Raw genomic sequence first — 72089 nt, 5'->3', positions numbered from 1 at the left:
GGTATGCACAAACATATGGCATTGATTATAAAGAAACATTCAGTCCGGTTGCAAGGATGGCAACCGTAACAGCAGTCATTGCTATGGCTGCATCAAAGGAATGGTCTTTACATCAGATGGATGTAAAAAATGCCTTCTTGCATGGTGATTTGCAAGAAGAGGTATATATGGAGCAGCCACCAGGTTATGTGCATGCTGTTCATCGTGAGTTTGTTTGCAGGTTGAAGAAATCATTGTATGGCTTGAAGCAAGCACCTAGATCATGGTCTGACAAGATAGGACAGTATCTTGTCACTATTGGCTTTCAGATTTCCAAGGCAGATTTCTCACTTTATGTGAGAAAAACAGAGAAAGGTATTATGCTACTTGTCATTTATTTTGATGATTTGATTATGACAGGTGACAATGATGAAGATATCCTTCATGTGAAAATGCTATTGAAATAGAAGTTTGAGATGAAGGATTTGGGAGACCTGCATTATTTCTTGGGCATTGAGGTGATTAGATCACCAAGTGGGATACAGCTCTTGTAGAGGCAGTATGGATTGGACATGCTGTCCAAATATGGGATGACAGGCTGTAAGCCTATTTCAGTTCCTTTGGAGCAGAATGTGAAGCTGAGCGCAGATGCAGGTGAGCTTCTGGAAGACCCTACTATGTACAGACGCATAGTAGGAAGCTTGATTTATATGACTATTACCAGGCCAGATTTGAGCTATGCTATTGGATTGGTAAGTGAGTTTATGCAGGCTCTAAGGAAACTGCATTTGGATGCGGCTAGATGCATACTCAAGTATGTGAAGTCCACATTGCAGTATGGACTATTTTATGAGACTGGGGTTCAGATACAGTTGCATGGATACACTGATGCTGATTGGGCTGGTAGCATTTCTGATAGACGATCTACCAGTGGATATGTGTTCTCTTTTGGGAGTGCTGCAGTCACTTGGAGCAGCAAGAAACAGCCTACAGTTTCCTTATCCAGCACAGAGGCTGAGTACAGGGGCGCAGCAATGGTTGCATGTGAGGTAGCTTGGTTGCATAAGCTACTTTATGATATGCATCAGCCTACAGATGGGCCAGTTGTCATTTATTGTGACAACATGAGTAGTATACACTTGGCAAATAACCCAGTCTATCATGCTAGAACAAAGCACATTGAGGTGCATTATCACTATGTGCGAGAGAGGGTTTTATTAGGTCTTATTGATCTAGTTTATGTCAGCACAGAAGATCAGGTAGCTGACATATTTACTAAAGCATTGGGCACAGAGAAGCTGCGCAAGTTCAGAGACCTGCTTGGTGTGCAGGAATTGGGATTGAGCTCGAGGGGGAGTGTTGAGATATCGAGCTCCACTCGTGATATGCCAGGGTGACCGTTGTGCATTTATGTCAGCGACGTGTCAGTTGTGCAGATGCAGTTGGTACACCGCCCATGAATAATAGCTAGATGACAGCTATCCTTATCTACTCTAGTTCATGGCTCAGTTAGTATGCCACCTTAGTTAGTTGAGTTTGGTTTGAGACCCATATATAGGGTTCTTCTATTTCTTTGTAAAAGAGTTCTTTTGGCTTACACAACTAAGAAGAGGAAAACTATTTTCAGCCTCCACCTCTGTGTGTATTCCCCCATTGTGCAAGCAAGAAAGCTTCAAGTGAGACTCCTTTCTTCTCTCCCACAATCTTGACATTCTCTTCTTCTGCACACCCCTTAATGGGCACATCATCCAAGAAAGGCATGGTAAGCTGTGGTATGTACTCATGAAGGACCTTATGCATGGCATTCATCATATGCGCAATAGAATTAGTGGCACCTTGAGGCAAGGTACACATCCTGACAAGCCCAATAGGAGTTCTCATAGTGGTTATGTCCTTGCTTTCCAAGGCTAGCTGAAACTGATCATATCCCGAATACAAGTCACCTAAAGAATAGATGGCACGTCCAACAAATGCTTCTGCAAACTCATCCACAACTCGACCTATACCAACATTCCTGATAGTAGCTGTGTTTACTGGCTGCATGTCTTGTATAAATCGGAGAGTACCATTCTTCTTTGGAACCGTAAACCACCTATTTGAGTATGGTGTAGATGACGGCTCTAGGATTCCCATCCTGATTTTCTCATTCTGTAACATTTTTGAATCTAAAACATGCATTCTTTATATGAATCTCCTCTTAGGAGGTCAAAAGGTTAGGATAATGGCAATCTTTTTAAAAATTAGTTATCCCTCTCTCCTCCAGCCGATTGTCATGCTAGAGGAGAAGGGAATAGCAATGGCCACCAAGCTCCTTGCTGGAGCTCATAAGCGGTTGGATGCCATGCAATATGGCGCGTGGAGGGAGAGAGGATCCCCTCCCCTCAGCTATATAAGCTGTTGTTGAGGAGTGGGAGAGGGGGAGATTGACATCGAGTGTGTGAGGTGAAGCCAGGGAGGTGGTCGCCGAGAAGAGAGAACCGTCAGATTTCTGAATCGTTGCCGTGAGCTGGGAGTTCGAGTCGACGCTGTCGTAGAAGAGGAGAGGGCTGTGAGAGAGGAAAAGTTGAAGGCCATGCTTGTTGCCGTCAAGGAGGGCCGTGTGATTGCTGTGAGGAGGGAGAGACCATGAGGATTCAGCATGGAAGCCGCCATTGAGAGTGGAGGGAAAAAGACGTAGACGATCTGTTGCTGCTCGCCGCCCAGCGCTGTCCACTGCTGCGGCTAGAAGTCATCGCCTTCTCTCTCGCCACGTGGAGCTCCAAGGCAAGCTCCCAGAAGCTTCAGAATCTTCTTAGGAAGCTTCTCAAGCCTCCTAAGAAGCCCCCCCTTCATGTGGCTCTTTAAGCCCCCTTTCCACCCACATAAAATTCCCTCTTTAAGGTCTTATACACCCCTTCCTTCCCCCCTTTTGCCCACCTAGTGCATCCTAAAACTAACCCCCTCGGGATCAAATAAAAAAAAAGCCTCATTCCCGTGGCTTTAATAAGCCTTACTCTCAAAAGGTTTTCCTACCCCCCCCTTCTCGGGAATTAAACCCCATTCCCGTGGGTTTTCCCCTCCCCCACGAAAATCCCTCTAGAAGGCCTTTTACGCCCTTGCCCTTCTTTTCAATCTCTCAAAAATCCATTTAGTAACCCTTTTTCCTTGGAATCCTATCCGAGTCCTTTAAAAAGGCTCATTTTTCCCTTGGATTTCCTACAATCTCCCAATTAGCACAAGTGCTAAACCCCTTCCCGTGTAGACAATTAGCACCCCGGAGCTTCTAAGAAAGGAAGGAGAAATTAATAAGTTCCATTTCTAAGGTTCGTTCTCCAAGGACGGTGGAATCACAAAGGGAGTTCGCGTTCGAAGAAGATCGGCCAACATCATAAATCTGCGTCCAAGGTGGAAAGGCCGAATTCGCGATGGCTCCTAAGAAAGCACAAGGCGCAGCCGTAGGAGGATCGTCTCCAAACATCCATGTGGACATTTCACCACAAGTCCAGGTTTTTCTTCCTAGTTTTGATTTATGACGTTATAATTCAATCGTACATGGATCATTTTTGGAGATAAGATGCATTTTCTGATTTAAATACTTTGACTAATTTAAAAGAAATAACTCACGATGGAAGAATTCGGTCATTAAGTATATTTCTCAATAAAACGAACAAAATAAAGCAAGCATAAGATTTCTATGCATTTCTAGCAAGTGGTTTTTATGCATTGCAAAGAAATGAAATTAGATTCATTAATGTCCATCTTTACAAAACATAATTATGATAGTACACTTCGATTAAGCATGGAAGGAATAAACGCATATTGCATTATTGAACATATTTTTTGAAATGATTCTTAAAGAAAATTGCTAGCAATCGTAGGAAATTGCTAGGGCTGCATGAAAAAGATTTAACTCTAGGCACGTGGCCTAAAAACCCTAATCAACGAAAGATTGTGTAAGTTCTGCATACGACAAATTAATTCGAAAATGAACGAAGAAAAAACGACTACATGTTTAAACATAAAATCCTAAAGTTTAGTAGCATGAATCTTGTTTGCATGTTATAGGATGATTAATTAGAATTATGCTATAACTTAACCTATGCTTTGACCTTAACCCAAAAAGTTAGGGTTTGTAAATCAACTTATACGTAGGTAATGAATCATGTGGTTACGGAAATGATAGCGTAATTATCTTCAAGAATAGACAAGTTAAATCGGTTTAAACCTAAACACCTAAAACCGCGAAGTACTCATTTAGGAAGGGTTAATTCAATGCAACATATCCCAAAGAGCTAACTAGGGTTAGCACGTTAAGGATATTACCTAGTTGCTCGTATTACCAAAGCTAAAACTCCTATACCCTAAAGACTTGCCCACATTCATGGAATATAGGGACATTGGAACATACCTGCAAGAAGTGATCTAGGGTTTTTCCTAAGAATCTCTCGCTAAAAAGATGAAACTCGGAACCCTAGGTCCGACAATGTCAGCCTAAAGTACTCAGGAATAGATTGTTATATCCAATCATGATTTAATGACTCCATTCGATGGGTAAATATTCCCATAGTCTGATGCGACACTTGTGCAACAAGTTGTAGAGTCGCACGATCTTGTGATTTGATCACAAGGGAATGGCCAATTCCTGGGAATGAGATTGGCATATTCTTACGTAAGTTTATCTTACAAGAGGATGAATAATTGTCCTAATATAGTACCTTTCTTGGGTAAATATAAATGCTTAAAAGCAAAATACCAATCAATAAATTGGAATAAAATATGAACTTAAGGTATTGACTAATCACGTTAATAGGGTACGACCCTAACCCAGAATATAGGGTTAACAAATAAACCCTTGGGGATCTTGCCAAGTCGAAATTGATCCCGAATCGAGTGCTTGATGCATTCGGAAAGAAGGATTCGCTCCTTAGCAGCTGGCCAAAAATAACGACCAATGGAAATGATTGTGCTTGTAACAGTTTTAAGAGCACTGTTTTGCTTTGTTTGCTCAAAGAATTAAAAGATGAAAATATATCTAATGCTTCACGTTGAAGGCCTGAAGGGAGAGGCAGCTTCAGTTACCCCCGACTGCCTACCTGACCCTAACCAAGGGGGTTGTTAACTGCGCCGGCAAGGTGAACCGAACCCGCCATGAGAGGTCTCTCCATTGAGCGCTACTTGGAGCAAGAGGATGCTTGGGTGCCAAGGGGCTCTGGTCGTAAATCCCTCGCCTTCCGGGCCCTGCACAAGAGGCCAACGTGACTCAGGATTAGATCTCGAGGCCCGCATACTAGTGTACGGGCGGAAATCTTGGATTAGTAATCCCTGTGGATTGCTGGATAGCCTTCGGGAAGATTATGGATAAGCCTACGGGCTGGACTTTATGTATTTCAAAGATAAATATGATAACCTATTGAAAAGGAACTTGTTTGACATTGTTTTTCTATGTCAAGTGCTATGATTACGTGAAGGAACGAGTGCCTAACGGGCTAATTAAGGAAGCTAATTGACACATGTCCAACTAAATGTGTTAGGTAATCAAATAACTAAACAACCTGAGGAAAGTGCAGAGGATGGGCCATGGGTCCGTCCTACGGATGGGTGGTCCCGGTTGGCCGGGAACTTTTCTCAATCAAGATGGACAGTAGGAAGATCGTTCAAAGAACACGAACAGCAAGAGCATTGACCTAGAGTCTAAGTTGTAAATGATCTCGATTTACATTGTTTTAGGGGAACGGAATGGGACTATGCCTTATGGCGGAGAGGTTGAGCTTCGCATCCCTCTTGTTTCATAGTCTCCTTGAACCAAGTGTAGCGTGAATCCACTTCGGACCTAGCGTTTCTACGTAAAGTAGTTCACTCGGGTTTGACGCTAGTTGCCGTTAGGAAATGACCAATAGGGAAAACCCTAATTCAGGTCGGTCCTAAGTGGGAACGGCGGAATACTTCCGCTACGTAGCAGACGTAGAAAGTCCTAGATCACAAACCTCGTAACATTTCATGGGAGTACCAGGCGTAGCTTTCTAGATATCCTTTCCAATGGACTGCTAAGACGATTCTAACGGAGATCTCTATCAAGGATCTGGACAAAAATTTATAGGCAAAGTATCATGAATTCTTTGTCAATAGTGGACTTGTCTACAATAGAACGAGTCTATGTGTACCGACATTGAAAGGTTGTTTATCAAGGAGATATTCAAGCTATATGGGTTACCCAGAAGAATCACTAGTGATCGTGATTCTCTCTTTACATCACACTTCTAGAGAGCTATCTTTGAAGCTATTGGGACTCAACTCTGCTTTAGCATAGCTTACCATCCCCAAACGGATGGCCAAACAAAGCGAGTCAATCAAGTCATCGAGGATATGCTTAGGGCATACTGCTGTCGTGAACCAAAAAGGTGGATTCAATACTTGCCTTTGGTTGAATTTCCCTACAATGCTTCTTACCAACAAAGCATTCAGATGACCCCTTTTCAAGCATAGTATGGTCATGACTGTCGAAGTCCCCTAAACTTCTCAAATCCAACCTTGAGGGTTGAAGCTTCAAGGCAGATGTTGGAAGAGATGGATGACCAAATAAAGTCAATAAGACTAGACATCCAAGCCACCAAGGATAGACAAAAGGCATACGTGGATTTGAAGCGTCAAGAAAGGGTCTTCGAGGAAGGAGACATGGTCTTCATTCGCGTACGGCCAAATAAAAGTTCTCTATCCTTAGGAGATTGCAAGAAGCTAAGTCCAAGGTATTGTGGACCATACAAGATCCTCAAGTGCCTAGGACCTAATGCCTATAGACTGCAACTCTCGAAGATCCTAAAAGTTCATAATGTATTCTATATCAGCCTATTGAAGAAGTATATATCTAATCCTAACCATGTACTTGATGACCAACAAGTTGTAATGCCTAGTCAAGGAGTCCTTGAACTAAGGCCTGACAGGATCTTAGATGTTAGGGAGAGACAATTGAGATCCAGAACCTTGAGAGAATGCATCATCCAGTGGAAATATTATCCCAAAGAGGATGCCACTTGGATAGATGAAAGCACTCTCAACCATCAATATCCTCAGTTTATCTCGAGATGAGGACATCTCGATTCCTCCAAGGGGGAGAGAATGTAACATTCCGGAATCTAAAACATGCATTCTTTAAATGAATCTCCTCTTAGGAGGCCAAAAGGTTGGGATAATGGTAATTTTTTAAAAAAATTAGTTATCTCTGTCTCCTCTAGCCGACTGTCGTACTGGAGGAGGAGGGAATAGCAATGGCCACTAAGCTCCTTGCTGGAGCTCACAAGTGGTTGGACGCCATGCAATATGGCGCATGGAGGGAGGGAGGATCCCATCCCCTCAACTATATAAGCTACTGTTGATTAGTGGGAGATCGAGGGGGAGATTGACGTCGAGTGTGTGAGGTGAAGTCGAGGAGGTGGTCACCGGGAAGAGAGAACCGTCAGATTTCTGAATCACTGCCATGAGCTGGGAGTCCGAGTCGATGGTGTCGTAGAAGAGGAGAGGGCTATGAGAGAGGAAACGCTCAAGGCCATGTGACTGTTGTGAGGAGGGAGAGGCCATGAGGATTCAGCACGGGAGCCACCATTGAGAGTTGAGGGAAGAAGACGTGGACGATCTGCTCCTGCTGCTAGCCGGCCAGCACTGTCCACTGCTGCCACCAGAAGTCATCGCCTTCTCTCTCGCCAAGTGGGGCTCCAAGGCAAGCTCCCAGAAGCTTCAAAATCTTCTTGGGAAGCTTCTCAAGCCTTCTAAGAAGCCCCCCTTCATGTGGCTCTTTAAGCCCCATTTCCCTCCCACATAAAATCCCCTCTTTAAGGTCTTATACACCCCTTCCTTCCCCCCTTTTTCCCCCTTTTGCCCACCTAGTGCATCCTAAAACTAACCCCCTCGGGATCAAATTAAAAAAGCCTCATTCTCGTGGCTTTAATAATCCTTACTCTTAAAAGGTTTTCCTACCCCCCCTTCCCGAGAATTAAACCCCATTCCTGTGGGTTTTCCCCCTCCCCCACGAAAATCCCTCTAGAAGGCCTTTTACACCCTTGCCCTTCTTTTTAATCTCTCAAAAATCCATTTAGTAACCCTTTTTCTGTGGAATCCTATCCAAGTCCTTTAAAAATGCTCATTTTCCCCTTGGATTTTCTACAATCTCCCAATTAGCACAAGTGCTAAACCCCTTCCCATGTAGATAATTAGCACCCCAGAGCTTCTAAGAAAGAAAGGAGAAATTAATAAGTTCCATTTCCAAGGTTCGTTCTCCAAAGACGGTGGAATCACAAAGGGAGTTCGCGTTCGAAGAAGATCGGCCAACATCATAAATCTATATCCAAGGTGGAAAGGCCGAATTCGCGATGTCTCCGAAGAAAGCACAAGGCGCAGCCGTAGGAGGATCGTCTCTGAACATCCATGTGGACATTTCACCACAAGTCCAGGTTTTTCTTCCTAGTTTTGATTTACGTCATTATAATTCAATCGTGCATGGATCATTTTTGGAGATAAGATGCATTTTCCGATTTAAATACTTTGACTAATTTAAAAGAAATAGCTCACGATGGAAGAATTCGGTCATTAAGTATATTTTTCAGTAAAACAAACAAAATAAAGCAAGCATAAGATTTCTATGCATTTCTAGCAAGTTGTTTTTATGCATTGCAAAGAAATGAATTTAGATTAATTAATGTCCATCTTTACAAAACGGAATTATGATAGTACACTTCGATTCAGCATAGAAGGAATAAACCGCATATTGCATTATTGAACATCTTTTTTGAAATGATTCTTAAAGAAAATTGCTAGCAACCGTAGGAAATTGCTAGGGCTACATGAAAAAGATTTAACACTAGGCATGTGGCCTAAAACCCCTAATCAACGAAAGATTGTGCAAGTTCTGCATACGATAAATTCATTCGAAAATAAAGAAAAGCTGCATGTTTAAACATAAAATCCTAAAGTTTAGTAGCATGAATCTTGTTTGCATGCTAGAGGATGATCAATTAGAATTATGCTATAACTTAACCTATACTTTGACCTTAACCCAAAAAGTTAGGGTTTGTAAATCAACTTATACGTAGGTAATGAATCATGTGGTTACGGAAATGATAGCGTAATTATCTTCAAGAATGGACAAGTTAAATCGGTTTAAACCTAAACACCTAAAACCGCGAAGTACTCATTTAGGAAGGGTTAATTAAATGCACCATATCCCAAAGAGCTAACTAGGGTTAGCACGTTAAGGACATTACCTAGTCGCTCGTATTACCAAAGCTAAAACTCCTATACCCTGAAGACCTGCGAGAAGTGATCTAGGGTTTTTCCTAAGAATCTCTCGCTAAAAAGATGAAACTCGGAACCCTAGGTCCGAAAATGTTGGCCTAATGCAATCATGAACGGATTGTTATATCTAATCATGATTTAATGACTCCATTCGATGGGTAAATAGTCCGATAGTCTGATGTGACACTTGTGCAACAAGTTGTAGAGTCACACGATCTTGTGATTTGATCACAAGGGAATGGCGAATTCCTTGGAATGAGATTGGCAGATTCTTACGCAAGTTTATCTTGCAAGAGGATGAATAATTGTCCTAATATAGTACCTTTCTTAGGTAAAGATAAATGCTTGGAAGCAAAAGACCAATTAATAAATTGGAATAAAATATGAACTTAAAGTATTGACTAAGTCGGATTCATAGGGTACGACCCTAACCCAGAATATAGGGTTAACAAATAAACTCTTGGGAATCTTGCCAAGTCGAAATTGATCCTGGATCGAGTGCTCGATGCATTCGGAAAGAAGGATTCGCTCCTTAGCAGTTGGCAAAAAATAACGACCAATGGAAATGATTGTGCTTGTAACAATTTTAAGAGCATTGTTTTGCTTTGTTTGCTCAAAGAATTAAAGGATGAAAAGATATCTAATTCTTCAGGTTGAAGGCATGTAGGGAGAGGCAGCTTCAGTTACCCCCGACTGCCTGCCTGACCCTAACCAAGGGGGTTGTTAACCGCATCGAGAAGGTGGACCGAACCCGCCGCGAGAGGTCTCTCCGTTGAGCGCTACTTGGAGCAGGAGGACACTTGGGTACCAGTGATGCCAGGAGGCGTGCCACGGTGGATTCCGTGAGGTTTTACGGTGGATTCCGTAAACTTAGATGACCGGGGCTCATACACAAAGAGGATTCTTGGTGCGAGAAGTTGATGGGGACGCCTGTCCTTTTTGGGCGTTTCATTAATTTAGTGTGTACGTGGGTGATTCCATAGCGGGTGATTCCGCAAAATACATGTTAAATTAATAAACGTTTATGTTTAGAGTGCGCACTCGTAATAAATTAAGGTTAGGATTTATTTCTAACCAGTTGATTTATTTATGTAGCTGAAGACTGCTAGGTATTCACTTTTGTCGGTTTAATTGTATTATTTTACTAACGATTGTGAACCATTCTTTCTAGTTGTGACCGATGCTAGCGGATCAGGAATAGGAGCCGTACTAATGCAAGACAATTATCCAATAGCATATTCTAGTTCTAAGCTGAAACCCTCTGAGCTGAAATATTCCACTTATGACAAAGAACTATTAGCAGTTGTATAAGCATTAAGACAGTGGAAACACTACTTAATGGGTTCAGAATTCATGATGAAGACCGACCAGCAAAGCATTAGACATTTACTTAGCCAACCCCAAATTTCTGACCGTCATATCAAATGGGCTTCCTTCATTCAAAGTTTTCATCCTATCATTCAATACCAACCTGGAAAAGAAAATGTAGTTGCTGATGCATTGAGTAGAAGACGTGCAATTCATAATATTTCTGTCATATCTTTTGATTCTTTGATTGCTATGAAAGATACATATCACCAGGATATTACTTTTCATTCTGATTGGCAAAAATTAGTTCAAAATAATTTCATTCCTGTTGATTCATTGTCATATAATGATGGATTTATGTTTTATGAAAAGAGACTGTGTGTTACTATTCCATTCCGATCTTTTGTTTTGAATGAAATTCATTGTCCCCCATATCAAGGTCAAAGAGGTATCATATCTACATTACGTATGTTAACTGAAGATTTTTATTGGCCGCATATGGATGCAGATGTATCTAATTTCGTTTCTGAATGTTTGATTTGTCAAAGAATAAAGAGACATCATGGTAAACAGTATGGATTACTAATGCCTTTGTCTATTCCATCTAAACCTTGGGAACATATTTCTATGGATTTCATTACTGGTTTACCAAATACTAAATCTAACCATGACATGATTTGGATAATTGTAGATAGATTTAGTAAGCAAGCATATTTCATTCCATGTAAGAAAACTTTAACAGCATCACAAGCAGCACAGTTATTTTTGAAAACTATTTTTACTAACCATGGATTGCCAAAAGTGATTATTTCAGATCGTGATTCTAGATTTTGTAACAATTTTTGGATTACATTGTTTGCAAATCTAGGCACAAAGATTGATTTCTCATCTGCATTTCATCCAGAAACAAATGGACAAACAGAAGCCACAAATAGCGCCATTTTAGATCTTTTACGTGCATATACTATCTCCAAACCTCAGACATGGGACACTCATTTACATTTATTACAGTTTGCATACAACAATACACCGCACACATCTACAAAGAAAGCACCTTTTGAAGTCATTTATGGATATAGATTATCTACACCTGTTGCATCTTTGTCTAATAGAATTTAGAGTGCTGATGATATTGCTAGTATGCATAACAATATTTTTGATGAGGTTAAGGATATGATTGCTAAAGCCCAACAATCATATACCAAACAAGCCAACAAGAAAAGACAAGCCATGAATTTCAAAGTTGATGATTATGTTTGGCTCAGAATAGAAAAACGTAGACTGCAAAGTGTAGATAGACATCCAATTGTCAAATTAGCTCCTAGATTCTATGGACCATTTAGAATCATTCATAAAATTAATGATAATGCATTCAAGTTAGAATTACCATTTCATTGGAAAATTCACAATACATTTCATATTAGTTTATTGAGACCATTTAGAGGCCAATTACCTATCCACCCTGTTTATGAAAACCCACCTTTATTAGAGGAAGAGACTGAAATACTTGAACCAAAAGCCATCATAGACACTGACTACATGACCACTAGAACTGGCCGAAGATATTCTAGATATCTAGTAAAATTTAAGAACCATCCTGTAGAGGAAGCACAATGGATGCACGCTAGAGACTTAAATGCTTTCCCCACTCTATTAGCTCCACATTGAGCTAATAGCAATTGAGGTCAATTGCTATCCCACCCCGGTGGTATGATACCAGGAGGCATATTCCACGGTGGATTCCGTGAGGTTTTACGGTGGATTCCGTAAACTTAGATGACCGGGGCTCATACACAAAGAGGATTCTTTGTGCGAGAAGTTGATGGGGACGCCTGTCCTTTTCGGGCGTTTCATTAATTTAGTGTGTACGTGGGTGATTCCATAGCGGGTGATTCCACAAAATACATGTTAAATTAATAAACGTTTATGAGTTTAGAGTACGCACTCGTAATAAATTAAGGTTAGGATTTATTTCTAACCAGTTGATTTATTTATGTAGCTGAAGACTGCTAGGTATTCACTTTTGTCAGTTTAATTGTATTATTTTACTAACGATTGTGAATGCTTCAGTTGATGTGTAGAGATAGCAGCAGTGGCGGAGGAAAGCATTGGAGTCTAGCGAGTATTCGACCTTTGGATTATATTTTGATAGGCGCCACGCTTATATTTTGTTATGTCTATTGAGGCATTGATTATTGATTATTATTTTATATGTGCCTATGCGCATGGATATGTTATTTCTATTTGGACATTGAGATTGGGTGTGCCAGACTCTATGGGCACCGTCCATTAGCTTTATTTCCTATTTTTGTAGAAAGCAAACTCAAAAGCTAAAAGCTTGTCATATTTTTGTAAATTGGGCTATTATTGAGCATGAAGATGGAAATATACATAAAATACATGCTTTGTGAAGCGCACACACAAGGCATGGGGGAGATTGAACCCAATTGGTCTCTTGCTTCTTGTCGTTCATGCTTTTACATTGTTTTTTGTGCAAAAAGGTAGAGTTCATTGTTCTTGGGGACCTTCCGGGATTCACTACGTGAGCATACTGCGACCGATCTGTGCACCAGCCAGGGGGGGCTCTGGCCGTAAATCCCTCGCCTTCCGGGCCCTGCACAAGAGGCCAATGTGACTTAGGATTGGATCTCGGGGCCCGCATACTAGTCTACAGGTGGAAATCTTGGATTAGTAATCTCTGTGGATTGCTGGATAGCCTTCGGGCGGATTATGGATAAGCCTACGGACTAGACTTTATGTATTTCAAAGATAAATATGATAACCTGTTGAAAAGGAACTTGTTTGACATTGTTTTTCTATGTCAAGTGCTACGATTATGTGAAGGAACTAGTGCCTAACGGGCTAATTAAGGAAGCTGATTGACACATGTCCAACTAAATGTGTTAGGTAATTAAATAACTAAACAACCTGAGGAAAGTGCAGAGGATGGGCCATGGGTCCGTCCTATGGATGGGTGGTCCCAGTTGGCCGAGAACCTTTCTCAATCAAGATGGACAGCAGGAAGATCGTTCAAAGAACACGAACAGCAAGAGCGTTGACCTAGAGTCTAAGTTATAAATGATCCTGATTTACTTTGTTTTAGGGGAACAGAATGGGACTATGCCTTATGGCAGAGAGGTTGAGCTTCGCATCCCTCTCGTTTCCCATTCTCCTTGAAACAAGTGCAGCGTGAATCCGCTTCGGACCTGGCATTTCTGTGTAAAGTAGTTCGCTCGGGTGTGACGCTAGTTGCCGTTAGGAAATGACCAATAGGGAAAACCCTAATTCAAGTCGGTCCTAAGTGGGAACGGCTGGAATACTTCCACTACGTGGCAGATGCGGAAAGTCCTAGATCACAAACCCTGTAACATTCAATGGGAGTACCGGGCGGAGCTTTCTAGACATCCTTTCCGATGGAATGCTAAGACGTGTTCTGAAGATAACAGGTGGACATGCTACACATTCAACAAGTCTACTAGCTTTGGCAGGTGTGCCCTAGGCACTGGAATAGGTCAGAGGTTCCATGGAATATGAGGAATAGTAAAGATCACCATAGGGGCAATAATATCCGGATTCACACATCCAATCTCATGCGAAAAGAAAGCAAACCCCCTTCCATGTCGCTCAACCATATCCTAAAAGCATTGCTTCTCTGAGGGTAGCAAGAAATCACCATTTCTAATTTTTAATTCAGCAAGAGTCTCTACTGAAAATTTATGGCCTACATGCTCTCGATTCCTCAAAATTGGCTGCTTAGCAGCCCTCTCTTTTTGCTGATCATTGTCAGGTGGAAGCGGTCTAGCTATCGACTTCACCTTCTTATCCACAGTCTTGTATTTCGTGTCAACCCTGACTTCATTATGATCCTCTGTATTACTCAAATCTTGCTGTAAATCAACAATTCTGCCCTTTGATGGGGCTGAATATCCTCAGCCCTCTGCTCTATGGACTGCATAGGAACAGCCCTAAGCTCTGGATGCTGAAATATTTTAGCAATAAACTCTGTTGGCTGAAATTTTTCAGCCCTCTGTGTCTCTATAGCCTGATCATAATCAACCGAAAACTCTGTTTGTTGAATTTCTTCAGCTCTCAACACTTTTTGCTGAGTCACCTCAGCCTTTGACTCTATCTATGATACAAAATGTGAAATTTCATGAAATATGTCCAGGGACTGCACTGATACATTACTGAGACAACTCTACATATCAGATTTCATCATATTTTTCATCTCCGTCATCTTATCTGCACAAACCATACTATCATACATCCCATCTATATCACTACAACAGAAACGAGGCATAGACACGCATGTTAGATGCGCAAAGTCGGGCGCATCTATCATCGCGTCTGTATGTGCGTGTAAAAGAGCGTGTAAATAGATGCGAATTTTACGTATATATATCCATGCAAATAGACACGTTTTCAGATCCGTCACTACAACAAGCAGCAGTTATAGATACGTGCACAGACGAGTACTAAAATTTTAAAAAAATTTGAAAAATATAGACGCAATCGCGCGTCTATATTTGCGTCTAATTTGCAGGTTAAATCGCATCTATGTGCACATGTATTTGCGCATGTATATACGCATGTATTTAACTGTGCATATATAAGCGCGTCTATAAGCAATTCGTGCTCTATATACACGGACTTATAGACGCGCACACAAACGCGCACTAAAATTTTGAAAATTTTTGAAAAATCTTGCTGGTGTGTCATTCTTTTCAAAGTAGTCCCATCTTGCGTTTCTTTTGGGTTTTTTTGACAAGCGCACGACACAAAGAGAGGACAAAGGAAGAGGCAAAGAAGAAAGGGTAAAGAGAGGAGGAAGCAAGAGGCAAAGAGAAAGGAGAGGGAGGAGAAGGAGTTTGTAGCCCTATCGGCGCCCATCACAACACCGATTCAAGGTGAGTCCTTCTTCTTGTCTCTCTCACTCACTGACTCACTCTCTCTCTCTCTCCCCCTCTCCCTCCCTCCCTCCCTCCCTCTTTCTCTCTCTATCTTTGCTTTGAGTTGTATTTTGCTACCTTCTTAGCTTTTGGTATGTTTGTTGCGACGAGGGACCTATTGAAATCATTGTATCATATCATCTACTTGGTTTTCATCAAATTAAAAATGTGTGCTTGAATCATATTTCTACATATCCAATAGATTTTGATTTTTATATTGTTTGGCAAGATCTCAAAATAATGACACCACTTTGCCTTTCAGACTTTTACCACAACCTTTTACCCTTGCATTTCGAATTTAACAGGCGTTTCACACTTGGTTTACGTTTTAGATTCTATTTCGTTTATTTTTTTACATTCCACCACATTCCACCTTCCACTACATTCCACCTTACTACCCCTTCCCCCTTTGGAAAAGAAGAATCCGACCCAGTATTGGAGGTTGCGAGGCCAAGGCTTTCATCTCTATTTGTGTAGGAGCCAAGCGCAGAAGTCACCAGAGTCGACTCTATATTCCAGTTGAGCGGCGTGGTCTAGATCAAAGGGTTGAATCCCTACATGTGTGATGTACGTGAGGACATCTGTGAGGAAGTCACCGGAGTCGACTCGACTTGCGATGTGGAGCTCTTCCTCTGTTAAGAGGCGGTCAAGATAGGGATGCCCTATGATATGCTCGTCCATGGGTCGACCCCGAAGAGTGGTTAACACTCTATACGAGGTAGGCGCGACGTAGGTGGGATCATACCTGCTATTTTGATGGCTCGGCGTTGTTCGGCATTGGTCATTATGCGACATCCGTCAACCTCCCATTTCAACCTAAGAGTGTACCACTGCCTTAAGAAGGGTGATCCAGTATCAGCAAGGTGGGATAACCTTGTGATCTCTTGGTTGGTGATAGCAGACGTTGTCCATGGGTCATATGATGTGATGAGGCGTTGCTTAATGGCTTGCTCTTTGGAGACCTCGCTAGCTAGCAACTCAGCGGTAGAGCCAGAAGCCTGTGCAAAGGCAAAAAACAGCCAAAGAGCAAGGAGATGGAGGAGAAGAAGGAGTTTGTAGTTGTGTCGCTGCCCATCACAACAAATATTCAAGGTGAGTCCTTCTCTTCTCTCTCTCTCTCTTTCCCTCTCTCTCTCTCTCTCTCTCTCTCTTTGTTTACTCTGAGTTGTATTTTGGTTCCTTCTTAGCTTTGGGTATGTTAGTTGTTGCTTGCTTTTCCTAGTTTTATTTTGTGCTTCACTGCTAATTCGCGTCTACAAGCGCGTTTGATATACAGAGTAGACGCTCTCGTAGACGCGCAAGTGTTGAAGATCCATAAAACCTGTTAGGTTTCTTTGAGTTTTGTGGAGCTGGCGCGTGTAAGAGCGCGTCTGATCCACAGAGTAGACGCGCCTGTAGACGCACTCGCATTAAACAACCACATCTCCTTTGAGATTTTTTTTCATACACTGTTTTTCGCATCTATATTTGCGTCTAATTTGCAGGTGAAATCGCATCTATGTGCGCATGTATATGCCCATGTATGTGCGCATATATATGTGCATGTATGTGCACATGTATATGTGCGTGTATATGCATGTCTATATGCGTATCTATAAGTGCGTCTATAGGAGCATCTATCTTCGGGTGTATATGCGTGTAGTTTTCACTATAAGCGTGCTTGTAGACGTGAAATTATAGACGCACTAGTAGACCCAATAATAAACGCGATCGATATTTTTTAACACAATTCAAATATTGCGTCTACAAGCACGTCTATGGAGCCTTTTTGTTGTAGTGTCTCTAAAATACCTGCATTTTTCAAATCTTTCTCCTTCTTGCATATGTACTGCCTGGCAGCTCTAGGCAACTTAGAAATCTTCTAATAGCTCATCGAGTTGTTTGCTGAAATTCCAACAAAATTGGAGGAGAAAACACTACTGCCAGGAGGCGAGAACTCTAATCTCCTCTGCTCTGTACCACCGTCATCTCGCAGAAGAGCGGTACCTAATGAAAACCCAAATCCCTCACAGTGGGCAAAGGTGCATCTCGAAGAGTATCCCTGTTTCTAGCATGGTTTACATACATAGTCATAAACTAGACTGCTCTCATACTATCTTTACTGTGAATCTGTGCATAAGCACATCCATCATCCATTACTTTTGTCTCCATGCACATCTCTGTGATGAATGGCTATCCTAGGATTATGGGGTAAGAGCATGAATCCTACACAAAGAAATGGAAATCCTCCTCTACATCTCCAATAGAAATTGGGACAGGCAGCATACAAATCATCTGCAGTGTTGTTGGCGGCTCTCATACGCCACCCATGCTCTACATCCATAGGCCATCTATTACTTTCATAGACTCCACGAACTATGAGATTAATCTCTGAACCATGATCCACCAAAGCAACATAAGGCACCTGTTTCTCTCCAATTTTTACCATTATTTCTGTAGTTTCCCTATGAATCCATGAAAAATGACTACGTAGTACCAAGATAGGCTCATCAGTTTCAGCATAATGGATAGGCTGAACTCTCTTCTCTGTCTGCGGAAAAATAGAAGCATTCTCAACCATAACCTCATCCTCATCCTCATCCAACTCCCCAATCAAAACTCCCTGTGTATCAGTAGTAGGAAATGTATGTCTTTTTCTCTTCAGGACTTCTTGGAATTGATCTTGAAACTCTCTTTTCGAGATGCCCAAAATCTCAGAAATAGTAAAAGTCACCTCACTGCCAAGTATCTTGTCATTAAAGATTTTCTTCATGTCCGTAGATGTCTCAATATCAAACATTAATCTAAATCATGGCTGCTTTCTCTGTCTAGGCTCCTACCTCTTTTCTTTCTTTTCAGCATCTTCCATTTGTCGTTCTGGCCCTGGTCTCAAAGACGGCCCTGCAGTAGGTGGAGTAACAAACTCATCCCCTCTAGTCTTTCTAGCTGCATTTGGATTCTCTTCATCTCTCTTACGCTTCTCCTCAACAAGTACATCTGCTCCCTGAGACTTAGCCAAGTAGGCATAAATAGTGTACCTGTCAACAGGCGAATCCCAACTTGTCTCAGATGTGATGCTAGAACCTGCACTAGTCAAAACAGTCTGCTGAATTTTCCCCTTGTTTGCCATCTCCATAGTTTAGGTCCATAATGCTGACTGACTCTCTGATCCTTTCTCAATCTGGACTACGTATGCAGAAGCATCTCCTCTAGCTGCCACATAAGAACTACGCGCAGCCATGTCATCTACTAATTTCTTCATTTCGCCTTTCCCAAATTTGGTAGCAAGCGGAGCTCCTATTTGAGTCAACCAGATCTTGCCATCTTGTCCCTACAATACCAAATTCTTTCTCCTTGCATCTTGAAAAGATTCACAATCCTTGCAATGCTGATGGTCCGTACTATTACACCAAATACATCTTCGATCTCTCTTAGGTGCACTAGGAGCACTAGAAGAAATAGTGGGCGTGGTCGAAGCAAACTGCCCTTTCAATTTTCCCACCAATTCTGCTTTAATTGACTCCAGTTCAAATCCATTATGCCTTTGATTATATCATTAAGAGAGAAAGGAATCAAAGGAGCGGATGATTTTTGAGTGGAAGGAGCTGGCATCGGTCTTGGAATAGGAGAAATAGGAGGATTAGAAATAGTAGGCACTAGCACTGGCCAAGTAACTGGCTGAGGAAGAGAAGAAATGACAGGGGTAGAAGTAGACATAGGAGTAGAAGACGACGTCAGTGTCATAGATCTATTCTGTAGGTGGGTCTTCCATATCCATCTCTTGGTCAAAGTTGAGACAGCATCCTGGGCATCTTGCCAATCTGTTTTAAGACCCATAGGATTTGTGCGATCCTCAAGAAGCTCTCCTAATTCTTCCTGAAGAGCAGGATCTGTAGCTTGCAAGAAAAGCTCAACTTTCTCAATATCCAATGCTCTTTGTTCAATAGCATCAAGCTGACTATACCTCTCTTCAAATTCTCATATCAATTCTGAAGCAGCTAGACCTTTGTTTGGCATGTAGATCCACTCTCGAAATGACCGCTATGTAGCCATCCCAAAGTCCTCAAGAAAATACTCCTCTTTCAAGGCCTTCTTAAAATCTTGCCAATGCAAATTTTGAAGGAAAAGATGAGTCACTTTTACCCTCAAGGCGGGTGTGACAAGGCGAAGGAAATATTTACTCATAAGTCCTGTCGGTACTCCAAAAAATCCCATCTTAATCTCATACGCCTTCAAATAAGCCGATACGTTATGGCCATCAAATAGCTTCTTTTCATTTTCAACTGCTTCAATCGCCTTAGTCGCACTGATTGCATTCTCTTGCTCCGAATATAGTTGCCTTTGTTGAGACAACTGTTGTTGATGTAACTGTTGTTGCTGCTGCATATACAATTGTGTCTGCAGATTTTGAAGCTGCATATACATAGACATATTCTGCAAAATCTGCTTTAAATCATCCGTAGAAGTACTTGAGGCAGAAGTCGATAATAAAGCTGAAGTAGAGGACAAAGCAGGAATCGTAGAAGGGGCTGACATCGATGCTGAAGTATCTCCCATCCTAAAATTTAAATGCGACGCTTTCATGTCGGGTTCACCAAAGATGTGGAAGGGTTTTTGAAATCAAAGTTGTGACCATAGAGGTTCTTGAGGAATTTCAAGATACAAGATCAATCAAGCAAGATCAGGCTATGCAGCAGTAAATTCCAAACTGTTCGTATTGAGTGCAAAGATTGTTGATTTAACATGCATCTGAGAGATTTTCCAAAAGAAGAAGACCAATTCTAGTCTGCACAGTGCAGCTTAGTCTCAATTAAAGCTTCGAACAATGAGTCCTGCTAAGAAGATGCTTAGGTGTGTCCAAAACCACGCATATACATAATGTCAAAGTGATGTAATGAACAAGAAACATAAGCCTGTTCAATAAAATTGTTCACAGTGTGAAGAGCTGTTGGATCCAAGTCTGTAGCATCACTGGTTCCAGTAAATCAAAGGCCAGTTTATGATCAACAGTTATTCGACCCTGCATGAGTATAACATACACTATGGTAATGCTTTATTGCTGGGTTCTATGACTCTGCAGAAGAATGATACCCACTCTCCAGTAACTGCTTTGCACACGTCTAAAGATAGATAGTACATTGTTTGAGACTTCAAGAACTTTCTCCTGAGCAGATGCACAACATGATCATTTCCATTGGTGAGCTTTCTGCCTCTTCTGGCTTTTCTTCTACTCCTTCTCTAGCCCGTATTTGAGCACGAAGTTCTTTCTCATTCTTAGTAGCAAGTTGTTTCTGCTATGCCAATGACATCTCGTTGCTGAAGACCAATCGGTATAGCAACCATCTGGATTGGAGATGGTTTCTTGTACCCTGCCTTGTAAACTGCTTTAAGTAGCTCTAAACTCAGGTTACCTTCTTCACAATTACTCCAGATGTAATGGCATTACCATTACTTAGATTATGTGGCACTCCATTGGACTTGAGTCCCTGATCAGAAAACCCAGATGTTGACATTGCAGATCCACCAACCCTTGCAATAATAGAGACAGCACGACCTTCTGTAGAGTATGCATGTATTTGTTCCAGCCTCTTGTAGATTTCTCCAAGCCTAGATGAGACAAAATCTTTATCACGTTCAAGTTGATCTTTCTCTACCACCCCTGGAATCCAAAGCAGGTCACAAGCCTCCCTCAGTGAGTTTGTCAATCAGTGCATGTACTCTCCCTTCAATCTCTGCTTTGTTATGAGCTAGATCAAGTATCTGCTCTGGTGTACCCTTGCTAGCTCTGAACCATTATCCCCAGCATCAATGTCTGTCTTGGAACATAGAGCATCAGAACTCTGAGTTCTTACTCGTTGACGTTCATACCTTCCCAACCTGATCTCAAGCAATGCCCATTCACTGTTTTTCTGAATAATCAATGTGAACCTACATGGATGACACTAGCATGACCAGTCAATGACTAAGACAGTCAAGAGTTTGATATAAAGCCTCTGGAAGGGGAATATCCAACCCTCTCCCAGCAGCACTGCCTATGGTATTGGCTTTAACCCTGAATTCCTCCACAAGTAACCTTTTCCCGACTTCTGATGTCATCCCATATTGGGATATTGTCTATGCAGATAAGCATTCTCATTTCATAACCACAGCCTCAACCTAGACCTATAGACATTAGCCTACTTGCAATCACTCCTTTGTTTTCGTCATCTGGTAGCTCAACATCAGCATATACATTTGACATCAAAACATATGCACCTGATTCTTTAGAATAGTTATGCGCAGCACGAGTGAATACCAGCTTCGCCAACTCCCTATTTCCATGTATACGACATGCACCTAGCAAGCACAACCAGATGGCTGGAGTAGCTTTTGCTTTTTAGTTCTCACTGCTTGCAGTCATGCTGGCGTTACTGAAAGAGGTCTTCAGTGCTATGGCTTGCTGATCACATAGCATGATGTTTGTTTTCAATTGAAGCACTTTTCTGCTTTAGTGGACCTCTTTGGTTGTTCAGGGGATTTTGACAATGCATAGAGGATCATCTTGAGATTGCCGATATTTTTCCTCCTGTTGGCATTTTTCTTTCCCCCCTCGTTGATGAAGATCTCGTGTCCTCCTAAAGACAAGATTGGCATGTCTGTATATTTTGGGAGTTCGCCAAGATTTCTTCCTAAAAAAGCTTAGGCCTATTTTTGCTATCATAATTTCAGTCGCCATCGGCTACCTAGCCTGCCATGCCTTATGTGTTGCATCAACCATCATCAAGCCTTTCAGAATACCACATCCGTCCTTCGATGCATTTTGAAATACATTGTTTATCTTTTGCAAAACCATCGTATATTGTGTTTATTGTAGAGCTTTGAAGGCCGTTGATCTCTAGGCTGCCATAACCCATATCCAATTGAAATTTATAATAGATAATAGGATGCCTCTCTTTTCATTGAACTAATATTGTCTCATTTCTGTTAATCAGCAATTGTAACTCCAGGCAATGCTTGATGATTGTCAAGGCTACAAATTTGCACTGAACATCATAATTACGGACATCTGAAGCAGAATTTCATAAACAATCACATGTGTTGAGACTTTCCCTAAGCCTCCTGGTCACCATTTGGTAGCTTTGAAAGTTGGAATGTGTATGACAAAATCATTCATTGAAGGGTTGAATGTTGTAGTAGTTTCAAACCCTTACACATTTGATCCACGCCCAAGTTATATATGTGCATAGAATCCTATAATAGATTGTCTATATGCAAGAAGCATGTAATTATTTTCTCTTCAGTAGATTGCACATAAGATGAAGCCATCTCAAAGCATGAAAGGTAGAAGTTCTCCTGTTGTCGATACCATTTGTATCTTCAGCATAAGCAAACAACTTGAAAAGCTCGGGAAAACCATACTCATTACAGATCTAGAGCCCATTCTCCTTCTAAAATCTTTGTAACAAATACTAGATTCACTCCCAAACAACACTTGTCTCTTCTGTGAAATTGAACATGAACCAACTGAAGGCAAAACGTTCAGGCAGAGCAAAGCACAACGTCTAAGTATGTACAAAGTAACAAATGTCACACACACAAACTTTTTGGTGGATTCCACACCTCGGATGCGCAACAGTATGACAACGATTACAATACCAAATAATGAGTACAAGAAAATTAAACCAAATATCAAATAAGCACAGGAAGCCATACCTTTGATTTTTTCAAGACTCTAGAGATTATTTCTCTAGTCCTTTTTCCTCTACTTCACGTATTAAAGAAGAGAAATCATAAATCATGAAATCGTAACGAATTAGCTCCAAGATAAGTAAAGAAGAGAATTATTTGAAACATTTATCAAACATAAAATCATGAATGCTAAGAAATTACATATTAGCTAAGTAAAGAAGAGAATGATTTGAAATAGCTATCAAATATAAAATCCCTACATAAAGTAGAAGGAATATAAAAAATTACAAACTAAATGCATCCATTAGGCATGTGAGATATTACATCTATGAATGCATTTAAGGTGGCACAAGAAAACCTACAAAGACTAGGCATGTTTACAGTCATAGACAAAATCATGTTTTTTGTACCCTAGCACATTTACCAACATGGACGCAATCATGTCTGATTATAATTTTTTTCATGATAAATAAACCTTTATAATTATTGACCCCTTGTAGAGTTCCATATTTGCCTCCTTCTTCAAGGCAACAACAAAAGGGTGATTGTCATTGAGAAGATAGTCTGTCATTTCATCTTTATCTAGCTCTATTGGATCCATATTTGCCTCAAGGGGATCATTCGCAGCCCTTAGTTAGATGCATTTTCTATTGGTTTTCCTCTTCAAAGATGTGGAAATGGCTCACCACCTCCACTTGTGGCACCTTAGAACACACCTCACTAGTTTGTAGTTTGGCTCTTTGTGAAAGTTCCTTGACCTCTGGTTCATGAATATTTCATTCATAATCATTAATGAAGTTCTCATAAAATCTTATATAATAGATAGATTCATGAGTCACATCAAAGTCAAGTTAACTTGTCACACAAGTTGATGTAATTGGAGGCATTGACATTACACAACAGTCTACAAGCTCTTATATGATGTGATGATGTCATCTAATAGTTATCTTGCATTGGCTACATGGGTAAGGTATTCTCCCATTAAAATATCTCTAGTTTAAAACATTACCTTGAGCATTATCTAAGCTTGATAAAGTTGGTATACCTAAGTCAGAGTAGAAAATAAAATGTTAAGCTTGTTCACCCAACCCTTTGAGCTTATGATTCTATCAAGCTCAATGTGTATGTGAAGCGTGAAGAAGCCCTTGCGTTTAGTTAGTTTATATATCTACTGCAAATCCACTCTATGTATAAGCAAGGTTTTTTTTACATGTGTACTCTCATGTAACTTGAAGTCTGGCTTATATATAGCCTAGCTATGGTAATCCTAATCCTAATTAACAACTTCTTAAATAGCTTTCTTAATCATAAGTAATAATTTAAAAAAATAGTTTGAGTCCTTTTTCTAGCCTTTATCATATTTAAAAGCTCCTAAAAATAATTACATCATAATCCTTATTCCATTCTAATCTTCATGGTAATTCTAATTTAGAACTTTAAAAAGTATTGTCACTTAAAAATTTATAATTATGTTAGGAACTAGTGATGGTTGGTGAATAAGGTAAGGAGAAGATTATCTTATGCTAAGGATAGAAGGGTAAGAATAACTTTAAACTAAAAGAATGATTAGTACCCAATGATAATGAACTAATCAAGTGTTGGTTATGTGAGCTCCAGATGCAAGTGTATCCCGCTCTAAAACCATTTTGGATTTTGAAACAATATGTTTTATGACTTGATCACATAGTGCCAAACTCAGATGGACTATATGTGCCTCAGTGTCCCTAAAAAAGGAACCCTTAAGTTTGGTTGATTTCATCTCGATGAGTAGACAATGTGATAGGTCACCTATATCACCACCCATACCACTCAAAGTGAGTCTTCACCTCAGCTACCATTCTTTATTATCATGTTTAGTCCCCATGTTTGCTTCAACAACAGCTATTGGAGACACTCCAACAGTTGTCATATTCATCTAGATTATAGCATTTATTGTCCAAGTAGGTCAACAAATCAACTCATGGTCTATTTTAGTAAGCATTTATCTCCATCTACAACTTACTATCTACATAGGGTGATAATAGCAAATATATTTATAATTTATAAATGGCTTGTGGCAATATTATATAGGCCGAAGCCTATGTAGAAAGAGTTGGAACCTTGAGATAAACACACATGTCGACAGATTAAGCATGTTCCATTCCTCCTTAATGGATATGGGACAAGCCCTCGAGTGGATCACTTTGTTCTAGGTAAGCCATTGTGACCTTCTCCTATATTTTTCTTTGTGAAGACCTATCTCTAATCATTTCCTAAGAGATAGATAGAGATATCCCCCGTAACGTTTGTTGTGTGTAAGCTAGGTACCACATAAGCTCGATGGAAGCATAACTACATTTAAGGAGATATGTCTTAATTAGTGAAAGTGGTTGAATGATGGTGTACAATAGCCTCCTCATTAGCCATTCGAACCTATATGGTATAGGATGCATGAAAGTGGACCGAGAAGAAAAGTCCCTTTGTTCAACACTTTTCTAATCCTGGAAGCTCATGTTTTCTCCCACTCAATGAGTTTGCAGGAAGAGGTAGAGGATTGGCCAATAAATTTATGCAATGAATAAAGTAGAGGAGTGAATGCTTATGGAACTCACCACATCAATGTAGGCCCTATGTATCAATGCATAAAGATTCTCCTTTTGTACAATATGTGTTCACAATTTGGGATATGTTTTGAATTTGCATATTGCCTCCCCATGCTGTACCGAGGATGATGAGTAATTGAATTTGTTTATTTAAGATCCTCGGCATACATATTTTTGATAGTAGAGATGTGTGTAAGCTTGGAAAGGTCAATAAGATTAATTAACATGGGGAAATGAAAATAAAGATGGCTCTCCACTGTTTTTTAATGCAAATACATTGGATTCTACAAGGTTAAGTCTAGTGAATTTCGAAGGCAAGACTTTGGCTCCAATTAAATTGAAGACTCTAAAACTTTGGGAATCCCGAATGTGGGATGGTGTGTGCCCCCATGAAGCACGCATGCGACGAGTGAAGATGGGATTGGGGGAGCTTCACACACACACTCACTCGCACACATTTACCGCCGTACTGCGCAGACGGAATGAGAGAAGAGACCGATGCAGACAAGCATGAATGTGCTTGCAATATTCTCCTCTGATCATTCCTTCAACAAAACTATGAATAAATATAGGAAAAGAATCGATTTGTTCCGTTGACTTTAATGGAAGATCGTCGAAATGCGAGCTACAAGAATCAACGAGAATAAAGTAATTATAATAGGCAGGAACATTAGCTCCAGTACTACAATCTGGGTTGAATATCTCAATACAACATTAACAAGGATCGCTGTCGTGGTCGTTTAGGGCCAGCTGTACTTTTGGCAAATTCATCAACCAAGGAAGGCCGATCGAAGGAGACGCTGTGGATGGAAACGCCATAGTGACCAGCGTCTAATTGGCGCTGCGCTTGTCGCAGGATCTCCCTGGCGAGCAGCCTTGTGGCAGCATCCATATAGTTGTCGTACAAGCACTGATCATCTGTCTGACACGATGGTCGGTCTTCTCCTTCCTCTTCTCCGGACGATGAAAAATTACAGGTAGACGAAGAGGAGGAGCTAGATGTCTTGGAACCATGATTGAAGTCGCTCTTTGATGATGAGGACGAATATGGAGCAGAGCTACTTGTACTGTCGCTCACGCAGCTGCTATGGTCGTCGTGAGCATGGTCTCCTGGCCGGGTGGGCGCCACGATGCAGATATCGATAAGCTTTTGTACCTTGGCTGACGATGCTAGCTTGCCGTGCACCACACTTTCCACCACAAAATCAAGCAGGGTCCGCTGGGATGCGAGGCTGAGACATGGACGACGGGCATGATCATCATCATCACGATTTTCTTCATGGCAGCTCCACGCGATCCTGAAGTTGGGCAGATTGATAAGGCTGTTGCAGCTGCTCGACCTCACGCGGATGCCGTTAAACTGCTGCACCACTGCCGCAGCAGCAGCTTGGATACAATTTAGCTTTCCATCATGATCTGCAGGTCGGCTGTCGGCCGCAAGGCGGCAGCGGCGCAGACTGGCCTTCTTTTCGGTAGTACTTTCTGAAGATGTTATCGAATGATTGTAAGCTGGAGCTGCGTCGACGACATCGACGCCCATCTTCAGGCCATGATCGTGATCAGCTGGTGCAGGACGTGTAGCAGTGCCCTCGAAACAATATTGTACGAAGTGCAAGAGCCCCATGGATTATTGAATTTTACAGGCGGTGGGTGATCTGATCGCTGAGAAGTACGGCACTGCCAAACAGACAACGTGAGCGAGCGAGAGAGAGAAAGAGAGAGCAAGAGCCGAGGTCTCACAGAGAACACAGATGGCAGAATAAAAGTTCTCGTGGGGTGCAGGGGCTTTTATATCACTCACGTGCTTTTGACCAATCCCGCATTTGGTGGTCACGTGGCACGCGTCATCGCTTTTCGGCTTCTCCGCCATTCTACTACTTTTTCATGACCGTATCAAAAGAAGAAGAACCACTAAAAGAAAAGGAAAAACTTGGGAAAAAGAAAATGCGGGGCAAAATCAAACAAGAAAAACCAACTAACCTCGTAAGGAAACTTGAATATAAAGCATAAAATGATATATAGGAATCTGATTGAAAAAGTCATGAACTCCAAGCATAGTCATGAAGCATTGAAGCTTCTCAGCTCCCAAGGCCTTGGTGAAAATGTTAATAGCTTAATCCTCTATGCTAACATAAACCACATCAATATCACTTGCTAGAACCTGCTCCCAAATGAAATGGTAAGGGACCTCTATGTGTTTGGTATGTCCATGATACACTGGGATCCTAGTCAATTGAATGCTACTAAGGTTATCACAGTAGATGATAACCTCCTTGTCCATATCCATCCCCAAATCACTAAGTAGCTTGCGTAACCAAGCTATCTCACATGCTACAATTGCAACACCTCTATATTCTGCCTCTGTACTTCACAAGGCAACTATCAAATGTTTCTTGCTACTCTAAGTAATAGCAACACTACCAAAGGAAAACAAAAAACCACTAAGGCAGAACATTTTGTATTGAAAGCATTATTTAACTTTTTCTCTAGTTTGAACTTCTCGTTTTGGGTCTTATGGCTCATTGTCATGTTAGGAATCTTTGTAAGACATTCGTTAGCTTGGTTATATTATGCGTTGCTACTAGCCTCAAGGTAAATCTATCAAACTTCTAGCTTGGACCATACAAACATCGTTGCACTTCAGAGAGCACACACATTCCAGAAGTTAACACAAGTTGTAGACATGATGACAAGAAGTATCTGCCTTCAATCCAATCCTTTCTCTCAAACAGAAGAGCCCTACGTCCATTTCGATCCTCATGTCCTTCATCACATTGCGCATAGTAGCTCCCTATACTCGTTATTCATCTAGCAAGACAATCATTGCTATCTTCACTCATGGCACCATTCCTTTCTCACCCAGGTTCCTTTGAGAGCTCCTCATACAGTAGTTACCTTAATACCGAGCCTCACAATACATGGCGGCATCTACACACCCTTAGTCTGAGCCACACCAAAGCATATGGAGCTTTTGAACACTTCCTATATAGGGAAACTTATTGAACGTAGAAAATTCTCTAATATTTCATAGGTACATACATATGCATTCCCTACATATAACTAGGGAATCACTTTTCCCACATGTCATAGTAGGAAATCCTAGACATGGCTATATGAATTCCCTATATACAACTAGGGAATTCTATACATACATATGCATTTCTTACATATAACTAGAGAGGCACTTTTCCCGCATGTATGATACAAGGAATTCCTAGGTATGCATATACGAATTCCCTATATATAGCTAGGGAGTTTTATTCCCAACATCTTATATTAAGGAATTATAGCTCGTATAACTAAGGAATCCCACTCCCTAGATGTCATGCACTACAACAGAAAAGAGGCATAGACGCGCATGTTAGACGCGCAAAGTCGGGCGCGTCTATCACAACGTCTATAAGTGCGTGTAAATAGACGCGAATTTTGCGTCTATATATCCACGCAAATAGACGCGCCAGCAGATGCACAATTATTTAACCACCTAAAATTGCAATTCACATAATTAAAAAACCAAATTTAATAATTATTTAACCACCTGAAATTGATTCTTGAGCATGCACGTGTGCGCACGATAAAAACCATAGAATTAAGAATACACATATATTGAATCATTGAATTAAAAAAATAGAGTTAATAATTACTCGAAGTACCATTGGAATCCTCGAAGTGAGCAAGGACACCACAATCTTGGGTATTTCTCTTTTCATCTATACATTGAGTTCGAAGATGTTTACCCTCACACCAAAGTGCATTGAATAATGTGCACTAGTCGTAAAAGATAAAAGATCAAACTAGACATGTTGGACCCTCACGAGGTGTTTGTAGCAAAATATATTGGGTAGATGAAAGAGCCCTTAAGGTATGGTACACTTACTTGGGCCTTAAAACAAAGATCAGCATTACTCCTACTCTAGAGTTGGATAAAAGTACCAGTGAAGACTCGAGTGTTTTATGGCTCGAGACTCAATCTATGAATGGAAAAACATCACGTCCACATCTAGGTTCTATCCCACCCTTCAAGTTCAAAAAGGGCATGGGTTTTGGAATTCCTGGCTTTTTTAAAGGCAAGCCAAAACCATTGAATAGTTTGATGGAAGGCCCTCCCTTTTTCTATTTTGAAAATGTTGAGAACGTTCCCAATTCAGAGTGGGAGACCATCAAACGGCATTTTAATGGCATAGATCCAAAGTTCACAGACTCTAGATATTTTTCAGCATGCTTTAGGCTGAGATGGTTATGTTTATAACCTTCCAGTAGATGGAAGAAGGTTGATCCTTCCCCCTGCTCCCATGACAATCTTTGAGGTGCTTCCGAAAAAAAAGAAGTATTGGCCCCCATGGGATCCAAGAGAGAAGCTGAATTGCATAAACACACGGGGTGCCCCTAGCACTATATGTGGATTGATCATAAAAATATTTTGTTCCCACAAAGAAAGCAAGATACCTTCTTATCTTCAACATGAGATTATCCTGGCATGCAAAATATGGAACTTAGGCCAAGCTGACCCACTTGAACCCCATGAGATTGAGCTGGTGCTTGGATATGATCGTGACCACACTTGAGGCTACTCTACCCTTTCAGATCGGTATATTGCATTGGGCAACTCATTTCAGGTCAATACTATTGCGTACAGTCTTTCACCACTGAAAGAATTATATCCGCAAGGTTTAACAGTTATGTCCTTATTCTCGAGCCTTGGTGGGAAAGAAGCGGCATTGCACAAATTGGGTATAATTTTGAAGGTTGTTGTTATTGTGGAGATCAATGATAAATGTAAAAACATAATAGCCAGCTAGTGGAACAAAACCTTACAAACAGGCCGATTTCCAATGGAGGATGATGTTAGAGATCTTACTGATGATAAGTTGGCTGAGATTGTGGATGCAGTGGGAAAGATTGACCTCATAATTGGGGGAAGCCCCTGCAACAATCTCTCAGGCAACAATAGAGTAAGCAGGGTATGACCAAACCTCTTAACAGCTAGTATTTTTTTGAATAGGGCAGGATTGGATAGGGCATGATTGGATGTATATACGACATAATTACACCTGGATCATACGCTAGGACATGATATACATGTATAGGATCATACGGACATGATATACATGTATATACGACATGATATACATGTATAGGGCATATACATGCATAGGACATGATATACATTACCAACTTTACTTCTTTCTGAGTATTACAAATATACATCCAATCATTCAAAGCTAATTACATATATGTGATTTCATGCCCTATATACATCCAATCATGCCCTATACAAATGTGATTGGATAGGGCATGATGATTGAATGTATATATAAATCAAAGGTTGACTTGCACATTTGCAATATATATATATATATATAAAACTGATCAATACACTCACATGTCTCATTTAATGTTGTGCACTTAACCTAGCCATACATGCCAATTCATAGCATGAGTAGATTGATGTAAATCAGTTGGCTTGTGCATAAGCAAGCAATTCCAATCATGTCAAGGTGCACTTATAGCTCACATATCTTTGATTGACTGATGGATAATATGCCTTTCTCTATCTCTTTCGTATACACCTTCATTGTATTATCTTTCTCTAGCTAAAAACCATTCGTGCTTTATCCACCTATTGATACGTAAGTGGGATAATATGCAATTATAAGTGGGATGGTCTAGTAAGTCACTACATATATATGTACCAATTGACTTGCCAACGTGTTATCTCTTATCCTCAAGCTTTGTTATATATGTCACCACATAAGTCAATTGATTCCCTAAATGCATGCATTGATTTCTTAAATTGTTGCTGCGCCTCTGTAAGCGCGTGTAACAGGAATTATCTGCGCATATATACGCGCTGACAGACGTGCCATGCAAGTATAGAAAAATTTAAAAAAAGTTATGGCTTTCTTTTCAAACCTGTGCTTTCCTGCGTTTTTTGCACGTTTTCTGCAGTTCAAGCTCGACATCACTACTCGTGTCTATCTATCACTTCATGAAGACAATGAGGCAAGGAAATAAGAGTAAAAAAAGGACAGGAGGAAACAAGAGCAAAACAGCAAGGAAGAGAACAAGATTGAAGCAACTTACCAAGGGAAGGGAGAAGGAGGACAAGGAGCTTGCAACCTAGCCGCCGCCACCTGTTGGAACAAGCAAAGAAGGTGAGTTCTTCTTCTCTCTCTCAATCTTGTTTGGTTTCTCTGTTTGTTTGTCTCTCTCTTCTCTCTCTTCACATGCTGGATCTTGTCATCTATGGAGGTTTTTTAGCTTTGTTTTTTAAGAAAGTTTGAGAAGAAATGGTGCGACTGTGCGCATCTGTCAGCGTGTCCAGATGACATTGTAGATGCAGGTATAGACGCGGAAATAGATGCACTGACAAACGCCCACAGAGACGCGCTGATAGACGCTCACAGAGATGCAGGTATAGACGCTGCATGCAATATGTTTTATCTGCACAGGGTAATATGATTTTCTTGTATAGATGTGGAATCCTGGATCCTCCAGCACCCCATTCAACAAGGAGCAATTCATGGGGGAGATGACCAATTACCTTGGTCGCCCTCCCACTGCAGATGAGGTTTTCAGTGTGATGTCCGAGACACCTATCACATCTTTGCCTACACAGGGATCAGCTCAAGTACATGGATCGGTCGAAGCACATGCATCTGCAGAAGCACGTGTATCGAGTGAGGTAGAGGGTAGTGCACGTCGAGGGAGGAGGGAGAGTGGTGCGGGAGGACGAAGAGGCCGAGAGCTTTGCGGGGGTTGCCTAGGTGGTGGCTCTCGATCACGCTCACCGAAAAATGAGAGAGGTGAGCCTCCACAAATGTACTACTCTATCACTAATGTTGGTGGTATCTTGCATGACTTTGAGGGGAGGGAAGTGATAGCCTACTTGAGGAGTATCGTATAAAATATTACACGGTGCAGCGAACAGAATCTGAGAAAGAGATAGAGAGTACACAACAGATAAGAGGAGAATCAGTAAATTCTTTAACTCCAAACAACTGATACAAAGATGGCTCTATCCACCCGTGCGCTTCCATTGTGTGAAGCTTAGATGGCGATCTAGACAGAAGATAGGTGAAGAGCTTAAGGCTAGCTGGAACAACAACTCTGACTGGGTGAAAGATGAGTGTATGATGGCTGCGAAGGGGTTTAGCTTTTATAGCCCGCGAAGGTCGTTAGGTCGGCCTGTTGACCAACCTACCATATGAGCCTCCACTAGTCGGCCAGGGAATATTCCCCCTGGGACCCCCCAGCCAGGGGCCGCTTCCGCGGCCCCCGGACCCCACAATAGGGGCCCCTTTTAACTCCCTTACCACGCAACTCAATGCAATGTGCCTCGAGTTGCTACCAGCTTAACCACTCCGTCTAACCCAAAGATTAGACCCACAACAGTCACCTTTTTGCCATCCGTTCACATAGACCTCATCTGATATACAAGTCAGGACTCAACCAATGTCCGGGCTCACATTTGGCTTCTCCTCATAATGGGGGCCTTACAACTTTGAGCACCATGGATCATTGGTAGCACCTAATGAGGGTGTGGCATTGATCATATCTAACACCCCCCCTCAATGTCCACCCATAGGTGAACTATCTCCTCGGCCCAATGCCGAGTCTCTGAAGATGAACTTGAAGGCAGATCCTTCGTAAGTGCTTTGGTGAAGATATCTGCTCCATTCTCCTCTGTTGGACAGTAGACCAATTCCACTATCCCATCCTCCATCAAATCACGCACATAGTGATAGTGGATCTCTATATGTTTGGTGCGTGGATGAAACACTGGATTTTTGGCAATGGCGATGCAACTCTGATTGTCATATCTCAGCACAGTTGGTTCTTCATCCTGCACTCCCATATGCCATAGAATCCTTCTCAACCATATGGCCTCACATGCAGCAAAACAAGCTGCCTTGTACTGTGCTTCGGTAGAAGACAATGCCACTGTTGGTTGCTTCTTACTAATCCAAGAGAAAATTCCTGAACCCAAAGAGAAACAAGAACCAGAAACTGACTTCCTGGAATCAATGTCTCCTGCCCAACCTGAGTCACAGTTCCCCACAAGAGAAGTTCCAAAACTGTATGTGATACCATAGTCAAGAGTCTTCTCCAAGTATCTGAGCACCCGCATCCCAGCCTTCCAATGACTCTCATGAGGCTTGTTTGAGAACCTGCTCAAAACACCAACAGCAAAACTGATATCTGGTCTGGTGTTACACAAGTAGATCAGATTGCCGACCAACCTCCTATACCTCCCAATGTCTGCTTGTGCTAATGTATCCTCGACGGATAACTTTGCATTCACCTCCATAGGTGTAGCTATCTCCTTGCACTCGGTCATGCCAAATGCCTTCAAGATCTCCCATGCATACTTCTTCTGAGAGATGAAGATCTTTCCTGGCTCTTGCCAGACTTCAATCCCCAAACAATAGTGCAGCAAGCCCAAGTTTGTCATTTCAAACTCAGAACTCAAAGCCTTTCGAGTTTGGTTGATCATATCTTCATAGTCACCTGTAATAAGAAGGTCGTCCACATATAGGGCAATCACTACAGACTTTTTACCATCCCTGTAAACATACAAGTTAGCATCTGAGGCACATCTTTTGAAGTTTAGGTTTAAAAAGAACCTATCTATCCGCTGGTACCATGCTCTGGGGGCTTGTTTCAGCCCATACAATGCCTTCTTTAGTTTACACACTTTGTTCTCAGAATGGGGGGCCTCAAACCCTGGTGGCTGAGCCACGTACACCTCCTCCTTGAGGTCACCATTTAAGAACACTGACTTAACATCCATTTGGTACACTGGCCACTTCTTGTGGGCAGCCACTACAAGTACCGTGCGAATAGTGGTCATTCTGGCAGTTGGGGCAAATGACTCTTGAAAATCAAACCCTTCAACTTGTGAAAATCCTTGGGCAACCAGTCTAGCTTTGTACTTTTCTAAGGTACCATCAGCCTTGTACTTTACCTTCCAGATCCACTTGGTGCCAATAACCTTCCGCTTTGCTGGTCGATCCACTAGCTCCCAAGTGTCATTCTTCATTATGCTGTCATACTCCGCCTGCATAGCAGCCTTCCATGATGGATCTGCAAGTGCTTCTTCTAAGTCAATTGGCTCCTTTACTTCTCTCATAATCTCAATCATCAAGGCCATATTGACTATGTGAGCAGAAGCCCTCCTTTGCTCCTCTATTCTCTGAGACCTCCTTGGTCTGTCTGCCTTCTCCTCAATAGATGCAGGCATAGGATTATTGTGGTCATAGAGCTGCTTCACCCAATGCGGCAATGGCTTTTCCGGTGGGGTGATGTCAGGTTGGTGAACTTTTTCCTCATCATCTGAAGATGATGCTTCCTCCTCCTTAAGGATAGGGATAGCTCTCGGGATAGGTTCATAGTGGACTACTTCTTCGCTTGATGATAAAGTGGAAGAACTTGCCTTCTCCTCCTCCACTGTATGCGGCTCCTCCTTGAACACCACATCACGGCTCGCGATGATCTTCTTTGCCTCTTGGTCATATAATTTGTAAGCCTTCTGCTCATCACTATAACCCAAGAAGATACATTTTCTGCTTTTTGGTTGTAACTTGTTTCTCTTCTCATCTGGAACATGTGTATAACATTCACATCCAAAAATTCTGAAATGTGAGACAGATGGTTTCTTACCAGTGTAAGCCTCATGAGGTGTTTTTCCCTTAAGAGCCTTTGTATAGCTCCGATTTAGAATGTAGACTGCAGTATTAACAGCTTCAGCCCAAAAATGGTTAGGCAATCCCTTGCCCTTTAGCATGCACCTTGCCATCTCCACAATGGTGCGATTCCTGCGTTCCACAACACCATTCTGCTGAGGTGTGTGAGGCGTCGTCAATTGACGCTTGATCCCTTTGCTCTTGCAAAAGCCTTCAAACTCCTTTGAGTTGAACTCACCACCACCATCTGTTCTAAATTTCTTCACACTTTTCCCTGTTTCATTCTCAACAAGTATTAGCCATTCTTTAAACTTACCAAAAGCTTGAGCTTTATCACGAAGGAAGTACACCCACATCTTCCTACTGTAGTCGTCGACAATCAACATAAAATAAGAAGATCCCCCCAAGGCCTGTGTAGGCATCTTACCACACAAGTCAGCATGCACCAACTCTAGAGGAGCCTGTGCTCTATTCTTGCTTTCTTGTGGAAATGCCTTTCTTTGTTGCTTGCCCATCATACAAGCTTCACATGGTTCCTTCAATTCAGTTATTGTAGGTAGGTGAGCAACCATACCTTGCTTTTGCATCTCCTTCAATACTGCAAATCGGATGTGTCCAAACCTTTCATGCCAAAGCTTACTTGTGCCCACTCCAGCGGTGGCTGTAAGAACACTTAGCTCATACAGGTTGTTCCTTCTTTCTCCTTTGCCAACAATTGTGCCAGCACTATCAATAATTTCTGCACCTATCTTCTTGAACCTCACTTCATGACCAAGATCAGTTATGGCAGCAACTGATAAGAGATTTCTCCTGATTTCGGGAACATACAACACATTTGAAAGCTTTTTGACTTCACCATTTGCAGCAACAAAAGAAATAGTACATGTGCCCGCAGCAGGGCATTTAGCATCATTTCCAACCGTTACAGTGATGGATTCTTGTAGAGGCTGCATAGAACTATATAGACCTTTCTTGTTGGTCATGTGACGGGAGGCCCCACTATCCAACACCCATGAGTCAGTGGTAGATTCTTCTTGCGCCGAGGAGCACACTTCCTCAATGGTCGCCATGAATAATTCCAGCTCTGCTTCAGCCGTATTGGCTGTCTCTTTCCCTTTACTTTTAAGGGTACCATTCTTTTCATCTGCCTTCTTGACACGATAATCTGCAATTGCATGTCCTTTCTTCTTGCAGTAGAAGCACTCTCCTTGAAACTTCTTCTTGCCACCCTTCTTCTTTTTGTCACCATCATTTTTGGTGGAGGAGACACCTTTGCCTTTTGCATTGGCAGAGAATGCAGCATCTCCATTGTTGCTTCCTTCTCGGGCTTTCAGTCTCAACTCCTTCTCCATTAATAATGCACAAAACTCCTCAAAAGTCAAAGCTTGAGGTCTCACCTGAGTATTAAGGGCAGTTACTAGTCCATCAAACTTTTGTGGACAAATCCGAAGACACCTCCAAGCTAGCTATTCGCTAGTCTTTTGTATCCCAGCGCCAGCCATCTGGTCACGCAGATTCTTAATCCGAGTGATGAATGCTTCAACCGTCTCTCCTTCAGCAAACTTCTCCGCTGCTAGTTGATTCTCCAAGTTTTGAATCCTTGTTTGGTTTCGTGTTTCGTACTGACTCCTTAGTACATTCCAAGCCTCTGACGCTTTGGTTGTATGCTGAATCAGAGTCAAAACACTGTCAGAACAGCTTGTAACTAAGGCACACAATGCATCTGCATTCCTTCGTTTCCAAGCTCGTAGAAGATCTGCATTCGGAGGAATCATCACACTAGGATTTGATGGGTCGGGGGTAGGCTGTGGTTCTGCGTCACTCCCCAGCACAGTCTCCAGAAGCTCATAAGAATCAAGGATAGTTGTAATTTTGAACTTCCACAAGGTGTAGTTTGTACCATCTAACTTGCCTTCGCTGAAGGTTGGTGGACGAATCCTCAGTGTTTGAATAGCCGGTACAGCAGCACCACCTCCTGCACCGCTTCCTGATGCGCCAGAACTGCTTCCCGGAGTCAACATCGTTTCTCTTTGCTGTTGAAGCCTTTGCCTCTTGCACGCTCTCTGATCTCTAGAGCCCCCTGGGCTCTGATACCATGTAAAATATTACACGGTGCAGCGAACAGAATCTGAGAAAGAGATAGAGAGTACACAACAGATAAGAGGAGAATCAGTAAAAACTCCAAACAACTGATACAAAGATGGCTCTGTCCACCCGTGCGCTTCCACTGTGTGAAGCTTAGATGGCGATCTAGACAGAAGATAGGTGAAGAGCTTAAGGCTAGCTGGAACAACAACTCTGACTGGGTGAAAGATGAGTGTATGATGGCTGCGAAGGGGTTTAGCTTTTATAGCCCGCGAAGGTCGTTAGGTCGGCCTGTTGACCGACCTACCATATGAGCCTCCACTAGTCGGCCAGGGAATATTCCCCCTGGGACCCCCCAGCCAGGGGCCGCTTCCGCGGCCCCCGGACCCCACAATAGGGGCCCCTTTTAACTCCCTTACCACGCAACTCAATGCAATGTGCCTCGAGTTGCTACCAGCTTAACCACTCCGTCTAACCCAAAGATTAGACCCACAACAGTCACCTTTTTGCCATCCGGTCACATAGACCTCATCTGATATACAAGTCAGGACTCAACCAATGTCCGGGCTCACATTTGGCTTCTCCTCATAATGGGGGCCTTACAACTTTGAGCACCATGGATCATTGGTAGCACCTAATGAGGGTGGGGCATTGATCATATCTAACATATCGTGCATGCCACATACAAAGATTGCATGATTTCCTTCAAGCACAAAAAAATGGTTTGTGGCAAAAGGTGCTACGGGCAGTACATAAAACGTATCCTAATCCCGAGAATTCACGATTCTCAGATGATTGGGGATGGTCAAAGGTGAGAGACGTGCTTCATAACAATAGGTCTCACCTTATGACGCGCGCCAAGGAGTCATTGCGGAGACAAGAGCAGGGGCACCCTGGATATGGCCAACCACCCAATTGCCACCGCAAGGAGTGGAAAGAGGCCAAGAAGAGAACAGCGGAGAAAATGACAAGTCGCCAGCATGCAGAGGGACGACATATCCAGATGGCAACCATGGGATCATCGCATTATGGATCGAGTGGCAGGGAGTCGTGGGAGGCTGAGTTTGTAAGTATTATTTGATTTCTTTTTTTAAATTAAATTTTGTAATTTGTTTCATTTCATTATGTAGTGTGTTTTAATACGTTGTATGTTCAAATTGTTTTGTAGTATCATATCGTTGGTAGGATGCCTACTCCTAGAGAGGTAGGCTACCATCGAGGTCATAACCGAGCGTCCACTTGGCAGCATTTCTACGAGGAGGGACTCATCACGGAGAAGCAATATAATCGTGCCATGAGGATTCCACCACCAGAAGAGGTATGTTTTATTTTTTACACGAAAAGTATAGATAACTCTAATTTATTGTTTGTAATGGTATTTATATACCTTAATCCTTTGTGTAGGCGACCCCTGATGCAATTGAGGATAGCGAAGGGGGGACTAGCAGTAGCGGTGGCAGCAATGGCAGCGACACAGGTAGCAGTGGTGGTAGCGATGATGATGCCTCTTCTGAGGAGATATAGAGGAGCCCCATGCATGCATGCCTCCCCTTGGCTTGTAATTTTCATTTTGGATATGTATTACTTTCAGCTAGTGCTTGCGACCATGACGTCACAAGCACTAGAACTCATAATGTAAAAATGTTTCATCTATATATATATGAAATTTCGTGTGCTACATACATTGTTTTGTTTTCAGTATCCAATCTTCGAAATAATCTTTCTATGTTATCCCTAAGCATACAATTTGATGTTGATGGGGGGAAAAAAACTAGAGAGCTCTCTGGTTTTTTTTTCATACCTTTGTTTTGCGCGTCTATCAGCGCGTCTAGGATAAATGCGCGTCTATTTTCGCCAAAAACTTTCAGAGTAAACGCGGTTTTAGACGCGTAGATACACGCTTGTATAGACGCACAATATGAATATGTAAACTTTTTTAAAAATATGATTATATATTTATGTAGCGCGTTTATACGCGGATCTATAGGCACGTCTAAGTGTGCGTGTAACTCTGATCATAACTGCGCTTTTAGACGCGATTTTGTAGACGCGCAAATAGGCGCGTTAATAAACGCACCCGACTTTTTTTTTCACAAATTCAGATATTGCGTCTACAAGCGCGTCTATGAACCCTTTTTGTTGTAGTGATGCTACAGAATGATAGGTCAGATATGAGCATAGCCTTTTCTTATAAATTTTCATTCGACCCATTCTTGAAGCTCCTCCTTAGAGAGTATTCTACCCATGAGAAATATAACTTAGCATTGACTAGGTGGGTAGAAAAGAACTCATTCATCACTTAGATTTTCTATTTGGTTTAATGCTTTCATATTCAAGGAGGATATAAATGTTGTTAATGAAAATCCTTAATCGGCCTATCATATTTCTCAAAACAAAATTCAATGTTTGATGGCCGTGTAGGGCGACCAAATTTTCGTGCGGTCCTCAAATTAGCTTGTGGGGTTGCTAGTGAATGGACAGGAATTGGCATAGAAAGGAGAGAAAGGGATGGTGAAACAAGTGGAACAAGTAGTGCTTGCAGGATAGGTGGCACAATCACAGGATGAAGAGGATCCTACCAACTTATAGTGGGAGATGCCTTTTTGGTAGGAAGATCATCAATGGAATTGACTGATAAAGATGACAACAGTCACCAGGTGAGTGGTCATGGTTATTAGCAAGAGCAGAGATAACTAAGTCTTCATCAAATATGACATGATAGATAAAGAAACAATTTTAGGTGTTAGGATCATAAAGGCGGACGTAGCCCTTTTAACACCATGTGACTCCCCATATCCAATAGACAATAATACGGGTAGCATGAACTTGTAGTTTTTTGGAATCAGCTAGAGGGAAAAAGGCATATCCTGGTGAGCTAAACACATGAAAGGAAGTGTAGTCAAGGAGACGATCAAACCATCGAGTGAATGGAAAGAATTGATTATTTTAGAATAGACTCTATTTTGTATAAAATAGGCGGTTGATACTGCTTCCTCCCAATAAGATGGAGGTAGCCCCCACAACAACAAGCTTACTCCTAGTTGAATCCATCAATGTATGATTACAGTGTTTAGCCAAACCATTTTGTTAAGTGGTAGAGGGGACAATAAACTATTACTTAATACCGCGACTAAATATGTCTTGATTTTTCCATTTATTAATTCATATAAGATGTGGGGAATGGAACTTCCTAGGTTGGTTCTTGAGGGATCTAATCCTCTATCTTCTCTAGTTATAGCACGCTTCTCTCTTGAGAAAAGAGAGTGTATGTTACAACATTACAAGATCATGCACTTAGGTAGTCATAATACAATGTAAGGTGTACAGAAGATTAGTGAGGACCAATGGAAAGCAACTCAATAATGATGGTGGTCTCACAAGACAAGAGTGAAGCATAGATTAAGAATGAGTGAATGATGAGTGTAGCACACAATCTCTGGGATACCAACTAGGGTTGCCTTTATATAGGTGAGAGCGGAGTTTTGAGCCTGGGATGTGCCTAAAATTTGCCAAAAAATCCAAAATTTAGGGAAAAAATATTCGACATCGAAGGCGGCAGCTGCAACTAGGACGATTTTAAGCACCAAGTGAAAGACGGCTTTTAAAAGGCGCCCGAGCGACACTTGTGGATTTTTGATAATTTTTTCGACTGACGTGCGGGATGCCAGGAGCTGCGAGTCAGTGTGGGATGCCGAGACGGACACGCATGATTTTTCAGAGCTCGAAACGGAGTCCCGACGAGGAAGAGGCCACAAATTGGCCAAGATACGAAAGGGTGGACACAACTTGGACCAAAGGGGGGGTGCCCTTTGGTAATTTTAACCCCCCATCCATTTTTGATCAAAAAACATGGAGAAGAAGGACATGAAGATGGTGTGAAGATGCGCCGAAAAATGCGGCATCATCCCCCCAATCATGATATGGGGCTGCAAATACCTCATGTAACAGACATTACCCCTCAATTTCTTCCTCTTGGCTGATGATATCGCTGGTCTTGACACAAGGAATGGCTGTCCGAATGAAGAGAACAGATTCTAGTCTTTCTCTCTCCTCCCTCTCTCTCTTCTCTATGGGCTGTTTATGTGTACCATCTTGATGAAGGAACCGGGGAAGATGAATGAAGAAAATGGTGATGGAGATTGATGGAGATGCTAAAGATTGAAGTACAGCATTGGATTGAGAGCAATGGAGGTTCCGTTTGCTGGTTATGCAGTCATTCAAGGCGTCTCGGGTTACGTAAAAACACAGTATGACCATTTTTATGAATGAAAATGAAGGATTTTTGATAGTTTATGATTATAATTATGTTCTTATTGGATGAATATTTGTTTGTGTACTCGTTTCTCTATGAGTAATTGTTTTTTATCAGAAAATTTTGATTTTGCAATGATTTACATGCTCTATTTAAATCTCGTAAACTCGAAATGCGATTTTTAAGTGGTAAAATGGTAGTTTTTAAGTGGTAAAAGGTGTTTCCATGGGGAAAAAATGGAAGATAAATTGAATGTTAGTATGCTAAAGTGATTGGAATAAGAAAAACTAGAAAATGACGAAATGAACCTCTACACCTATGCAACGAAAGCAATACCTAAACGTAGGGGGTTGGGAGGTTTGAATGGTGTGATTTGCGTGCTGATTGTTGCTGATTTTTTTATGCATATCATGACATAGAGAATTTTGTATTTTAATTAAGAGGATAGTAGCACGAGTGTTATCTCGGTGCTATCCTTACATCACCGCAATGAGTTAGTAGATACATTGGAAAGCCTGGTTGTGCACACTACACATATTTCTGATTTAAAATTATGTTTGAGCACTTTAGGATCATTCACTTTGCATGTGCATGAAACCATGGTATCGGAATAAAATGACTGGATGCATAACACTTGTTATCAATGACAATGACCTATGCTTGAGTGTGGAAAGGCCTCCTAAGCCATAGGATAGACGTTCGTTTCTTGTGGGATTATTTGGGAAGGACACATGGTGTCTCCTGGAGTACTTTCGAAATGAAAGAGTGGAGTTTGTGTGTTTGTTTTATATGTTGAGCAGTGCATCAAGGGCTAATCCCTGCGATATAGGAGAGCTGCAGTGGGGCCGCGGTGTTTCTACCGAGAGGCTGCCTCCCATGTATGTGATTATCATGGTATTTATTGCCAATGTGTATGGGTTCTCCCTCTAAGGAGTTTATAGAAAGAGAAACGTTGGACTACAAAACTATAAAACTATAAACGCATAGATTAGGCTTTAGGACGGTTTGTCCTTTAGGAGCAGAAAGACGCTTCTAGTCCGCGAGGCCCTGAGGGTGTGTTTGTCTGCTTTGAGCATGAGGCCCGGGTAGTGCCATAGCCAGTGCCGGCCCATTTCACGTCCCATCAGTAGGCTACAAGTGGAAATCAACTCAATAATGATGGAAATCACACATGAGTTAACCCAAAGTAAGCACATGAGAATAGTCACAACAAGTTGGAGCAAAGAGTGAAGCACCAATCAACAGTGCGTGAATGAGTGTAGCATAGAACATGTGGAGTGCTAAATATGGTTGTCTTTATATGGTCTACAAGTGGAATGAGGCCCAAGAGGATGAGATTAAAGAGGAAAAAATTAGAGAGGACAAGACTTAGGAGGACGAGACCCAAGACGAGTCTATTTTCGTGGATCTGATCATCCTAGATGTCTATGCTTGATGTATGATGGATTTATTTGGATATATTGAGGATCTTACAGTTGGCGCCATCATCTACTATGTCTTTATCTTATTTGCAACATGTTCTCTGTGATTTACTTCTTATTCTCTGAAGACATGAAGATCCTCAAGGGTAAGGGAATCACATTCCCCATATGTGATCATAGGGAATTGTACATCAAAATGGAGAATTTCCTACATTCTTATGAAATTCCCTATATTAGAGAATAAAAAAATGGGATTCTCTAATTGTAATAATAGGGAATGATATGTCACTAGAGATAGTTTCTATGTTCTTTGAGAATTTCCTATATAGGAGAATATAAGAATTTCATTCCCCAATTCTAACAATAGGGAAAAGACATACATATAGAAATTTGTCCATTTTCTCTCAAAATCTCTAAAGTAAAAATATGGGAAATTCAAGCTTTCTACTACATATTTAAGATCTAGCTTGTAGACACAATCTAAAAATTGGTAAGATTGGAATAAATCATATGGAGATAAACTCAATTTTTTAATGGACACATCCAACCCCCCCCCCCATCCCCTGACAAAAAAACATACATACACACCTCCCACCCCCCTCTCCACTCTTAGTTAACTAGCCATATCTAGAAATAGTTATGGACTTATTTTCCCTAGCACTAAACAATAGAAATAACCACCATATTATAGAAGTGGGAGGCTCAAACTAAGCAATCACTTGATCCCTTGCTAATTACATGGGTGATGTAATTTATTCATTTAATGCCTATTTGGTGCAACATTAATTCCTGCATTTCTTCTCATCTTTTGCAAAAGTAATTCTTAGTCTCATTAGTTTTTTGAGTTAAAGGATTATATATCAATAAAGAACTAGAGGAGTTTTGATTGCATACACTAGTCCACTCTATCCAAAAGTAACTCACTACTTTTTTAACATGCGGTGTCCACACACATGGGTGCAGATTAAGAAAATGCTTATTCTTTATTGCACTTTAACTAAAAGTATTTTATGACTTTGTTAGCATGTGGTGTTTACATACATAGGGTATAAATTAAGAAAATGATTATTTCTAATTTGGTTTAGTCAAAATGAAATTTGTGGCGCTTAGGAGTAAGAAGGGTGTATATCTCTTTCTTGGCATTCCTGTTTTTAGGGGGGATGGTGGGAGAGTTGTGCACCACACCTAATTGGAGAATCTTGAGTACTACTTTTTTATTGTAGCAAAGACTCAAATGTTCAAAAATCACACCATCTATGAACACTTAATTCATGCAGTTTTGCTAGTAATATATTTTATCATGGAGAGTGAAGTCTCCACACCTTGTTTTGGCATTCATATTAGAAATAGGAGTTTATACTATGATTACACCTCTAGACATTGTTTCAATGTTCATATTTAAACTAGAACCTATGTGTGAAACTATAGTTTTATTATATATTTTAGGGAGATTCTCCACTTATTGAAGTGCATTAAATTTTATTGTATAATTGGTACTAGCAAGGGTGGCTATGCCATGCTTCCTTGTTATTCCATTATACTTTCTTCTTATTTTTGATACATTTAAAAATATTTAACCACTTCTAATAACAATTTATGAAAAGTTTTGTGGTATACCCTTTATAAAAGAGCTATGTCTCTCCTCATCAACCTCATGATTTAATTTGCTCTTTTATATTTAGTTTCTATAGTTTCCTCTCAAGTCTTGCTTCCTGAAGCATTTTGAGGTAGAAGTGGTTTTGCATTCAGACAGAAAAACCTTATGATAGTAAGCCTAATCAAATTTCCAATCTATATATAATCAAATCTAAGGTGTTGTTTCTTTATTATATTTTCTTGGTCCAATTTATTGTGTAATTTTGACAAACTAAGGATATATTTATATCTTTGCCATCTATATGCAAGCCTAACTATGTGCCAAGAAAGACTAGAAATTTTACAACTAATATGGTTATGTAGAACCATTATCAACCTTACTTTTGATTACAAAAAGGTAATGTCCAAATAGTGTTATATTAGTTTCATGTTAAGCTAAAGCATGCTTAACTATCATGCTACTCTATTAGTCAATCTCGGTAGTTCATCATGCAAATGCAAGTAGTCTAAGATAAGAGAAGAGCTGAAGGCATGATCTAAAAAGCTATTTTCCATAAACTAATGAAATGCATGCTTTAAATCAATAGTGCACTATCAAGAATACATCACTATGGGGTTAATATTCAAGGCCTTTAATAACTTCATTGGATTATATAAGCCTATGTTAGGATAACAATTCTTATACAAGATAAATATTACTTATGCATATCAAATTGCGTAAATTTATGCTAAGAGTAGCTAAACCCATGAAGAGAGAGAGAGAGAGAAAGAGAGAGATTTTGTGGCTTTTTGCTTCAGTTGATGTGTAGAGATAGCAGCAGTGACGATGGAAAGCATTGGAGGATAGCGTGTATTCGAGTTATCATCTATATTTTGATGGGCGCATACCTTAGGCATGGCACCTATATTTTGTCGCGCCTATTTATCAAGGCGTTTGATATTTATTTATTATTTTTGTATGCGCATGGGCGCACGATTTAGATATTTGTATTTGGACATTGTATTGGGTATGCCTGACTTCTTTGGTGCCCATTAGCTTTATTCTCTATTTGGCACAAAAGCAAACTCAAAAATCCAAAAGCGTGCTATTTTGTAATTTGGGCTATTATTTGAGCTTGAAGATGATTAATACATAAAATACATGCTTTGTGGAGTGCTCACACAAGACATGGGGGGAGATTGCACCCAATTGGTCTCTTATTCATGTCGTGCAAGTCTTCTACATTGATTTGTGTGCAAAAAGTAGAGTTCTTTTGTTCTTGGTGACCTTCTGACGCTCAGTACACGCGCTTACAGCATCCGATCTGTGCATCACATAGTTTTCTTAGCAGGAGCAGGGCCAACATCTGAAGCAATGCCCATGGCACCATGTTGAATGCTATCATGAATTGTAGTCTCATTGTAGCCCTGTGGCAAAATCCTAAAATTTTGATGCATGCAATTTGAAGGTGAAACGAGTAGGAGATAGTGTGCATGATGCAACCTCAAGGAAGTTAGTATATGTATATCTTCTACATCATGTGCGTTCAAGGCCTATTTATAAATATCCTTATTTATGAATTTTTTCTTAATAAAACATAACCCTTTTCTATTCAATATATAAATAGTCCCTTTATACTATACCCTTCTATATGTAAAAAATGGTATTTTAAAAATCCATTATTTTGAACCCACGTGATGCACACATATATTCATGAGTAACTTACCCGAGGATGCAACACAACTATGGAAAAACCTTCCAGGAGTAGATTGTGAATCTCCTTTATCACCAAAGTAAGCTAATATTATGATTTGAAATATATCAAGCTGTCTAGTTATGCTTAGTGATTTTTTGATATCCATGACATAATGTCCAATAAAATGTTTTGTTTTCAAAAGCATTCAAATATGAGGATTAATTTTATTATGTAGAATTTGGGCATATGATTTCAGAGGATTTAATGTGCTTTGGATGAGTGGTGGTTTTCAAGGTTTGCTTTGATTTGTAAGGGAAAATGCACATAAGAAGTGGCTAAATGGTATTAAATCTGCTCTAACTAAGTCTCTGCCTAGTCAAAGTAGTGATTGCCAATGTGCTGAGTATGTTCATGTAGAAAATGAGACAATAGTGAGAGAATAGACCTCATCACAGTAGAGAGAATTGTAATTCTTTGCAATCATTGATGATAGATGGTGATCATGATGTAGGCATTCAAAATATGCAACTAGAAAATTTGGACACATCATATCAAATTAATTTGATCAAACCCCATGAACTAGATTGTGCTCATTCAATGTGGTGTACTAAAGGTTACAAATCTTCCTAGCTTTGGATGATATTTTGGAGTATATAATGCTCATCCAATGTAGTCCTAAGTAAAGTCCAAATCTTGAGTTTCCAACCTTTGTTCCACTTAAACCATTAGCTATGCTTGCTACCTAAGATATTCCATATCAAACATGCACCTAAAGTTCAATAAAAGATTGGGTTTCAATCTAATCTGTAAGAAATGGTATCTTCAAGTTAATGGGCTTGGAAAATATTGTGCAGTATGATATTGTCAAAAGTGGAAATACATATACCAACATATGAGGCAATGCAAAACCAATGTGAGTCATTGGTTGTGAAGGCATTTAAAAAAAAATCTTAAAGATTATAGAATGGAAGCTTGGGCTAGATGATTTGCCAATGATGTAGCCATCCATGCTTGAGGACAATCAACTTCTTTACGCATGTTTTGATCATCAAGAGCATGTGAATAATTACTCAAGAATCCACAAAAAAGGGGAGACAACTGGGAGAATAGATCTATGACAAAGAAGAGCACGATTTAGTCAAGAGGGACTTCTTGAAAACATCCGAAGTCTAAATCGGTACATTGCATAAATCATGACCTTGCAATATAGGTGCTTCTAAGTTTGATCATAGGATAGAATTTTAGTGCATGCCTTTTGTTTTGATGTGGCAAATATGGATATTCATAGGTGAAAGCTCTTCAAAAACATGGGAAAAAGGAGATAACAAAAGAAACAAGCATTATGAGAAGATAAGGGAGGGATTGGAATGGATAGTGGTGACAAGACTACATGTATTGAGAGCATGTACTGGAGGTGAAAGGGATTAATTTTGAAGAGATGATGTAGAGAAAAAGAGAGTAAGGAGAATACTAGGTTCTCTTGACTTTAGAGTATAGCCACATAGCACAAAAGATCTCTTGAGATTCTGGATAGTAAGTTGAAACAATAGTCTCCTTAGCTCAAGCGATGGACAAAATATTTTTCATAGGCCTTTCGAGTCATAGTGCATGATAGGTTGGGTTGACATGCATGTCAACCTTGACAAAAGACTTGGTGGTCCATCAAAGGCTGCAAGTTTTCCTGAATACAGGAAAATATACTTATTAGCTAGTTGTTAGCTCATAAAAATCAGAAGTAGAAGATAGCTATAGTGAAGCTTACATGAGGAGGGAGTCATCCATGAAACAATATGTGCAATCTATCATCATTTTTTATATCTTCATGTAGAGAAGGTGAAGGTAGGTACTATCGCAAGGTCAAAATGTGGGCAGAAAGTACATCTAAAAGTCTATTATAGAATACACTAAAGGGAGTAGCCATCAAATAAAAAATGATGAGTTGTATTTAGCTTTCCGAAGTCAAGATGGAAGATTGAGATAAGGAGCAACTCCTCCTACTTGAATAATAGTTGATATCATTATTATCATTGCTTCCTCTAACATAGGATCTTGATGCTCGTTTTTTGGAAACGTTTTTGCATCTATAGGATAGCTTACATTTGTTCTTACGGTCAACAATCATGCAAGGACAAATTAATGTGTGCCACAAGGTTGCCATGAGCCCTCATGTACTAAAGGTAATAGTCTATACCTTGCAACACCTTAATGAAGAGGGTTTGTATATGCATTTTTGTAACATAAATATTCACATATAATAGTTAGGCATCTTAGTCTATAACTAGCCTTATTTCTTTCCTTAAGATTATTCTTGGATTCACTTAGCTTTAAAGGTTTCCTTGTTCTATTGTCTTATTATATGTTATTTGGTTGACCAAATGCATGAGTATTATCCATGTCTAGCATTTTTGGCAACTTGTTGAGTATCTTTAGGTAGTGGATTGGCTTTCTATTAGAGAGTATGCAAAAAGGCAATGTGTGAATGTGGATCCATGGCATGACATCCAATCTCATAATAGGATCTTCTATATACCATATCAAGTCCTTTGGTGTGTAGATCACTGGCTAATATTTTTTATGGTATGGAATGACTACAAGGGATCAACAATCAGACTTATGGAGTGTTGCTCAAGTATGGCATGTACAGCCAGACTAAAAAGAGGCTACACCTTCAAGAAAGTATGGAAAGTTTTACAATGGCAAGTGCTATATAGTCTTATACTTTGATATAAGAGAACAAAGAGAGAAATCTATTCTATTTTCTTAGTTGGATGACAAGAGCACTATGGTAATCAAAACATGTTTTGTCTGGTGCAATGGTGTGTATATGTGATTATCTTCTTTTTTCACAATTGCAAGCATGTGTATTGGCAAGAGACCCTTTCATCAACAACACAATATGCCAATGGAATTGCAAGTATCATGTTGCTTAAACTTGTTTTTCATATAATGCCTTTTGTTCGAATATAGTCCTCTAGATTGTTTAATTTTCGCTATAATTGTGGTGGAAAATTGAAAGTTTCAGTTAAAAAAACAAGCTTGAACAAATTGAAAGTCTGCCATGCTATCAACCAACCATCATAGTTGTATGTTTTCTATCTAGATAGCCACACAATTGGGTGGCATCATTCTTGAATCATAGATGGACTACACTCATTTTGTTTAGGATCTATCTTGGGTACAACACATTCTCAAAGATGCTTCAAAAGTCACTAATGGTGAACTATGGCGTTATGATAGGTACCCACTATGGCAAGTCAAGACAAAACTAGCAAACTTCCATTCTCAAAGGAGGAGCAAGTGAAGTACAGTCTCTCATTGGAGACAATGGCTTATAATCAACTCAAATTCATGTATATCCTAAATCTAGAAAACATAGTTGTGGAGAAAGCTGAAGTAGTGCAGACTGCAGAGGTACATGGGAAAAGTGGGCCAAGCCATCAACTATGATAACTACACCGAGTTTCTTCGGACCTTCAACAAAAATGGGTGGGGCACTGTCATGGTGCACCTAGAGAGAATGAAGCCCACCGAGTAGAAATCGATCTAAGCCCTCAGCTGGTACAAAAAGCATTGGACTTACCAAAGAAAGTGGAGAAATGGCCAAAGTGATATGTGTACGATATGCTGGGGATGGACAAAGTGATATTCCACACAAACGATGGCATCAGCCTAGTCGACATCCCCAACCTCGAGGTGCAAATCTTGGCCAAAATGATGGATGCTCTGTTCTCTAGTCATCAACGGTATAATGCATTGGTGAATAGAATCAACGTACCAATGCTCAAGAGTATTGCTGACCAGTCCCAAGGTAAACCTCAATGGCTTCGCGAGGAAGACGATAGAGACATTGAAAAAAGCCTTAGCCACCAGTGGAAAGCCCATAAGGGGAGAATCCCTGACCTCCAAAGCCAAGAAGTTGTTATCCTCAAAGGCCTCCACGATTGGCTTCGAAGGAATATTGATAACCATCATAAGAAAAGAAGTAGGGAAAGCATGACACAATGAGAAAATTGGTAATATGCCATATAGGTCTCCTCCGCACCAAGGATAGTAGGAGCAATCCAACAAAAGGACCGTGAGTGAGGACAAAGGTGAGCAAGAAGCACAATCTGGACAAGGAAAGGCCAAGAAGTCAAAGAAAGAGACTCTGTAGAAGAAGGCCAAAGAAGAGAGGAAGAAGAAGGGGAAAACAGACCTACACAAAGCACAAAACGAGTTGAGAAGCACAAAGGAATGATGAAAGAAAGAAAAAAGGGATGAGGCCAAGAGAATAAAAGAGGAATCTAGAAGAGTTGAGGAAGAGAGAAAGAGAAGAGCTGAGGAGGAAGAGGCAGAGCTTAAGAAGGAGGAAGAAGACATAGCTCTCGCTATCCGCCTCTTAGTGGAGCAACCTTAAAGATAAGAGGAGTTGGAAGGTATGAGAGAATACCAAAATGAAGGTTGAAGCACTAGCTCCAAGGCACCCAAAGACCTGCCACTACTATTGACAGAGGGAAAGGGCAAGGGTTTGATGCACCCTATCCCAACTGTCCTTCTACCTGCCACCCCACTCATTCCACCCGCCCATGACTTCTCTACCACGGTCGATGTTAGCGATTAGTGGCATGAGTGTAGTTCTTGGTCAACAAAGACGTGACTCAAGGCACAAGTGCAGGAACCCCTATGATGGGAGCAAGAAGATAGCATCCGCAGATGCAAAATCTAGACGGGACCTCAAACGGTCAAAGATAGAGGCATCTACAACCACTAGTCTCTCTGCATTGTTGTTATTGACAACCTATGATGCCTATGTGTAGAAACTCCTGCCACAGCTAGAACAGGCAAAGGAGGTTGAGAAGATAGCCATCGCTCAACTTGATGGCGAAAGGGAGACCATGGTAGCCTCTAAGTTAGAAAGGACTTGTCAAGGGGCCACCTATCAAAGAGATATCACAAAGCTAAAGAGAAGCTCGAGGCGTCCTAGGGAGGAGAAGATGAGAGATGGCAAGGCAAACTCGTGGTAGAAGCACATAGCCTTATGAACCTACAACACAACTTTCATGAGCTTGTGGTGCTATACAAAGTGCTCCAAAAAGAAAATGAAAAAATCAGAGATGTTGCAAAGTAGATAGCAGTAGTAGAAGAAGAGAGAAGCCGAAGACACCTAAATCATATAGCAAATTTGGAACAAATACTATCCTCGGAGCTTAAAGAACAACAACTCTTAGAAATAGAAATCGAAGAATAAGAGAAACGACTAAGGGCACTAGCCTACAGGCACAACAAAAGCCTAGACGATATGAGGAAATAGATAGATGACAGGGTGACTAGGAGCAAAGAAAGAGTGAGAACCTTAGCGCATTGACTAGCCCTTGCAGAAAGCAACAAAGTGCTAGCAGAGAGTAGGGCAAAGGCCACACAAGTGACCTTAGAAGCCCAATAACATGCCTTCCTCCGCACTCTCATAGACCCTACACAATCTAAGGAAGAGGATGCAATTGAGTCCTTAAAGAAAAAGCTAAAGATCACCTGTAGGGCTCTAAGGCATGGGCTACAAGTCCAAAACACAAATTGCAGGGCCCATAGAAGTAGAGCCACAAGAGTATAAGGGAGAAGAAAGATGAAGGCCATGACTAACAATGCAAGGCCAAGTTTTGAAAGGGGAAAGAAAGCACTGGCTCCTAAGAGGTAGGTTTTTCCAACAAGGATTCCCCCACCACTCTTTTTGACCTACAATGCCAACCAAGATATCTATTCTATGGCTAGATCAATGTGTTGCAAAAAAATAATGCAAGTAACTCACAGTCACTGCACGTAAGGGTCCTCAAGTTAGGTGTGTTGTTCAGTGAATCGGTCGGCCGGCTTCGTCCCTAACCCCCTAGCCCATTTTTCATTTCCCACATCATGCTTAGGACACCTCAATGCTAAGACTCCAAGACAAGTCTCCCCAAGCCACACACCGCACTTCTAGAAATGCACGAGCTGGGTCCTCAAGTGTAGGAAAACACCTAGGCTACCCAACTCCTAGTTCCACTATCATAAGAACAATGCACCACACGGTAAGGTGGACACACGCCCAGGTAGTACACCTTCTTTTATTTTTAGATAAATACAAATGCTGCAATCCTCCAACTTTGGAGGCCCCATCATCCATGCAATGCATTCCTGGCCTCCACCACCTTAACCACTTGATAAATTTCTTCCCAAGGCGAATGCCCCCAAGACCCCATCATCATCGACTTACACAACTGCCCTTTTAAATCACTGAGCCTTCATCAACTCAAAACTTCTAGTGTCCTTGAACTTGCAACCATCTAGGAGGGGGGTAATATTACACAACATGTCACCATGCAGTCCAAACCCAGCTGAGGAAGGCCAAGGAAGCCAATGTCAAGATGTGATTGAGGAAGCTCATTCTGCTCAAGCAAGAATAGTGCAAGAGACGGCAATCTCAGAAAAAAAAAGGGAAGCCCCAACTACTTTGGTGAAGTCCTCTCAAGGATGAGGGAGGCCCTGTCGAGGATGAAGGATGCTCTCCCAACTATGATAGGAAGCACCAAAGATTCTAGCAAGGTGTTAAAAAAGGATGGAGGTAGGCACCGAATATTCTAGCAAGGCTCTCTCAAAAGGATGAGGGAGAACCTCCGAAGGCCCTCCCAAGGAAGGGGCAAGGTGCAATGTAATTCATTTTATAAGGAATGTAGGTTTCCTCTTGTGCAAGTGGTGAACTCTAAACTGACATACGTGATAAGGCACCTTGAAGGGAATGAAGAAAGGCCATGTTCCGCTCGTGTTGTTGCAACCTCTCAGAGAGGACAAGAGGGGGATCCATCCAACACCATCTTAAATTTCAAAGCTAAATCCATCCAGCCGCCATTCTCCAAGGGGGGATCCATCTAACACCATCGTCAATTTCAAGGATAGATCTATCCACGGTCACCATCAACGTGGGACTAGGCTTCACACAATTTTCAATTTCAAGGGCCGATCCATCTGATACCATCCCTTGCAAGGGCTTGTAAACAAACTCAAAAAAGCTATCTAGCAATACCCATCCACCTCCAACTACTATCCATCACTACCATGGGATTGGCACTAGGTTAGGAGGGGGTTAATGTTAACCTCACCACCATAAGAAGAAAGTGAATAAAGTGAAGAAGCACAAGTCGAGACATAAGAGAGGTGGCCCAACACAAGAAAATCAAACACAACGAAAGAAGCAAGAAGGAAAACGGCCAAAAGTGCAAGGGTGGCCTTAAAAGCTAAGTCAAAGGTAGAAGCGCGTTCTTAAATGCAAGGTGCCCATAAAACTTTTTGTAAAAGAGCATGTAATGTGTCCACTAGTATCATCTAGGACACGTCTTAGCAGTCCATCGAAAAGGATATCTAGAAAGCTTTGCCCGGCACTCCCATGGAATGTTACGGGGTTTGCAATCTAGGGCTTTCCGCGTCTGCTACGTAGCGGAAGTATTCCGGCCGTTCCCACTTAGGATCGTCGACCTGAATTAGGGTTTTCCTGATTGGTCATTTCCTAACATCAACTAGCGTCCGACCCAAGCGAACTACTTTACGCAGAAACGCCAAGTATGAAACGGATTCACGCTGCACTTGGTTCAAGGAGAATGGAGAACTAAAGGGATGCAAAGCTCAATCTCTCTGCCATAAGGCATAGTCCCATTCCGTTCCCCTAAAACAACGTAAATTGGGTTAAAACATAACTCTAGGTCAACGCTTTTGTTGTTCGTGTCCTTTGACGATCATCCCGCTGTTCCTCGTGATTTGAGAAGAGTTCCCGGTCAACCGGGACCACCCATCCATAAGACGGACCCATGGCCCATCCTCCGCACTTTCCTCGGGTTGTTTTAGTTATTTAATTATCTAACACATTAGTTGGACATGTAATAACCAGCTTTTTTAATTAACCCATTAGGCACTGGTTCCTTCACGTAATCTTATCACTTGACATAGAAAAACAATATCAGACAAGTTCTTTATTAATAGGTCATCATATTTATCTTTTAAATACAAAGATTTCTGCCCGTAGGCTTATCCACAATCCGTCGGAAGCTATCCAGCAATCCACAGGGATCACTATTCCAAGTTTTCGCCCGTAGACTAGTATGCGGGCCTCGAGATCCAATCCCGAGTCACATTAGCCTCTTGTGCAGGACCCGAAAGGTGAGGGATTTACGGCCAGAGCCCCCCTAGCACCCAAGCGTCCTCCTGCTCCAAGTAGCGCTCAACGGAGAGACCTCTCGCGGTGGGTTCGGTCCACGTTCCCGGCGCGGTCAACAACGCCCTTGGTTAGGGTCAGGCAAGCAGTCAGGGGTAACTGAAGCTGTCTCTCCCTTCAGGCCTTCAACCTGAAGTACAGATATTCATTTATCCTTTAATTCATTGGTCAAACAAGTCAAATAGTGCTCTAAAATTTGTAGCAAGCACAAACATTTCCATTGATCGTTTTTATTGGCAAACTGCTAAGGAATGAATCCTTCCTTTCGAATGCATCCAGCATTCGATTCGGGATGACTTGCAACTTGGCAGGGTCTCCTATATCCTATTAAGCCAACTTGGTCAAACCTTAAGGTTCATTGGGTACTCCAATTTTATGGTCTTTAATCTTCAATTAATCTTCCTTACTCAAGAAGGATATCAAAGTATACATCCTCTTGCAAGATAACTTGCATAAGGATCCGCCATCCTCGTTGCGAGAATTTGGCCTTTCTTCTTGTGATAAAATCACAAGACCATATGACTCTGTACTTGCTGCGCAAGTGCCGCATCGTACTATGTGATAATGGAGTCAGAAAACAATCTGTTTCAGGTTCTTTAAGCTGACGTCATTAGACCTAGGGTTTCCTAGCTTCATTTTTGTAAGATTCTCAGGGTCAAACCCTAGATCCTTTTACAATTACCATTCACTGTCCCTACCTTCAGTAGATGTGGGCAAGTATTTAAGGTATAGATGTTACTTGGAATTTAACTTATTCCCAACGAGTATTTCGCAGCATAGGTGCTTTAAGTTTATATCAATTTGGTTAACTCTAGAAGATAATTTCGAGATTACTTCCACTTGATTTGTTGTCTATGTGTAACCCCACCTTATCGATTTGAGGTTAGGCATAGGTTAGGTTAATTTCAACTAATCTTTCCTTTTCTTTGCGAACACAACTCATGCTAAATAAGCAACTTTCTCTTGCTAAGTTATGCAGTTAACAATGATAATTTCATAGAGTTTATGCATCATAGGAATCATTTCATGATTTGCACTTTCCATGATGATTCATTGTAAAAGAATAGGGTTTAATAGTGCGAGATGCAGTTTTATACCTTTAGGATTAACCGAAGTATACTATTTTAATGGGTAACAATCTAGCTCATAATTCATTTCCATGCATAAAGCTATTTGTTAAAAATGTGTTTATGCTTTATTTATTTTGCATGTTCCATTAGATGTATTAATGACTAAATTCCTTCGTCGTGAACAACTAGGACAAAATATATCCTATTTCTAACAATTCATCTTGCATGATTAAATTACAACGATATAAAATTAAGAAGGAAAAACCTTTGTTTGGGGTGAGATATCCACATGGATACCGGGAGATGACCCTCCCGTGGCTACGCCCTGGACTTTCTTAGGAGGCATCGCAATTGTAGTCATTCGGATGTGGAAGCAGCTTTTAAAACTCTTCTTTGGAATTCCACCATCGCTCCCTTGCACCGTCCGTCAAAAGTAGTTTTTGGAAGGCTCCCTCCTTGAAGTCGGGAAATTCAAAAGGGTGTTTCAGAATCTTTTACGACCAAGACCCATTGAAGCCATGGGGAAGGCTTAATGGACTTTTAATGACTCGTTCAAATGAGGAATGAAAAGGGATGGAAAAGACACAAGGTGCGGAAGAGAACTCCAAGGAAATATAGTAACCCTAAAGGTTATAAGTAAGGTCGAAGGACCCTTAGGTCAAACTTGGAGGGAAGGGGTTTCAATATGCCACAAGGGGAGGGCTAGGGAAGGTTTAAACAAGGAGGAAAGAGGGGTGGTTCCAAGGAAAAAAAAAGGGGCTTAAGGATTTATAAATTATGAAAAAAAGAAGGGGCTTAAGGATAGGGGTTGAGTGAACTTTAAAATCACAGGGAAGATAATAATCCCAAAAGAAAGGACTTAAGGGTAAAACATGGGTTTCCAACACCCATGGGAGAGAGCCATATAATGTTTTAGACACGGAGGTATTTTAGGCTTATGGGATAAGACAGGTGATAAGACCTTTAAAGCCTAAAGGCTCAAAGGATAAGGGGGGTGATAAGACACCGGGGGGGTGAGGTTCAAAAAAACATGAGAAGGGGGTGAAAGGGGGCTTAGGAGGATTTAAAAACCCGGATGGAAAAAGATTTGATGAGGCAACAACAAGCGGGGGAAAGGGGGCTTCTCTAGCCCCCTTAGAAGCTTCTCTTTAGAAGCTTCTATGCTTCATACGTGGCAAGGAGGGAGATTGAACGCCGTGTCAGTGACATGGACTGGCGGCACTTCTGTGAGTCAGCAAGGCCTGCGGGCTGCAGGCGGCGGTGCTAGAAGGACTGGCAGCGTTCAGCCGTCCCTCCCTTCTCTTAGCAGCGGTACTGCATGGTGATATGGTGGTAGCGTCGTCCTCTCCATCTCTGGCCTTCTCACTACCTTCAGTTGTGCGGCCCCCCCAGTTATATAGGTGAGGGGATAAGATTCTCCCCCCCTCATACGTGTCGATGGCATGCATCTCACACACCTGAGAGCACCCATCGAGGTGCTTCTGCGACCTTTCTATTCCCCTCCCCTTCCAACACAACATTCGATTCGGGAGGGGAATAATAATAAAAAAGTTTGCATTATCATAGGCATTTATCAAAATTATCCATTGAAAGGGTTAGTTCACGCGAAGAGAAATGTAGAACTTTACATTCTCTCCCCCTTAGAGAAATCGAGATGTCCTCATCTCGAGATAAACTGGGGATATTGATGGTTGAGAGTGCCTTCATTTATCCAAGTGGCATCCTCTTCGGGATAATCTTTCCACTGGACGAGGCATTCTCTCAGGGTTCTGGATCTTAATTGTCTCTCCCTAATATCTAAGATCCTATCAAGCCTTAGCTCAAGGACTCCTTGACTAGGCATTACAACTTGTTGGTCATCAAGTACATGGTTAGGATTAGGTACATACTTTTTCAATAGGCTGATATGGAATACATTATGAACTTTTAGGTTCTCAGGGAGTTGCAGTTTATAAGCATTAGGTCCTAGGCATTTGAGGATCTTGTATGGCCCACAATACCTTGGACTTAGCTTCTTGCAATCTCCTAAGGATAGAGAACTATTTTTAGGGCATACACAAATGAAGACCATGTCTCCTTCTTCGAAGACCCTTTCTTGATGCTTCAAATCCGCATATGCCTTCTGTCTATCCTTGGCCGCTTGCATGTCCTCTCTTATTGACTTTATTTGGTCATCCATCTCTTCCAACATTTTCCTTGAAGCTTCAACCCTTAGGGTTGGATCAGAAAAGTTTAGGGGACTTCTGCAGTCATGACCATATAATGTTTGGAAAGGGGTCATCTGAATGCGTTGCTGGTAAGAAGTATTATAGGCAAATTCAATCAAAGGCAAGTATTGAATCCACCTCTTCGGTTCTCGACAGCAGTATGCCCTAAGTGTATCCTCGATGACTTGATTTACTCGCTCTGTTTGGCCATCCGTTTGGGGATGCGGTGCTAAAACAGAGTTGAGTCCCAATAGCTTCAAAGATAGCTCTCCAAAAGTGTGATGTGAAGAGAGAATCATGATCACTAATGATTATTCTGGGTAAACCATGTAGCTTGAATATCTCCTTGATAAACAATCTTGCAATGTCTGAGGCTTTATAGTTTGTCTTTACTGGAATAAGGTGTGCAACCTTAGTAAGCATGTCAACCACAACCATGATGGAGTTGTATCCTCCCTGGACTTGGGGTAGGCCTACAACAAAATCCATACTGATGAATTCCCATTTCATTTGGGGGATGTCAAGCCGTTGCAGTTTCCCTGGCATCATGACATATTCGGCTTTGATACGTTGGCAAGATAAACACTCGGTGAGATATTTGAGAATGTCACCTTTGAGCCTCTCCCAATGGTAGCTCTTCCTAACTGCATTAAGAGTCTTAGCATAGCCAGGATGTCCTATGAAAGGAGAATCATGAGCTTCCCACAATATCTTCTGCTTAAGTGACTGGCTTGCTGGTATACACAGCCTTGTTCTATAGTAGACAAGTCCACTATTGATAGAAAATTCATGATACTTAGCCTGCAATTTTGAATTCTGATCCTTGATAGAGATCTCCCTTAGCATTGTTCGGTAGGCTGGATCATGGCATGCATCCTCTCTAGCTAACTCAAGTATAGGGTTGTTTGGCATAGATACTTTTGTAGCTAGAGATCTAGCTGTTGATGGAACGCCCGAAAAGGACAGGCGTCCCCATCAACTTCTCGCACAAAGAATCCTCTTTGTGTATGAGCCCCGGTCATCTAAGTTTACGGAATCCACCGTAAAACCTCACGGAATCCACCGTGGAATATGCCTCCTGCGCACTCTAAACTCATAAACGTTTATTAATTTAATATGTATTTTGCGGAATCGCCCGCTATGGAATCACCCATGTACACACTAAATTAATGAAACGCCCGAAAAGGACAGGCGTCCCCATCAACTTCTCACACAAAGAATCCTCTTTGTGTATGAGCCCCGATCATCTAAGTTTACGGAATCCACCGTAAAACCTCACGGAATCCACCGTGGAATATGCCTCCTGGCATCATACAATCACACAGTACTGATATTTCAAAAAGATACAGTTCATCATTCTACTGAAAGTGGCAGGTGCATAAGTCAATCCGAATGGCATGACTAAGAATTCGTAATGGCCAAACTGTGTTCTGAATGCAGTCTTAAATATGTCAGATTTATCTAGCCTCACCTGATGATATCCAGACTTAAGGTCAATTTTACTAAATATAGAAGATCCTTGCAATTTGTCCATAAGGTCATCAACTCTAGGTATAGGATACCTATTCTTTACAGTGATCTTATTTAAAGCTCGGTAGTCAATACACATACGATAAGTATTATTCTTTTTCTTGACTAAAAGTACAGGTGCACCAAATGGAGAACTGCTAGGTCAAATTAAGCCTCTATTTAGTAATTCTTCAACTTGACTCTGAATTTCTTTTTGCTCTATTTGATTGTGCCTATATGGTGCTTTGCAAGGTGGTTGTGTACCAGGGATCAAATCAATCTTATGGTCTTCTGGACATGAAGGTGGTAAACCTGGTGGTAGGTCTTCTGCAAAACAGGCCTTAAAATATACAAGAAATTCCTTATGCCTAGGGTGCATATGATTTTCCTTTGCTTGCAATTCATTCACCCAAATGAGATATGATTTACTACTCTTGTGTAATGCACGTTTTGCTTGAGTATGCGAAAGCAGTGGAAAAATATTAGATGCATGCATACCATATAATGTAATAGATTTTCCTTGAAAATTAATATTCATTGTGTGTGTGGAATAATCTATATCTGGATTATGCTGGTGTCGCCAAGGCATTCCTAAAATAATGTCACTCGACTGTAATGGAACAACTAAGAAATTTCTTCTTTCAATGTATGAACCAATTTGAATCTCTAAATCTTGAACTTCTTGTGTACCATTATACCTAGTACCTAAAAATGCAGCTTTTATGTGATAATGCGTAGGTACAGTCTGTAACTTCAATATATAAATAGTCCCTTTATACTATACCCTTCTGTATGTAAAAAATGTATAAAAATGGTATTTTAAAAACCCATTATTTTGAGCCCACGTGATGCACACATATATTCATGAGTAACTTACCCGAGGTTGCAACACAACTATGGAAAAACCTTCCAGGAGTAGATTGTGAATCTCCTTTATCACCAAAGTAAGCTAGTATTATGATTTGAAATATATCAAGCTGTCTAGTTATGCTTAGTGATTTTTTGATATCCATGACAGAATGTCCAATAAAATGTTTTGTTTTCAAAAGCATTCAAATATGAGGATTACTTTTATTATGTAGAATTTGGGCATAGGATTTTAGAGGATTTAATGTGCTTTGGATGAGTGGTAGTTTTCAAGGTTTGCTTTGATTTGTAAGGGAGAATGCACATAAGAAGTGGCTAAATGGTACTAAATCTGCTCTAACTAAGTCTCTGCCTAGTCAAAGTAGTGATTGCCAATGTGTTGAGTATGTTCATGTAGAAAATGAGACAATAGTGAGAGAATAGACCTCATCAGAGTAGAGAGAATTGTAATTCTTTGCAATCATTGATGATAGATGGTGATCATGATGTAGGCATTCAAAATATGCAACTAGAAAATTTGGACACATCATATCAAATTAATTTGATCACACCCCATGAACTAGATTATGCTCATTCAGTGTGGTGTACTAAAGGTTACAAATCTTCCTAGCTTTGGATGGTATTTTTGAGTATATAATGCTCATCCAATGTAGTCCTAAGTAAAGTCCAAATCTTGAGTTTCCAACCTTTGTTCCACTTAAAGCATTAGCTATGCTTGCTACCTAAGATATTCCATATCAAACATGCACCTAAAGTTCAATAAAAGATTGGGTTTCAATCTAATCTGTAAGAAATGGTATCTTCAAGTTAATGGGCTTGGAAAATCTTGTGCAGTATGATACTGTCAAAAGTGGAAATACATATACCAACATATGAGACAGTGCAAAACCAATGTGAGTCATTGGTTGTGAAGGCATTCTTAAAAAAATCTTAAAGATTATAGAATGGATGCTTGGGCTAGATGATTTTCCAATGATGTAGCCATCCATGCTTTAGGACAATCGACTTCTTTACGCATGTTTTGATCATCAAGAGCATGTGAATAATTACTCAAGAATGCACAAAAAAGGGGAGACAACTAGGAGAATAGATCTATGACAAAGAAGAGCACGATTTAGTCGAGAGGGACTTCTTGAAAACATCCAAAGTCTAAATCGATACATTGCATAAATCATGACCTTGCAATATAGGTGCTTCTAAGTTTGATCGTAGGATAGAATTTTAGTGCATGCCTTTTGTTTTGATGTGGCAAAGATGGATATTCATAGGTGAAAGCTCTTCAAAAACATGGGAAAAAGGAGATAACAAAAGAAACAAGCATTATGAGAAGATAAGGGAGGGACTGGAATGGATAGAGTGGTGACAAGGCTACATGTATTGAGAGCATGTACTGGAGGTGAAAGGGATTAGTTTTGAAGAGATGATGTAGAGAAAAAGAGAGTGAGGAGAATACTAGGTTCTCTTGACTTTAGAGTATAGCCACATAGCACAAAAGATCTCCTGAGATTCTGGATAGTAAGTTGAAACAATAGTCTCCTTAGCTCAAGCGATGGACAAAATATTTTGCATAGGCCTTTCGAGTCATAGTGCATTATCGGTTGGGTTGACATGCATGTCAACCTTGACAAAAGACTTGGTGGTCCATCAAAGGCTGCAAGTTTTTTTGAATACAGGAAAATACACTTATTAGCTAGTTGTTAGCTCATAAAAATCAAAAGTAGAAGATAGCTATAGTGAAGCTTACATGAGGAGGCAGTCATCCATGAAACAATGTGTGCAATCTATCATCATTTTTTATATCTTCATGTAGAGAAGGTGAAGGTAGGTACTATCGCATGGTCAAAATGTGGGCAGAAAGTACATCTAAAAGTCTATTATAGAATACACTAAAGGGAGTATCCATCAAATAAAAAATGATGAGTTGTATTTAGCTTTCCGAAGTCAAGATGGAAGATTGAGATAAGGAGCAACTCCTCCTACTCGAATAATAGTTGATATCATTATTATCATTGCTTCCTCTAACATAGGATCTTGATGCTCGTTTTTTGGAAACGTTTTTGCATCTATAGGATAGGTTACATTGGTTCTTACGGTCGACAATCATGCAAGGACAAATTAATGTGTGCCACAAGGTTGCCATGAGCCCTCATGTACTAAAGGTAATAGTATATACCTTGCAATACCTTAATGAAGAGGGTTTGTATATACATTTTTGTAACATAAATATTCACATATAATAGTTAGGCATCTTAGTCTATAACTAGCCTTATTTCTTTCCTTAAGATTATTCTTGGATTCACTTAGCTTTAAAGGTTTCCTTGTTCTATTGTCTTATTATATGTTATTTGGTTGACCAAATGCATGAGTATTATCCATGTCTAGTATTTTTGGCAACTTGTTGAGTGTCTTTAGGTAGTGGATTGGCTTTCTATTTGAGAGTATGCAAAAAGGCAATTTGTGAATGGGGATCCATGGCATGGCATCGAATCTCATAATAGGCTCTTCTATATGCCATATCAAGTCCTTTGGTGTGTAGATCACTGGCTAATATTTTTTATGGTATGGCATGACTATAAGGGATCAACAATCAGACTTATGGAGTGTTGCTCAAGTATGGAATGTACAGCTAGACTCAAAAGAGGCTACACCTTCAAGAAAGTATGGAAAGTTTTACAATGGCAAGTGGTATATAGTCTTATACTTTGATCTAAGAGAACAAAGAGAGAAATGTATTCTATTTTCTTAGTTGGGAGACAAGAGCACTATGGTAATCAAACATGTTTTGTCTGGTGCAATGGTGTGTATATGTGATTATCTTCTTTTTTCACAATTGCAAGCCTGTGTATTGGCAAGAGACCCTTTCATCAACAACACAATATGCCAATGGAATTGCAAGTACCATGCTGCTTAAACTTGTTGTTCATATAATGCCTTTTGTTCGAATATAGTCCTCTAGATTGTTTAATTTTCACTATAATTGTGGTGGAAAATTGAAAGTTTCAGTTAAAAAAACAAGCTTGAACAAATTTAAAGTCTACCATGCTATCAACCAACCATCATAGTTGTATGTTTTCTATCTAGATAGTCACACAATTGGGTGGCATCATTCCTGAATCATAGATGGACTACACTCGTTTTGTTTAGGATCTGTCTTGGGTACAACACATTCTCAGAGATGCTTCAAAAGTCACTAATGGTGAACTATAGCGTTATGATAGGTACCCACTATGGCAAGTCAAGACAAAACTAGCAAACTTCCATTCTCAAAGGAGGAGCAAGTGAAGTACAACCTCTCATTGGAGACAATGGCTTATAATCAACTCAAATTCATGTATATCCTAAATCTAGAAAACATAGTTGTGGAGGAACTTGAAGTAGTGCAGACTGCAGAGGTACATGGAAAAAGTGGGCCAAGCCATCGACTATGATAACTACACCGAGTTTCTTCGGACCTTCAACAAAAATGGGTGGGGCACTGTCATGGTGCACCTAGAGAGAATGAAGCCAATCGATCTAAGCCCTCAGTTGGTACAAAAAGACTGGGCTTATCAAACAAAGTGGAAAATGGCCTAAGCGAGATGTGTACGATATGCTGGGGATGGACAAAGTGATATTCCACACAAACGATGGCATCAGCCTAGTTGACATCCCCAACCTCGAGGTGCAAATCTTCGCCAAAATGGTGGATGCTCTGTTCTCTAGTCATCAACGGTATAATGCATTGGTGAATAGAATCAACGTACCAATGCTCAAGAGCATTGCTGACCAGTCCCAAGGTAAACCTCAATGGCTTCGCGAGGAAGACGATAGAGACATTGAAAAAAGCCTTAGCCACCAATGGAAAGCCTGTAAGGGGAGAATCCCTGACCTCCAAAGCCAAGAAGTTGTTATCCTCAAAGGGCTCCACCATTGGCTTCGAAGGAATCTTGACAATCATCATAAGAAAAGTAGTAGGAAAAGCACAACACAATGAGAAAATTGGTAATATGCCGGATAGGTCTCCTCCGCACCAAGGACAGTAAGAGCAATCCAACAAAAGGACCGTGAGTGAGGACAAAGGTGAGCAAGAAGCAAAATCTGGCCAAGGAAAGGCCAAGAAGTCAAAGAAAGAGACTCGTAGAAGAAGGCCAAAGAAGAGAGGGAGAAGAAGGGAAAAACAGACCTACACAAAGCACAAAACGAGTTGAGAAGCACAAAGGAATGACGAAAGAAAGACAAAGGGGATGAGGCCAAGAGAATAAAAGAGGAATCTAGAAGAGTTGAGGAAGAGAGAAAGAGAAGAGCTGAGGAGGAAGAGGCAGAGCATAAGAAGGAGGAAGAAGACATAGCTCTCGCTATCCGCCTCTCAGTGGAGCAACCTTAAAGATAAGAGGAGTTGGAAGGCATGAGAGAATACCGACATGAAGGTTCAAGCACCAAGTTCCACTATCATAAGAACAATGCACCACACGGTAAGGTAGACACACACCCAGGTAGTGCACCTTCTTTTATTTTTAGATAAATACAAATGCTGCAATCCTCCAACTTTGGAGGCCCCATCATCCATGCAATGCATTCCTGACCTCCACCACCTTAACTGCTTGATAAATTTCTTCCCAAGGCGAATGCCCCCAAGACCCCATTATCATCGACTTACACAACTGCCCTTTTAAATCACTGAACCTTCATCAACTCAAAACTTCTAGTGTCCTTGAACTTGCAACCATCTAGGAGGGGGGTAATATTACACAACATGTCACCATCTAGCCCAAACCTAGCTGAGGAAGACCAAGGAAGCCAATGTCAAGATGTGATTGAGGAAGCTCATTCTGCTCAAGCAAGAATAGTGCAAGAGACAGCAATCTCAGAAAAAAAAATGGGAAGCCCCAATTACTTTGGTGAGGTCCTCTCAAGGATGAGGGAGGCCCTGTCGAGGATGAAGGATGCTCTCCCAACTATGACAGGAAGCACCAAAGATTCTAGCAAGGTGCTAAAAGAGAATGGAGGTAGGCACTGAATATTCTAGCAAGGCTCTCTCAGAAGGATGAGGGAGAACCTCCGAAGGCCCTCCTAAGGAAGGGGCAAGGTGCAATGTAATTCATTTTATAAGGAATATAGGTTTCCTCTTGTGCAAGTGGTAAACTCTAAACTGACATACGTGAAGGGATAAGGCACCTTGAAGGGAATGAAGAAAGGTGATGTTCCGCTTGTGTTGTTGCAACCTCTCAGAGAGGGCGAGAGGGGGATCCATCCAACACCATGTTAAATTTCAAAGCTAAATCCATCCAGTCGCCATTCTCCAAGGGGGGATCCATCTAACACCATCGTCAATTTCAAGGATAGATCTATCCACGGTCACCATCAACGTGGGACTAGGCTCCACACGATTTTCAATTTCAAGGGCCGATCCATCTGATACCATCCCCTGCAAGGGCTTGTAAACAAACTCAAAAAAGATATCTAGCAATACCCATCCACCTCCAACTACTATCCGTCACTACCATGGGATTGGCACTAGGTTAGGAGGGGGTTAATGTTAACCTCAGCACCATAAGAAGAAAGTGAATAAAGTGAAGAAGCGCAAGTCGAGACATAAAAGAGGTGGCCCAACAAAAGAAAATAAGACCCAACGAAAGAAGCAAGAAGGAAAATGGCCAAAAGTGCAAGGGCGGCCTTAAAAGCTAAGTCAAAGGTAGAAGCGCGTTCTTAAATGCAAGACGCCCGTAAAACTTTTTGTAAAAGAGCGTGTAACGTGTCCACTAGTATCATCCAGGACAAGTCTTAGCAGTCCATCGGAAAGGATGTCTAGAAAGCTCCGCCCGGCACTCCCATGGAACGCGCAACCATGTCATCTACTAATTTCTTCATTTCGCCTTTCCCAAATTTGGTAGCAAGCGGAGCTCCTATTTGAGTCAACCAGATCTTGCCATCTTGTCCCTACAATACCAAATTCTTTCTCCTTGCATCTTGAAAAGATTCACAATCCCTGCAATGCTGATGGTCCGTACTATTACACCAAATACATCTTCGATCTCTCTTAGGTGCACTAGGAGCACTAGAAGAAATAGTGGGCGTGGTCGAAGCAAACTGCCCTTTCAATTTTCCCACCAATTCTGCTTTAATTGACTCCAGTTCAAATCCATTATGCCTTTGATTATATCATTAAGAGAGAAAGGAATCAAAGGAGCGGATGATTTTTGAGTGGAAGGAGCTGGCATCGGTCTTGGAATAGGAGAAATAGGAGGATTAGAAATAGTAGGCACTAGCACTGGCCAAGTAACTGGCTGAGGAAGAGAAGAAATGACAGGGGTAGAAGTAGACATAGGAGTAGAAGACGACGTCAGTGTCATAGATCTATTCTGTAGGTGGGTCTTCCATATCCATCTCTTGGTCAAAGTTGAGACAGCATCCTGGGCATCTTGCCAATCTGTTTTAAGACCCATAGGATTTGTGCGATCCTCAAGAAGCTCTCCTAATTCTTCCTGAAGAGCAGGATCTGTAGCTTGCAAGAAAAGCTCAACTTTCTCAATATCCAATGCTCTTTGTTCAATAGCATCAAGCTGACTATACCTCTCTTCAAATTCTCATATCAATTCTGAAGCAGCTAGACCTTTGTTTGGCATGTAGATCCACTCTCGAAATGACTGCCATGTAGCCATCCCAAAGTCCTCAAGAAAATACTCCTCTTTCAAGGCCTTCTTAAAATCCTGCCAATGCAAATTTTGAAGGAAAAGATGAGTCACTTTTACCCTCAAGGCGGGTGTGACAAGGCGAAGGAAATATTTACTCATAAGTCCTGTCGGTACTCCAAAAAATCCCATCTTAATCTCATACGCCTTCAAATAAGCCGATACGTTATGGCCATCAAATAGCTTCTTTTCATTTTCAACTGCTTCAATCGCCTTAGTCGCGCTGATTGCATTCTCTTGCTCCGAATATAGTTGCCTTTGTTGAGACAACTGTTGTTGATGTAATTGTTGTTGCTGCTGCATATACAATTGTGTCTGCAGATTTTGAAGCTGCATATACATAGACATATTCTGCAAAATCTGCTTTAAATCATCCGTAGAAGTACTTGAGGCAGAAGTCGATAATAAAGCTGAAGTAGAGGACAAAGCAGGAATCGTAGAAGGGGCTGACATCGATGCTGAAGTATCTCCCATCCTAAAATTTAAATGCGACGCTTTCATGTCGGGTTCACCAAAGATGTGGAAGGGTTTTTGAAATCAAAGTTGCGACCATAGAGGTTCTTGAGGAATTTCAAGATACAAGATCAATCAAGCAAGATCAGGCTATGCAGCAGTAAATTCCAAACTGTTCATATTGAGTGCAAAGATTGTTGATTTAACATGCATCTGAGAGATTTTCCAAAAGAAGAAGACCAATTCTAGTCTGCACAGTGCAGCTTAGTCTCAATTAAAGCTTCGAACAATGAGTCCTGCTAAGAAGATGCTTAGGTGTGTCCAAAACCACGCATATACATAATGTCAAAGTGATGTAATGAACAAGAAACATAAGCCTGTTCAATAAAATTGTTCACAGTGTGAAGAGCTGTTGGATCCAAGTCTGTAGCATCACTGGTTCCAGTAAATCAAAGGCCAGTTTATGATCAACAGTTATTCGACCCTGCATGAGTATAACATACACTATGGTAATGCTTTATTGCTGGGTTCTATGACTCTGCAGAAGAATGATACCCACTCTCCAGTAACTGCTTTGCACACGTCTAAAGATAGATAGTACATTGTTTGAGACTTCAAGAACTTTCTCCTGAGCAGATGCACAACATGATCATTTCCATTGGTGAGCTTTCTGCCTCTTCTGGCTTTTCTTCTACTCCTTCTCTAGCCCGTATTTGAGCACGAAGTTCTTTCTCATTCTTAGTAGCAAGTTGTTTCTGCTATGCCAATGACATCTCGTTGCTGAAGACCAATCGGTATAGCAACCATCTGGATTGGAGATGGTTTCTTGTACCCTGCCTTGTAAACTGCTTTAAGTAGCTCTAAACTCAGGTTACCTTCTTCACAATTACTCCAGATGTAATGGCATTACCATTACTTAGATTATGTGGCACTCCATTGGACTTGAGTCCCTGATCAGAAAACCCAGATGTTGACATTGCAGATCCACCAACCCTTGCAATAATAGAGACATCACGACCTTCTGTAGAGTATGCATGTATTTGTTCCAGCCTCTTGTAGATTTCTCCAAGCCTAGATGAGACAAAATCTTTATCACGTTCAAGTTGATCTTTCTCTAGCACCCCTGGAATCCAAAGCAGGTCACAAGCCTCCCTCAGTGAGTTTGTCAATCAGTGCATGTACTCTCCCTTCAATCTCTGCTTTGTTATGAGCTAGATTAAGTATCTGCTCTGGTGTACCCTTGCTAGCTCTGAACCATTATCCCCAGCATCAATGTCTGTCTTGGAACATAGAGCATCAGAACTCTGAGTTCTTACTCGTTGACGTTCATACCTTCCCAACCTGATCTCAAGCAATGCCCATTCACTGTTTTTCTGAATAATCAATGTGAACCTACATGGATGACACTAGCATGACCAGTCAATGACTAAGACAGTCAAGAGTTTGATATAAAGCCTCTGGAAGGGGAATATCCAACCCTCTCCCAGCAGCACTGCCTATGGTATTGGCTTTAACCCTGAATTCCTCCACAAGTAACCTTTTCCCGACTTCTGATGTCATCCCATATTGGGATATTGTCTATGCAGATAAGCATTCTCATTTCATAACCACAGCCTCAACCTAGACCTATAGACATTAGCCTACTTGCAATCACTCCTTTGTTTTCGTCATCTGGTAGCTCAACATCAGCATATACATTTGACATCAAAACATATGCACCTGATTCTTTAGAATAGTTATGCGCAGCACGAGTGAATACCAGCTTCGCCAACTCCCTATTTCCATGTATACGACATGCACCTAGCAAGCACAACCAGATGGCTGGAGTAGCTTTTGCTTTTTAGTTCTCACTGCTTGCAGTCATGCTGGCGTTACTGAAAGAGGTCTTCAGTGCTATGGCTTGCTGATCACATAGCATGATGTTTGTTTTCAATTGAAGCACTTTTCTGCTTTAGTGGACCTCTTTGGTTGTTCAGGGGATTTTGACAATGCATAGAGGATCATCTTGAGATTGCCGATATTTTTCCTCCTGTTGGCATTTTTCTTTCCCCCCTCGTTGATGAAGATCTCGTGTCCTCCTAAAGACAAGATTGGCATGTCTGTATATTTTGGGAGTTCGCCAAGATTTCTTCCTAAAAAAGCTTAGGCCTATTTTTGCTATCATAATTTCAGTCGCCATCGGCTACCTAGCCTGCCATGCCTTATGTGTTGCATCAACCATCATCAAGCCTTTCAGAATACCACATCCGTCCTTCGATGCATTTTGAAATACATTGTTTATCTTTTGCAAAACCATCGTATATTGTGTTTATTGTAGAGCTTTGAAGGCCGTTGATCTCTAGGCTGCCATAACCCATATCCAATTGAAATTTATAATAGATAATAGGATGCCTCTCTTTTCATTGAACTAATATCGTCTCATTTCTGTTAATCAGCAATTGTAACTCCATGCAATGCTTGATGATTGTCAAGGCTACAAATTTGCACTGAACATCATAATTACGGACATCTGAAGCAGAATTTCATAAACAATCACATGTGTTGAGACTTTCCCTAAGCCTCCTGGTCACCATTTGGTAGCTTTGAAAGTTGGAATGTGTATGACAAAATCATTCATTGAAGGGTTGAATGTTGTAGTAGTTTCAAACCCTTACACATTTGATCCACGCCCAAGTTATATATGTGCATAGAATCCTATAATAGATTGTCTATATGCAAGAAGCATGTAATTATTTTCTCTTCAGTAGATTGCACATAAGATGAAGCCATCTCAAAGCGTGAAAGGTAGAAGTTCTCCTATTGTCGATACCATTTGTATCTTCAGCATAAGCAAACAACTTGAAAAGCTCGGGAAAACCATACTCATTACAGATCTAGAGCCCATTCTCCTTCTAAAATCTTTGTAACAAATACTAGATTCACTCCCAAACAACACTTGTCTCTTCTGTGAAATTGAACATGAACCAACTGAAGGCAAAACGTTCAGGCAGAGCAAAGCACAACGTCTAAGTATGTACAAAGTAACAAATGTCACACACACAAACTTTTTGGTGGATTCCACACCTCGGATGCGCAACAGTATGACAACGATTACAATACCAAATAATGAGTACAAGAAAATTAAACCAAATATCAAATAAGCACAGGAAGCCATACCTTTGATTTTTTCAAGACTCTAGAGATTATTTCTCTAGTCCTTTTTCCTCTACTTCACGTATTAAAGAAGAGAAATCATAAATCATGAAATCGTAACGAATTAGCTCCAAGATAAGTAAAGAAGAGAATTATTTGAAACATTTACCAAACATAAAATCATGAATGCTAAGAAATTACATATTAGCTAAGTAAAGAAGAGAATGATTTGAAATAGCTATCAAATATAAAATCCCTACATAAAGTAGAAGGAATATAAAAAATTACAAACTAAATGCATCCATTAGGCATGTGAGATATTACATCTATGAATGCATTTAAGGTGGCACAAGAAAACCTACAAAGACTAGGCATGTTTACAGTCATAGAAAAAATCATGTTTTTTGTACCCTAGCACATTTACCAACATGGACGCAATCATGTCTGATTATAATTTTTTTCATGATAAATAAACCTTTATAATTATTGACCCCTTGTAGAGTTCCATATTTGCCTCCTTCTTCAAGGCAACAACAAAAGGGTGATTGTCATTGAGAAGATAGTCTGTCATTTCATCTTTATCTAGCTCTATTGGATCCATATTTGCCTCAAGGGGATCATTCGCAGCCCTTAGTTAGATGCATTTTCTATTGGTTTTCCTCTTCAAAGATGTGGAAATGGCTCACCACCTCCACTTGTGGCACCTTAGAACACACCTCACTAGTTTGTAGTTTGGCTCTTTGTGAAAGTTCCTTGACCTCTGGTTCATGAATATTTCATTCATAATCATTAATGAAGTTCTCATAAAATCTTATACAATAGATAGATTCATGAGTCACATCAAAGTCAAGTTAACTTGTCACACAAGTTGATGTAATTGGAGGCATTGACATTACATAACAGTCTACAAGCTCTTATATGATGTGATGATGTCATCTAATAGTTATCTTGCATTGGCTACATGGGTAAGGTATTCTCCCATTAAAATATCTCTAGTTTAAAACATTACCTTGAGCATTATCTAAGCTCGATAAAGTTGGTATACCTAAGTCAGAGTAGAAAATCAAATGTTAAGCTTGTTCACCCAACCCTTTGAGCTTATGATTCTATCAAGCTCAATGTGTATGTGAAGCGTGAAGAAGCCCTTGCGTTTAGTTAGTTTATATATCTACTGCAAATCCACTCTATGTATAAGCAAGGTTTTTTTTACATGTGTACTCTCATGTAACTTGAAGTCTGGCTTATATATAGCCTAGCTATGGTAATCCTAATCCTAATTAACAACTTCTTAAATAGCTTTCTTAATCATAAGTAATAATTTAAAAAAATAGTTTGAGTCCTTTTTCTAGCCTTTATCATATTTAAAAGCTCCTAAAAATAATTACATCATAATCCTTATTCCATTCTAATCTTCATGGTAATTCTAATTTAGAACTTTAAAAAGTATTGTCACTTAAAAATTTATAATTATGTTAGGAACTAGTGATGGTTGGTGAATAAGGTAAGGAGAAGATTATCTTATGCTAAGG

Source organism: Lygodium microphyllum, chromosome 17, assembly GCF_053477565.2.
Source record: "Lygodium microphyllum isolate KBCC chromosome 17, Lygodium_microphyllum_v1.1.10, whole genome shotgun sequence".
In the NCBI taxonomy this organism is placed as follows: domain Eukaryota; kingdom Viridiplantae; phylum Streptophyta; class Polypodiopsida; order Schizaeales; family Lygodiaceae; genus Lygodium; species Lygodium microphyllum.
This window is presented reverse-complemented; position numbering follows the sequence as displayed.